Source organism: Euphorbia lathyris, chromosome 3 (assembly GCF_963576675.1).
Source record: "Euphorbia lathyris chromosome 3, ddEupLath1.1, whole genome shotgun sequence".
NCBI classification, from domain to species: Eukaryota; Viridiplantae; Streptophyta; class Magnoliopsida; order Malpighiales; family Euphorbiaceae; genus Euphorbia; species Euphorbia lathyris.
The window spans coordinates 63,539,124-63,611,212 of NC_088912.1; the positions used below are offsets into that span (position 1 = coordinate 63,539,124).

At 37.2% G+C, this 72,089-nt stretch overlaps 3 protein-coding genes across 5 annotated transcripts; 1 reads left to right on the forward strand and 2 right to left on the reverse strand.

The window, feature by feature from the left end:
* Positions 1–23,243: 23,243 nt before the first annotated feature.
* LOC136223932 (uncharacterized) lies at positions 23,244–26,616 on the reverse strand. Its single transcript, XM_066012110.1, has 6 exons — positions 26,493–26,616; positions 26,325–26,406; positions 25,427–25,512; positions 25,255–25,319; positions 24,567–24,649; positions 23,244–23,675 (listed from the first exon to the last, which is right to left on the reverse strand). Exons 2-6 carry the CDS (start codon positions 26,403–26,405, stop codon positions 23,583–23,585), a joined length of 408 nt encoding a protein of 135 aa, XP_065868182.1. The 5' UTR covers position 26,406; positions 26,493–26,616; the 3' UTR covers positions 23,244–23,582.
* A 97-nt stretch (positions 26,617–26,713) lies between these two features.
* Positions 26,714–30,129, forward strand: LOC136223933 (uncharacterized). 2 transcript variants are annotated; one of them, XR_010686205.1, is made up of 3 exons: positions 26,714–26,961; positions 29,644–29,793; positions 29,866–30,129. XR_010686205.1 is itself a non-coding variant. In XM_066012111.1 (2 exons), the coding sequence occupies exons 1-2, from the start codon at positions 26,802–26,804 to the stop codon at positions 29,733–29,735; spliced, it is 252 nt and encodes an 83-aa protein (XP_065868183.1). In that variant the 5' UTR covers positions 26,715–26,801; the 3' UTR covers positions 29,736–30,129. The 2 variants fall into 2 exon arrangements, 1 of the variants encoding a protein (XP_065868183.1); XM_066012111.1 differs by having other exon boundaries at positions 26,715–26,961; positions 29,644–30,129.
* Positions 30,130–42,384: 12,255 nt separating this feature from the next.
* Positions 42,385–47,236, reverse strand: LOC136223211 (magnesium transporter MRS2-1). 2 transcript variants are annotated; one of them, XM_066011096.1, is made up of 7 exons: positions 46,996–47,236; positions 46,830–46,873; positions 45,753–46,359; positions 43,668–43,796; positions 43,235–43,570; positions 43,103–43,150; positions 42,385–42,873 (listed from the first exon to the last, which is right to left on the reverse strand). In XM_066011096.1, exons 3-7 carry the CDS (start codon positions 46,338–46,340, stop codon positions 42,643–42,645), a joined length of 1,332 nt encoding a protein of 443 aa, XP_065867168.1. In that variant the 5' UTR covers positions 46,341–46,359; positions 46,830–46,873; positions 46,996–47,236; the 3' UTR covers positions 42,385–42,642. The 2 variants fall into 2 exon arrangements, with proteins under 2 accessions (XP_065867168.1, XP_065867167.1); XM_066011095.1 differs by having other exon boundaries at positions 42,387–42,873; positions 45,753–46,372.
* Between the last annotated feature and the right edge of the window lie 24,853 nt (positions 47,237–72,089).

Genomic DNA, 72,089 nt, shown 5'->3' on the forward strand with positions numbered 1-72,089 from the left:
CATGATATGATACACAAGGAGGTGGAAGTTTATATGGATGACATGATGGTCAAATCAGAGACGAGAGAGGGGAATTTCACTGCACTCGAGAAGTTTTTGGCCCGAATTGCAGAATTCAAGCTAAGGTTAAATCCGAAGAAGTGCTTTTTCGGCGTTTCGTCAGGGAAAATCTTAGGCTATGTAATCGGAAATAAAGGAATTGAAGTAGATCCCGATAAAGTGAAAGCTATACAGGAAATGCCGGCACCGAAGAATGAGAAAGAAGTGAGAGGGTTTCTGGGGCAGGTTCAGTATATCAGTCGGTTCATAGCAAGACTCACCGCAATCTGCGAGCCAATCTTTAAGTTGTTAAGGAAAGACCAACCCACAATCTGGAATGATAAGTGTCAGCAAGCTTTGGAGAGCGTCCGGAACTATTTGTCTAATCCGCCAGTGCTGAGACCGCCTAAACTAGGAAAGCCGCTTCTCCTCTATGTGGCGATCGAGGAGCGATCTATTGGGGCAATGCTGGCCCAAGAAGGGGACACTGGTGTGGAGCACGCGGTATATTATCTGAGTAAGAAGTTCCTGGAGTACGAGCTTAAGTATAACATGATCGAAAAGACGTGCGTGGTAGTAGTATGGCTAACAAAGAAACTACGGCACTATTTTCAATCTTACAAAGTGGTCATTATTTCCCGAATGGATCCCGTGAAGTATCTGTACCGAACTCCGTCTTTGACAGGGAAGTTAGCCCGATGGTTACTACTGTTATCCGAGTTTGACATTGAATATGTAACGAAGAAGGTTATCAAAGGGAGGGCCGTGGCAAAGTTTCTGGCCAACCAACCTCTGAATATAGAAGAGGAAGAGATAAGCTATGATTTCCCCGATGAACACTTGAACGCAATAGAAGTTATACCTTGGAAAATGTTCTTTGATGGAGCAGTTAATTCGAATGGAGCCGGAGTAGGGGTATTACTTATCTCACCAGAGGGAGAAAGGATCCCGATGGCCAAGAAGTTGTCATTCCCTCTTACCAATAATATGGCCGAATATGAAGCGTGCATTTATGGTTTAGAGTCTTTAGCGGCACTAGGAGCATCGTACGTCAAAATTTGGGGTGACTCCAAGTTGATCATCGAACAGGCACAAGGAAACTGGGAAGTCAGGGAAGAAAGGCTACGTCCATATCTAGATCAGCTAGAAGGGTTGGCACAAAGATTCAAGGAGTGTCGTTTCTATCACATTCCTCGAGCGCAGAACCAGGCGGCGGATGCTTTGGCCACTTTGGTGTCAGTTTGGGACAACCCCCGGAACCTTGCCTTGAAACCGTTGGTATTGAGGAGATCTCACAAACCATGCTACGAGGACGTAATGTTGTTAGGGGCAGATGAAAAACCATGGTATTTCGATATCGTGAACTTTATGAAGCATGGAACATATCCGGCAGAGTCAGAACCGAGGGATCAAGCTGTGATTAGAAGGTTAGCTCGGCAGTTCATCATCCACAATGACTTACTTTACAAAAGGCACATCGATGGGTTACAGCTAAGGTGCTTGGACGCGGGAGAAGCCCGCGAGGCAATGGAATCAGTACATTCAGGAATTTGCGGGGCCCATATGGGAGGAGCAGTGTTAGCCAAGAAAATCATCAGACAAGGCTTCTATTGGCTCACCATGGAAAGAGATTGTAGCGAGTATGCGAAGAAATGCCACGATTGTCAAATCCACGGCGATTGTAGTCATCTTCCAGCCATGGAATTACATGTGTTAGCACCTATTTGGCCATTCGCGGCTTGGGGCATTGACATCATTGGTGAGGTAAGGCCTAATGCTTCGAACGGGCACAAGTTTATTGCAGTCGCCATCGATTACTTCACCAAATGGGTAGAGGCAGAGTCGTTTAGCAAATTGGGATCCAAGCAGATGAGAAAGTTCATTGAGAAACACTTGGTCACCAGGTTCGGAGTGCCTCATCACATGATCACGGATAATGGGGTCCAGTTTCAGGGGGAAGTAAGAAGTCTCTTCCGAGAATATGGCATTGAACATCACAGATCTTCTCCGTACCGTCCACAAGCTAATGGGGCAGTAGAAGCAACTAATAAGAATCTTAAGAGGATTCTCGTAAAAACGGTGGAATCACATTGGAATTGGCATGAGCAGCTCCCACTCGCGTTATGGGCTTATCGCACGACAGTCAGAACCTCGACTGGGGCGACGCCATTCTCCTTGGTATACGGAACAGAAGCAGTCCTGCCGATTGAGATCGAAAAGCGATCATTGAGAATCACAGTGGAAGCAGAAATCCCCGAGACGGAATGGGTGAAGAGGCGATATGAGCAGTTGGCTTTAGTTGACGAGAAAAGGATGGAAGCCCTTTACCATGTACAGTTATATCAAAGAAGGATGGCTCGAGCTTTCAATAAAAAGGTCAAGACCAGTCCTATCAAAGAAGGAGATTTGGTGCTGAAACAGATTCGTGTGACGCACACCGACCCTAGGGGCAAGTTTAAACCTAACTGGGAAGGGCCATTCGTCGTGAAGAAGATACTAAGCAAAGGAGCGGTGAAGTTAACTACCATGGACGGCATGGAATTCTCCGAACCTACCAACCTGGATAGGCTTAAGAAATACTTTTCGTAAAAAAAAAAAAAAAAAGAGAAAAAGAAAGAAAAATTCCCGATAGGTTGAAAACCCGCAAAGGGCGACCTATGCAACAATAAGGGAAATCCCAATGGGTGAAAACCCGAAAGGGCACTCATTTAAAAATTCCAGGATAGTAAAAGGAGAGGAGAAAAATCGCCGGGATCCGAAAACCGAAAGGCGGGTCCTGGTAACAATAGTTATAACTTGAGCAGTTACAAAAACAATGTATAAGAGGCTAAGTATTTCTGTTGTTTGTAAATAAATAAAGGCATGAATATATTTGACGAGAATGATTGGAATCATCACAATCTACTGAATGTATGGTAATATGAATCATGAGTTATACATTTCCTATCTTACTGTTCACAAAAAAAAAAAACCTACCTACTATCCACCCCACTCCCTATACATCAGCTATACATCGGGGTAACTCTAATGAAAACTACAAAGCAATACATAATAAGCCTAATATGGAGGGAAGTCCCAGTAGGCCTCAAACCCCCTCAAATGCGATGCCCGCTCCGCAGATAAGGTCTCCTCGGTAACTCGGAGCCTCTCCTCAGCAACTCGTGCTCTCTCCTCGGCAGCGAGGCGTCCTGTGGTCTCAACATGCACCCTCTCCTCGGCAGCGAGGCGTCCAATCGTCTCATCACGCGCCCTCTCCTCAACGACAAGATGTCCAGCAGTCTCCCTCCGCATCACCTCCGACCAGTGGTCGTTCCGCTCTTGGTACACCTGGCCAACCCTGGCATCGGCCTCCCGCACCGACTCACTCCGTCTCCGCTCATGGGCGTGAAGATCGCTCTAAAAAGAAAAAAAAAAAAGAAAAACAGATGTGAAAAAAAAAGAGAAAAAACGAAGCAGCATAGGCAAGAACAGAAATCATACATACATGCATGCATTCCACTATACTAAAATAAAGTAAGGATACATACCAGGTGATCGGCGCAACGCAAGCTGAGGCGGTCTCGGAGGTAACTGGACAGTCCCACATAATCTGTACAGGTGTCTCTCGTAGTCAGAGAAGCGTCTGAAGGATCAAATGGGACCCTCGAGGTAAAGATAGAAGGAGCCGCCTCGACCCCCGCATAAGCTGCCCCGGACTCATCGTAACAAACCGTGGCAAAATCTCTCCCGTAGTCCGGTACGGGCACGCCTAGGGAAGACCTCTCCGGTCGGGCGGCACTGGAGGACTCGCCGACATAGCAGGGTGGCTCGCCCGCAGATGTCTGAGCTCGAGTGCCGTCAAAGAAGTCCGACAGATGAGCGCTCCTCCAGGACCCCTCCTGCAAATAAAAACATAATAAATACCGCTAACCATCTCATGAATAAAAGGTAAAAAGCGGAATCACTTACCGGGACCTCCTCCTGACCAAAGACTGCCGCGACAGCCTCCCTCGAAAATACGTCTGCCACCGGATCCACCTCCATCGCTACCGCCGGGGCATCCCTCGCGCTCAACAGAGTCGATAGGTAGGGATCACGGCTCCCGGTATGAACCCACACCTCTCTATCGACAAACCGACGGGTCAAGTCCTGACGGATGACCGATAGGGGCATGGTCCGCACCGCGAACATGGAAACGGGAATCTCGCCCGGTGTCCAGTGTGCGTCACTAACCCCAGTGATGCCTCGGTCCCCCAAATACCATGCCCGCACGCAGGGGCCGGTGAGCACGCACTGCTGCTCCTGGATCACAGATACATACATGTAATCGGGACCGAAGTCGAGGTCGTCCCACCTGAACTTAATCTAAAAAAAAACACAAAGAGAAAGTCAGAATGGTTCAAACAAGAATCTAGCACGACTAGACGACATCTACCTGTCCCAGGGTCCGCGAGTCAATCCAATCTAGGAGCCGCGCCACCGTCCGTCTCCTCTCGGCGCCTAGGTCAAAATCTCTCCATCGGGTCATGAGAGGGAGCCTCGGTACTCGTGGCCGAGGCTGAGACTGGCTGGGAAGAATCCGCCTCTCATACGCCCAAACCTGCGGTAAAAACAAAGATTGTAAGTGTGAAAAGCGCGAAGAAGATAAACTGGGCGAGTCAAGGGCGCGTCACGTACCAGCAGGGCAAAGGTGTAACCACCGAAGTCCTTGCGCTTCCGGCAAGTCAGATCCAAAAATTTATATAGAAAGGCTAGACCTGCCCCCGCCCAATCATAGGAAGCCGTCGTATCCAAATCACTGAGTGCCTGAATAAGACCCGCGTGTACCTTTCCGCCCTTGGTGCGGAAAATCGTCTCGCTCAGAGTATACACTAAGAAACTACGAACTGCCAAGTCAGTATCGTCCGTCTCGCAAAAATCCCGGCGACTCAAAAGGCTCGCAGTAGAAACAAACTTCGCCGGAGTAGATCTGGCGCCTGGACAAACTCCCGGCCCAATCAAAGCAGCAAGCCTAGCGAGGTCAACCCACGGTCGCATCATATCAAAACGAAAGGGAACTGGAGTGCTACTCCCCCGCAGCCCCGTCAACAAAGAGAAATCTCTAGACGAGATGGTCATCTCCCCAAAGGAAAGATGGAAGGTGTGGGTCGAGTCAACCCACCGCTCCCATAAGGCACGTAGGCCAAAACGATCACACACCCCGTTGGTGCGGGGCAGCGCTGAAATAAAGGGCTCGAAGCCCAACTCGCGCACACGGGCTCTCGTCGCGGCGCCTAGCCTAGCATACCACGAATGAATCTCGGCCGTAGTCCCGGAAATCTCGATGAACTAGAAAGAACAAGACAGGAAAATCTAAATACGATTCCTAAAGCGTACGATTGATGAAAACGCGTTAAGACTAGGTATTCTTTCATTATCTAACCTAGAGACATCTGGTCAATTAGGGCCAACTTTCTATAAAAGTCTCTCCTTTAGGGTCGCTCATGTAAGGTTTAGTTAATTCTTTAATCCACTCTCGTCCGCATTGACAAGGAGCATAGGTTAAGTTTACTATTCACGTGCATTAGTTAAGTTTTCACTATTCACGTGCACTATTCACGTTTTTACTATTCATGTGCATTAGTTAAGTTTTCACTATTCACGTTTTTTTACTATTCACGTGCACTAGTTAAGTTTTCACTATTCACGTTTTACTATTCACATTCACTATTCACGTGCACTATTCACGTTTTTTTACTATTCACGTGCATTAGTTAAGTTTTACTATTCACATGCATTAGTTAAGTTTTCACTATTCACGTGCATTAGTTAAGTTGTCACTATTCACGTGCACTATTCACGTTTTTACTATTCACGTTATTTTTACTATTAGCATGCAGGAATTCGCAGGGTTACTACTCACATGCATATAACGCGCGTTCGTACACAGAAACAAACAAGTGTTACTTGTAAGTGAAGAAATTCATGTTTTCTAGCTAAAGTCCTCTAAGGCAATCTAAAAGTTAGCATGCAAATCATGTTCGGATAGGAATACTAAAGCCTAGCATTTGAATCAAACAAAAGTGAGAAATCACTTACCTCGTTGCAGCGTGTCCGGCTCAGATGTGTCTCAGGGTCGTGGAAAGGGTCCACTCTATCCAGGTTCACGTAAACCTCATCCATGCCTCTCGTGCCGTCGCATTCATCCAAATCCATCCCGAGGATAATCCGAATCAAAGTCTAGAGAGAGAAAGAAGAGAGAGAAGGTGTGGGGTTGAAATGAAACCCCACCACCTTATATAGGAAGAGGGAATGACATTCCCGTAAATACCGAAAAGGTACGATTTGACATAAAGGTAAAAAGTAAATAATTATTTACCAGATGCACAGACCTCCGATTTGCAGTCTGTTTCAGCCTGCATTTCTTCCAGACAGCAACCAATACTGTCAAGATATGAACTCCAGACAACAGCCAATTTTTACAGAACAGTGATACCAGTCAAAATACAGACAACAGTCAACAGAAAAATAATCATTAGTCTATATCATTCTAGACCAAAACACGTTCCCATTAAACCTCCGAGACACTAGCTCCAGACAATGGTGTTTTAAAAGAATTCAGAATCGTTAGAAAGAACTTTTCTGCCCTTGAGCCATCTTACCTACGGGTTCACAACCGAGGTAGCTTTTTAGTCATCTTACCTACGGTTCGCGACCGAGGTAGCTCTTTAGCCATCTTACCTACGGTTCACAACCGAGGTAGCTTTTTAGCCATCTTACCTACGGTTCGCGACCGAGGTAGCTCTTTAGCCATCTTACCTACGGTTCACGACCGAGGTAGCTTTTTAGCCATCTTACCTACGGTTCACGACCGAGGTAGCTTTTTAGCCATCTTACCTACGGTTCACGACCGAGGTAGCTTTTTAGCCATCTTACATACGGTTCACGACCGAGGTAGCTTTTTAGCCAACTTACCTACGGTCCACGACCGAGGTTGCTTTTGAGCCATTCTTACCCATAGTCAACGTACGCTAGATTCCGAGAGAAAAACATCCACCGACGGCCGATTCAGAGGCAAGGCTGGAAAGAATCGACAAACAACACCGGAGCGCGCAGCGCGAAGGTCAGGTATTCTCCCTCCTACTCTTTACGTGTCTTTTACTTTTCAATACACACACATCACTGTCAAAATAGCAAAGTAGGGGCAACTGTAGACACCGAGTCGGAGGACCTGTGACGAAAACCTGAAAACAAGACGGTTGAAGCGATTGATTCCGGAAGTTTTGAAAAACAAAAAATATATAAAGAATGATAAGTACATAATAAGGAAGAAAGAGTTATGACGGGTCGCTGTTGCCAATGGGGTGGCTCGCGAATGCTTAGCGGCATGGTGCGAGCGCTTAGCGGCATCCGACGCGCGGTCGACGACAGTCGGACGCCCGCTCGACGGCGCGGGGCACGCGCTCGACGTCCGTCGGATGCACGCATCCAACCACAAGTGGCGCGCGCTCGACGTCCGAGCGATGCACGGGCCCGGTGGCACGGAGCGCGCTCTCGTCGGCCACGGGGTGTGTGCGCCCGACAGCGCGGAACGCGCGTTCGATGGCCGCGACGCGTGGATGCCCGACGGCACGGAACGCACGCTCGACGGCCGCAGGGCTTGCACGCCCGACGGCGCGAGACGCGCCCCGGCGACCGTTGGGCGAGCGCCAACCGAAGTCGGGCGAACGCCCAACGGCGGTTGGGCGCGCGCGCCCAACCTTGCGTTGGGCGCTCGCCCAACCCCCTTGGGCGACGCCCGATTCTTTCCGGGCGTCGCCCAATCCGCCGGGGATCCGTTTGCCTATAAAAGGCACGGATCCCCATGCATTTAAAAAAAAGGAGGAGGATTTTTGGAGCTTTCTCACTCTAAACATTTTTAGAGAGAGAAAGTCAATTTTTTGGAGAAAATATTTTTTTCCCAAAAAAATCCAAATTTTCCAAAGTTAAATTTTTACTAAAAAAAACACAAAAAAAATGGAAAATCACGACTCGTGGAATCAATCGGCTTCGTCTGTCAGATACCGAATTTAAGGTATTATCCGAGGACTAGACTCTTTTATTTTATTTAATTTATTCCTTTCCTTTATTTATTTTTATGTTATAGTTTTTTATTTATTTAGTTATTCTTTTATTTTATCATGTTTTATTTAATTTGGCATATTTATTTAATTTTCGTCTCGTGTTGAATAAAATTCGGTTTTGCTTTAAAATAAAAAACCTCGTTTTGATATCCTAATACGAACCGTGATCCGATAAAAAGGTAGTTCGGGTGTTAAAAACGTTGTAATTATAAGTTTTAATTTAAAAGAATTTCCTTTAAAACGTCGTTTTAGGAACTTCCGTTATTGACTATGATCCATTTTTGGGAGTTCGGAAATCCAAAACGATTGAATTAGACTTAATTTAAAAGCTTTTGAATAAATCTGGAAACAGTTGGAGTAGTTCTGTAATTTTCCGTTTCTGTCATTAATTGCTGTTTACCGACGGATTTTCCGTCGGTAAATCTGCTGGAATGTAAAAAATGCTGTTTTGGTCCCTCCTTCTTAACTTTTGAGCTTTTGATCCTTTATATATATATGTATAGTTATGTAATATATGTTTTCAAATTATTTTTTTAGACATTTGGTATATATAATTATTTAGGTTGTTTGTATATCATTTTTTATTTTATTTTTAAATATAAGTATATGTATATATATCTTTTCTTTTCTTCTTCCTTTACTTAAATGGTAATTAATCTCATTTTAAAAGAATATTTACTTGGGGTTTTGGGAGTGATTTATTAGTGGATAAATATGTATTATTTTTGACATTTAAAATTACATTAGTTATGTATATATATATAGTTTTGGGATATTTGGGTTATATTAGTTATTATTAAAAGTATTTTGGGAATAAATGTTATTTTCTTATCTAGGAGTTTTATTTACTATTTTCACATGTTTAAAGTATAAATGTATTATATTTAGTATTTTCATATATGTATTATATAACCTCTTTTCATTAACTTTCATTTCATGCTTCCTTTTTGGATTAAAATGTGTATATATATGCTTATATTATTTCCTTTGTTCTTTTGGACCATTTAAGGGTCCATGTTTCAAATGGGCTTTATTTGGGAGTGAATTTTGGTTTAAATATGTTTATTATTGTAATTATGACTAGTAGAGAATCCATTAAGGAAAAGGGGAAAATAAATCACAAAAAGAGTTTTCAATTTAATTATTTAAATTAATGAATTTTTAGAGGTTCCTAATGTAAATAAATTGAGTTTTCTTGACATTTTAAATCGTTTCTCAAAACACCACGTTTTAAAACATTAGTCCGTTCCAACGACGGATTAAGCGAACATTGTAATTAAAATCGTTTCTTTGTGAATAATAGAGTTTTGAATTGTTTTCTTAAAGGATTTGTACAAAATAAAATTGACTTGTATGTTTAACCACGTTTTCTTATTAAAGGTTTTTATCTCAATGTTTTCAAACACTCGAGTCGTTCCAACGGCGATTCGGGTGAACTTCATCAGACGGGGTTTTAAAGCGCACCTAAATCGTTCCAACGGCGATTAAGGTGCGAACCATGTAAATAAATTCGTTTTGAAGAAATAAGTTAGCATAGAATTAACACGCAACACGACATGTAAATCACGTTGTAACTAAATCACTTCTTTCTTCCCCCCTCTCTTTGTATGTATATTGAACTGATGTAAATGGGTGATTCTTTACTAATGTGGCTTTTCAATAATATATGCTCAAAACGGTTTCTAAAAAGAGAAAGAAAAGGTTTCAAATGAATTTTAAACTTAAAGAAGTATACGATTAGTCCGTTATCGCCTAACATGCTGAGTAGGAGGCCGGTGGTTCATAACCGGGCGATGTCGGGGTGCCTAGTAGCCTTTCTCCGGAAAGGAGCTAGCCTTCTCGGCTCGTACCTAAGTTTTTCGAACCCACACCGGTCTCCCGCAAGGGATCGGTGTTCATTTTCCCATTCGTGGGTGGCGACTCTTCCATATCTCCGAGCTCCGGTCCTGCCGAGCAGCTTGATTCCACGACGACGCCCATCACCGCTTACGTCGCCATGAGGTTGTCCACCCCCGGTCCGCCCGGGAGATTAGGCCGCGGCACCTCGTCTAACACCAAGGAACAGCTTCTGATTTAAGATGGTGGTGTATCGGGACAAGGATTTCAGAACGTGGCTTGGGAGGTTTCTCCCTTGATTCAGTCACAACTTTTTGCTCCAGAGATTGGAAAATGTGACAGAGCCAGAAGAGAAAAAATAATGCCACCAAACCCATAGAAATCTGTAGCGCCTTCAATAATAAATCTAATAGGCAAAAACAAAGTAGATTAAGAATCTGATACAAGAATAAAAGAGTTGATTAAAAAAATTCAAGTGAATTTGGCCACTTACGAGCTACTTCTTGGATCAAGTTTGAAGGTCTGGTTGTTCCTCCAAACAGATGAATTTCCCTACATTAATCAATAACGACATTAAAAAATCAATGAATGCAGTCTAAGAAAATAACGCCATATTCAGTTGCAAACACTTGTTCAATGTCATTTACGAAATGGATTGCAAGATATAGTGTTGAAGAGCAGGTGGTAGATCAGTCCTCTAATGGGACTAAGGTTCGGAAAAAGGAGCAAGTTCATGTAGCAACTAGTTTGGCTATGGGGGGAAAAGGAAATGGAAATCGAAATGGAGACGGGCTAATTTAAAAAAAAATCGTGTTCGGCTAATTTATTTGCAGGAAAGATGGAGCTCAATATTTTCAGGGAGATTTTAATAAAATTAAAGAAATTATAGGCTATAGTGATTAAATTTGATTCTACTTTTTTTAAAGAGATGACTTAACCGTAATTTGTGAAATACTTATGGATCGTTCTAATATTTTAAAGACTTTAAACTATTAATTTTTACACTCTATTTTTTAAAAAAATTAAAATTTAACTGACAATCAAACTTTTAGGACAAATTATAAAGAAGGAAAGAGTTACCAACTATATAATTGTTAAGAGTAAAATACAAATATTTTACGTCGTTTGCCCTTTTTAGTTTAAAAACTTCCAAACATAAATATCTAATTTGTGTGATATGCAAATTCACGCATTCCGTCAAAAATTGTTATTCTAGCTATTTACTCAAAAGCAAGCGATTTGAAGAAATTAAAGGTCTGACTTTGAAAATTACCTTATATAAGCAAATTAATTAAGACACCAATATTTTTTTTATCAAAACATTGATCCACAAATTTTTTAAATGCAAACTGCACGTCGATATTTGTAAGTTGTTAAACCGTGGAACCGTGTTTGCAAATTGGACAAACCAAAAGTTTGCTTTTTTTTGTACTTTACCTTTATTGTTAAAAGAAAAGTTATGGCCCTCTATTTTGCTATTATTGTAATGATTGAAAAAAGTACATTGTGCCCGTCAAATGATATTGAGCATGTTTCTCATCTCTTCTCGAAAAAGAAGTGGACTATTTCTTTATAAAATTGTGCTCAATTTCATATGTGGCAATTCCGCCAAAGCTATTGTTTATTCTTTGTTTTTACAATTTTTTCGATTCCAATTTAGCTGACTATATTTTTATACTATTATTGACAGGAGTTAATAATTATTTATAAACATAATTTTTAATAAGTAAAATTCAATAATGTAATTGAAATAAATTAGAGGCCTAAGGCATCCACCTAGGCCAGCTCCCCTTGAAGCCGACTTTAGAAATTATGTAAATTTAACGCTAACGGTTTTGATCAAAATTAAGTTTAGCATTACACTTCCAATCAAAATCAATTAAATCATAAAACTAAAATTTAGAGATAAAGATCGGATTTGACTTTAATGTTTTTTTTTTTGTGAAGTGCATATTCGACCCTAACTTATAAAATGGTCCAAATTTAACCCTAAAATTTTTAATCAAGATTAATTAAATAGCAAAACTAAACTTTGTGGATAAAGACCAAATTTGACTTTTAACATTTTTTGTGAAGTGCGGATTTGGCCTAACATATAAAATGGTCTAAATTTAACCCTGACGTTTTCAATCAATATCAATTTTGTAACTGTATTAGTAAGACAATAAATATTTTAATTACTTTGATAAAAAAATGTGATTAACTTATGTGTAGCAAACATAGTTGCTAGTATTTTAACAGTTTTTTTATAAGTAGTAAAACATTAAATACTTTGTAATATAGGGTTAAAATTAATCTATTTTGAAAATGTTAGTGTTAAATTTGGATCATTTTATAAGTTACGACCAAATCTGCACTTCACAAATAACGTTAAGGTCAAATATGACTATTATTCTAAATTTTAATTTTGCTATTTAGTATTATAGTTTTAGGATCACAATAATAACAACAATATTTTGTATGGTTAATAAATGATAAATCCATAATGAAAGTAATATATGTTAATAACTTTTATTTACGGTGGTTAATAATGTAATTTATAGTGAGAGTAATTTTTTCCCATGTAAAAAATCATTTTTGATAGGAGTATCCAAAGGTACTGTCGTTAAATTTGGTTGTTATAGGATGAATTTTAAAGTATGTTATGGATTGGAAAAACTAAATTTTAAATCTAAATATTTTGTCAATTTTAAAAATATCTCATATCAAATTTATTTTAAAATTATAAAAGAAATAAAAAATCTTTTAAAAATATCTCATAGCAACTTGAGGCCCTTAACCACTCAAGATCTAGTTTAAGCGACTTGAACCTTTTAACCACTTAAGCCAATCTTAATTTATAAAGATTAAATTGCTATTGATTACTAGTGTTACCTTATCCTATACTTTTATTTCTAAAAAAAACTTTAGGATTACGATAAAAGATAAATAAAAAAAACAATAGTAATGAAAAGAAAAATACAACATTTGGATTTTCTTATAAAAAAATACAATGATGTTTGGTTTAATAAAAACAATAGTAGCGTTCAGATAAACTTTGATGACCACAGTGAATTTGGTTATTCACCGTTAGATCGGAGTCCATGTGAATGCTACTGAATAAAACAAATCAAAAAAGGAAAGAAAATAATGATTTCTTTAAAAAAACGTTTGAAAAAGTAATTAATTATGTCATTGGAAAACAATCTAGTGAAAAAATATATATATTTTTCGAAATAAATATATAATTTACTATAGAATATGGGTATTTTAGTCACAATAAGAAATATAATAATTTCTATCCGGATAGATTCTATTCAAGTATCTTTATTGTTCTAAAAGTGCATTAGTAATATAAAACAACATATAAAAGACAACAAATTTAAAAGCTAAAACGTCATATAATAAAAAAAACGGAGGGAATAGATTATTAATCGTACCATATCATGAGGCCAAGAAGCAAGAAAGCTGAAGCAGAGAAAAAGGAAATGACTGCCAGCAAATCATGTGTGAGGGCAAGAGATTATTGGCCCTCGGAGAAGCAGAACAACCCCTAACACATTTCATATTGTCGGAGAAAACAATAGAATAGATTGAAGAATAGAGAAAAATAGATTGAAGAAAGATGCAACGAATAATAAAAAAAGAATAGAAAAAATAAAAAAATAAATAAAAATGAACTAAAAGGGCCGAGATTCGAAATAGAGATTGGTCTCTGAGAATAGATTGAAGAATGAGAGAATAGAATAGATAAAGATGTGTGTTGGTTTATGAGAATCTATCTCTATTTATAGGCAAGGAAGAGGTTAGAAACGTAATAATGATAAAATGAGTTTAAGGTAAGAAATCATTTAAGCATTAATAAAAAAAAAATTAAGGTAAGAAAATCATTTAGGTCTTGTTTGGTAAAGAGTTTTTTGGGATAAAATTAAAGGTTTGAGGTATTTTATAGGTTTTGAATAGTCAAACATCTAATAGTCAAACCTCGTATTGCTCAATCTCTTTTTATTAACATTTTTACCCCTAATTACTACTATTTAACCTCAAATAAAGACTTTATCATGTCCTTATATGACATTTTACTCAAACAGCTATTACCAATCAGCTAAGTTTTACCAAACATGTTTATACAATCAGTCAATCAAATCAACTAACAAAAAAGGTAATCAACTAACAGCTAATAACTATTTGCCAAACAAATCCTTAAGTATCTATAATTTTTTTAAGGAAAGAAAATCAATTATTCCATTAATGAGGTTTGACCCAATTGACTATTCCATTAACGATTTGACCCAATTGACTATCTTTTTTATTATACAATTTATTATAATGTTAGGAGTTACTCTTAACAAACTAATACAAAGGCAAAAAATATCATTAGACTCTTGATGTTTCATTTTTTGGTTCATTGAACCCTTCAACTTTTATTTGGATACATTAAATTCTTTATCATTTATTTTAAGTCTAATTAAGTCCTTGATGACAAAAAAAAAATCAATTTTGAATATAAAACTCGGTTAATAGAGTGTTATTCAATGCACATGTATTTGGAATTTTTAATTTTTACTGTTTGAAATCAGTTTTGGATGTGTAATGTGGCTATAGGAAAACTGTAAAAATTTTAATTCAAATTGTAAAAAATATTTTTTTATAATTTCAAATACAAATAAAATTAATAACGTCATTTTAATAGAATTAGATATTCGCAACTTACTAATTTGGTAAACAATGGCTTAATGAGACCAAAAATAAATGATCAGGATATAATGTATCCAAATAAAATATCAAGGACTTAATGAACCAAAAAAATAAAAGGCAATGACCTAATGATGCTTTTTGCCTAATACACCAAATATCATTTAGATTTTTATGTTTCATACTTTTTTTTATGGTAAGAAAATCAATTAAGCATTTAAAAAAATTAAGGTAAGCAAATTATTTAAGTATTTATAAATTTTTTTGTTAAGGTAAGTAACTCAATTATTCCTTTAAAGATGTTTGAGCCAATTGATTATCATTTTTAATATTTATCAATAGAAATTTTATTTTTAACAATTAAAAGATAATGAAAATGTAGAAAATTATGATAAATATCTAAACATTCCCAAACTATATTCCAAATTAAAGAATATTCATTTTAATATTCTTCAAATCCATGATAATAAAATAGGATTTTTATCAATAAATATTCTTTTTTAAAGAAAATAAATATTTTATTTTTAATAATAAAAAGATATTCTTAAGCTAGAAAATTATGATAAATACCTAAATGTTTCCAAAATATATTAAAAAATGTATATTAATTTTAATATTTCTGTAATTCTTGGAAATAAAATAGGATTTTTATCAATAAAAGTTTTAAACGGGTTCTACCATTGCTTGCCAATCACTATTACGATTAGAAAATGCCTTAGTGAAATAAGATTGAGTCAACTGACTGAGCCCGTCATTGCCCGAGACCTACATTTTATCTGGTCACCAAATTTCAAAATGTAACTTAAAAGCCACTGAACTTTATATTATGGTCACCAAACTTCAACCAACACTTTAAAATGGTCGTTGAGGACCTCAAAATAAAAAAAAATCAAGAATTAATGATATCCTAATCAATTTTAATTTTTCGAAATTTTTGTGGTCATTTGGGTGTTGTTGTTTGGTTAAAAGCGAGAAAGTGAGAGAAAAAGCTTCAGAAATGGTGATTTCATGCTAAATGACGTTCTAAACAACTTTAATTTTTGAACTTTTCCATTTTGAGATCCTTAACGGTTATTTTGAGGCGTTAGTTAAAGTTTAGTGGCCATAATGTTAGATTGTGAAAAGTTGAGTGGCTTTTAATGATATGTTTTGAAGTTTTGAGTGGCCACGGATGTAAGTAAATAATCCAAATACTTTAGTGAGTAAAATGTTCAAAGCGAAATATTTCCCGAGGGAAGACTTACTTTTCTCTAAATTAGGCAATAATCCTAGTATAGCTTGGAGAAGTATTTGGAGTGGTCTGGATATACTTAGAAAAGGGGTAATGTGGAAGGTGGGAGATGATAGTTCAATTAGAGTTTGGAAGGATGCATAGGCACCTAAACTAAACGAATTTTGTATAAATTCTTTTATGGTCCTTGTGATGCAAGATTTAAGAGTTGCTGACTTGTTGCTTGAAAATGGTAGGGGTTGGGATGTGGATAAACTGAATATTTATTTTAGTGAAGCTGAAGTGAATGTCATCTGCGACATTATTTTACCCTTCACTGTCAGTGAGGATAGAAGAGTCTGGAACTGGTCAAAAGATGGTTTTTATAATGTGCATTCGGGCTATATTGCTGGGATGGAGGTGGAGGAGGAAAGGTTGGTGAATGAGGGTTGGAGGAGGATCTAGAACCTGAATATGCCCCCTAAACTGAAGCTATCATATGGCAAATTTGCTCGGGTAGCCTACCCACTCGGGGCTAGACTAGCCCAACGACGAGTTCCAATCACAATTGAATGCCATGTGTGCGTGGATCAAGATGAAACGGATAACCATTTATTTGTTGAATGTTGCTTTGCAGGTGATCTTTGGCGAATAGCTGGACTTCCAATACCACAAACTAACGGGATGAATTTTGCAGATTGGTTATTGCAGGCAATTTGTGGCCCAAATCTGGAGTTCATTGATAGACTTTGTTGTGCTTTAAAGACGATTTGGGACCACCGGAACAGAGTCCTATGGCATATGACATGGTGGCCGACGGATACTAGTTGGCGCCACGGAATTGATGAACTATGGGATTGGAGGGCTTACCAGCAAAGCTCGAAGGCTAGGCCAACTTTGAATTCCTCAACTCCGTCGGGAAGCAAACATCGACAACATCAGGGAGTCTGTGTGCCATCTGCCCCGTCTGTTGTAGCTGTGTTGCCTGGTCCGTCTACTACAGCAGCGTCGTCTGCCCCGTCCGCTGCTGTCGAGCCGACCAACCGTCAGAAGGCAAGAGAAGTCACCGTCTTCATCCCACAACCAGCAGCAGGTCGCCGATATCCGCAACATACAGGGGATGTCGAACGAGCAGCTGATCTCAACCAGATCCTGCAGAACTTCCACGGAGAGGTAACTGAGCATCTCGAAACAAGGCTGCCTGGTTTTGAACAAGGCCAAGCGAACAATAATTTTATACAGGCTCGGGAAATGAATAAGTGGAAGCTGTCGGAAAGGGGGTCACTGAAGTGTAATGTCGACGACACCATTTTTAAGGAAGCAGGAAGCTGCGGGATGGGTGCAGTAATCAAAGATGATACATGTACATTTCTGTTCTATAGTAGCAGCTGCATTGCTAGTATTAGAGAACCTAAGGTGGTCAAGGCATTAGCTTTACGCACGAGTATGATTTGTCTTGCTTCTATGCGCTATACACATGTTGAATTTGAATCCGGTGCCAAGCTTGTTATTGATGCAATTCTTTCCAACAAAAAGGATATCTCAGAGTTTGGAACGCTTATTAATGATTGTCGAGTTATCCTTGGGTCTAATCCTACTTTTTCAGTATCGTATGTTAGTCGATTAGCGAATAGGGTTGCACACTTGGTAGCTAGGCAGGCCTATTCCAATGCTAGCGATTTTTTATCCTCTGTTGTGCCGGAGTGGCTATTAAACGCTATTTTTGAGGATGTAAATCCCATTCATTTATGAAATGCAGTTTTTGGGTTAAAAAAATAAGTATATTAAAGTATTGAAGTATTAAAGTATTTTTCTTGAATAAATGTTATCCATTGAGCTTGAAGCCTGTGGCATATAGCCCAAACCCGAACGTTAAAGAATATGCATTTGTTGCTGGATAGAGCAATCTTATGCATTATGTTTTGGCAATCTTGTTTAGATAAGTATTTTTAAAGAGGCGGTACATAAAGAGGCAATCTTAATTGGTTGATTACATAAATTATTTATGTAATATTTAGGTTAATCACATTAACATCTCAAATTAACTTTCATCCAATTTTAATTCCATTAATTTTGTATCTCTTATATCTAATCTAATCAAACTGTAACAATTACATATTAGATTAATATAATTATACAAAAAATTCACATTATGCATGTCCCAATTAATTTGTATAATTCATTTAACACTTTAATTTACATATATCAAATATTAAGTAAAACAAACTTTTAAATAAATTCATTTTATTTGATAATCAAAACAGAAAACTATTTATTTCTGAAAACGTATATATAAACTCTTTTATTTTAAAACGATTTTAAAACATATACAGTCGGGCCGGGCCGATAAACGGCCCGACCCTAATCTGCTGCTGTCGTTCGGCAGCAGGATGTGACAGGCCTGTCGCTGCCTTGCGGCAGCGGTGACCCATCGCTTCTGGTTGCTGCCGCAAGGCAGCAAATGTCGAACAACAGTTCGGGTTGCTGCCTCGCGGCGCAACCCGAGCTGTTGTTTATATATATATATATATATATATATATATATATTTGATTTAAAACAATTTTAAAACAGTTTTCAGAATATCAGAAAGTTTCAAGAATTTTCTGTTTTATCTTTTAGATTTAACAAAACAAACTTTTATTAATCTAACCATAAAACTATTAGTTTTTGTTATAATGATTATCAACCAAATTAAACAGGAACTTTTGCATAATTAGTTTTAATTATCAGGTAATCAAAACTCATTTATCTTTAATTAATTAATCAAAACAATTTTATTAATTAACCTAACAATAAATATTCATTCAATCTGATTGAAACCTTTTATTTTCATATATGAAATAACAAATTTAACGCAGGCTCTGATACCACTGAAGGAAAATAGGCAATCATAGGGCATCAGAAATACAAATTTTTTTACCTATTTCCTTGAACCAGGATCCGTTAATTGTTATTTCATACAAAGAATGATAGAAGGAAATACCTTTTAGTGATGAACTATCTACCATTGCTAACGAAGTGCCCTCAACTCTAGTTTCGAGTTCACGAGCACAAACAAAACACAAGATCAAAGTAAGTTAGAATCTCAATCAAGAAAACAATCAATAGAGATTGTCTCTAATAAATCAACACAAGATAAAAGAGAAAGAGGAAGAGATAGTATTAATCAAATGGAAGCAAAGCGGAGCGATTCTGTCGTCTACGGTAGACTTGGCTGAATTCTCTCTCTCTCCTATTAGGTTTAGCTGAAATCTTCATTAGAGGGGGTATAAATAACCTCTTGTATCTAAACCCTAGTTAGATAGAATTAGGTTACTTATTAAGAGTTTTATTCTAAATAATACTCTACAATTATTATCTATAACTATATCTAAATATAAAGGTAATAATAAGTTATTTGATAAGATAATAATTAGAAGTAATTTAATCACATTAAACCTTCTAATTTAATTATCTTATAATTAATTTAATTCACAATTATAACCTAATTATAATTGTCTAAAATTAAATTAATTCCGACATGTGCATTTACCACATGGAATTCGCCCCCCTCCCTTATTGGGCCTTAGTGGACTAAGTTGGACTTCAATCTATTAATTATTATCCATTCCTCTTTTGGTTCTAAGTCTTATGTGTGACACATTAGGTTCTTATTAATACTAGCCGTATACAACCATTAAATTAATTTTCCAAGATTACATTTAATCTTTGTATAACGGAATGAGTGCACGGACTGTGAAAGCAGAACCGTAAACATCCCCCCAGAGCTATAAGAAGACAGGTCGATTCCGTCGTTGACCTTTCCGTATTAGTTGCAGTATAATTCGATTCTTTATCAACTACATCCTTGAACAGAATCTTATGACTATGGATTATGTCAAGTCACATATAGCGAAACGTTCGTTTTACTTGTACAGGCCGTGTTAACTCCGAGTAGATAGGTTAAGTGAAATCTCTATTTCAATTCTTAAGCTATCACCTTACAAGGATTTAGAGTTAAGACTTCCACAAGCGATCCTTGGACATATCTCCTATTTATCAAGAGTGATAAATGCTCAATCCAATGTTAACTATTCTGTAATTACTTCCTGTGATACCCAACGCCTGCCCGCACACACCCCAGAGTCATCTCTGTTATGGATCGTGTTTGAACATAGTCAAAGTATCACATTCCATAATCCAGAATCACTAATTAACATTCCTTTAAGCCTGAGGATTACTTATACCTATTAATACCAATGTGATGAACAAGTGACATAGGATAAATCTATCCATCCTGTTATCTCAAGTCGGGTCCCCAATCTTAATGAACTCCTTCACCGGATTCATGTAACTGTTCAGATATCCACATATCTGAAGCTTGTGAGATCAACTCTCTATCTCGGCAGAAAACATTGTTACATGCAAGTCTCTATAGTATTATGTCAATCCTTATTCAAAACATATTACTTGACTTGGGATGGTTTTAAGTTTATTAGTTTATTATAATGTTTTGTCTCACTTCATGCTTGTATGAACACTTTATAATCACTTTAAATAAACTCGGGGATTTCCTTTTATTAGACTTGTTTAGTTCTTAAAAGTAATTGCCTTTATACAGTTTGAAAACCATATCTTATTAAAACAAATGATATAAAGAACAATTCATTTACAGTTGGTTTATATCCTAGAACAATTGACTACAGGACAATAAACCCCAACAGATCTTTCCATAGAGAGATGTGATTCTCTATTAGAGGAGTTGAAATGAGGTTTGGGGTTTAGGAGTTCAGGCTTATCTCTGGCTTGCAGTTTGGAGGAGCTGACGAAGAGGATCAAAAAAAGCTAAATAAAAAGGAAATAACAAGCAAGTACTTCAAAGGAATAGATCTCATAACTGACCATCACATATTTGAAGTGTTTGTAAATACCGATTAGAGTAAGAAGGATGACAATGAAGCCGTTAGTATTGTTAGGGATTATAGCTAGTTAATCAACTGTGGCGCAGCTGATTGCGGTTTAAAATTTATTTCTAATCCCTTTAATTTGACATTTGTCTGTTGACAATTGATTGAATAAAACCTTTTGGATCCGTTCAAGGATAAAAACTTACTCGCATGGTCTCTTCTAGAGACGGCTGAAGAATTCACAAAATAGTAAAATCTCCATAGTCTAGTGCACGAACAGCTATCGAACTAGAATCGGTGTTAGCCGAAGAATGAACGGAAAATGGAGAGTGATTGTGTAATTTGTCAGAAAGAACATATATTGCAATATAGTGGTGACCGAATTTATGATTAGTGGTTAGGGTTAGATTTGTTATTAATTGGTTAATTACAAAACTAATCCAATTATAATCTAATTATATAAATAAATACCAATAGCATTTATTCTATGCAATTAATTATAATTGGATTAAATCTAATTACTTTAATTAAATAAATAACACTAATTAATAAATTGACGTATCAGTTTAATTAATTATTCACCGAATGCAATTTTATTAGTTTACAAATTAATTAATTGCATCCCGCAAACTAATTAATCAATTAAATACTCAACTCCTAAATCCATTAATTAATTACATTGATACAAAATATCAATTAATCAATTAAAAATGTAAATGGCTCTCCCCATTGGATTAGTTTTATAAATTTCCGATAATGCTATGGAGCTAATGAAACACTACTTTACCAAATCTTTTTAACAGCTCTAATGGACCAGCATCATATTGGTTTGAGGGTTTGAAAGCGGGATCGATGCATAATTGAGAGTAGTTGAAAAACATAGTTCTGCACAGTTTTTGGCGTTTGTTACCATTTGGAACGTAAACGGGATGGGGATTCCCCACCCGTCGAGACCCACCCCGACGGAGACAACAAATCCCCACGAGACGAGGATATGGATTGTTTTATTCCCCGCAAGCAGGGATGAGGATAGGTATCTAGCCCCATGAGGATCCCATACCCATCCCCAATAATTCCCCATGGGGATTCCCGCAGATTCCCCAATTAATTTCCTGTTTAACATTTATTTTTTTATTCCTTTTAGAGTTATTAGGTTAGGTCAATTTTATTATTTCTTTCCACCACTCAACTCAAATTTAATCTTCATTATACTATGTCAAATGACAAGGAGAAAAAGACAGGCTCCTCACGAATGCAGATAGACACAGAAGGCACTTGGCTGTATCTGGTGCCTGTAGCAGATGCAGCGGCCATGTGGAAACCTTGTGCCATGCTTTGAGGGATTGCCCGAATAGTAGAAAGGTTTGGGAAGGGGTCCTTCCTCACCACATCCTTCCTTTCTTTATGGAGTTCTCTGATATTGACTGGTTCTCTGAAGGCGTTAATGGGAATTTGTTGTCTAGTATGGAGCACGGGGCTATTCTCTTCGCTATTATTTGTCACCAAATGTGGAAATGGAGGAATGAAGAGTTATTTGCTGAGAAGACTGTCTTTATTCCTGACCTCCGGTTTTACTTCTCGAAAAAACTCTCTGTTATTACAAAGAGTTTTGAAGGAGAGCCCCTGGTTCACCCCTCCCCGGTTAAAGAGGACCAGTTAGTTGGTTGGAGGAAGCCCAGGGAAGGGGTTGTCAAGTTGAATACGGATGGCTCCTGCCTTAGTAATGGCAGAATTGCTGCTGGTGGAGTTCTTCGGGATGCTGGTGGCGCCTGGCTGGCTGGGTTTACCCATAACTTAGGTACGGGCTTCTCCTTTACTGCGGAGCTCTGGGGGATCTTGTCTGGCATTAAACTCGTCATTCGCATGGGTGTTAAAAGACTTTCGGTGGAGTCTAACAATTTAGAGGCTATCAACAGGATTTCGGATAGACAGGCTGTTTGTCTTAAGAGTCAGAATCTCATTAAAGCCATCTTAAGGCTTCGTCCTGCCTTCAATTCTCTTACCTTCTCCCATATTTATAGGGAGCAAAACCGCGTGGCGGATCGCTTGGCAGCTGCTGGGCATGGGGGGATATTAGGTGTTTCTACCCTTTCCGTTCCTCCTTCTTTTATGTTACCTTCTCTTCTTGAGGATAGGATTGGGGTCAGTCTTCCTAGACTGATCCCGGGTTAGGTTTTTGTTTGTTTGTTTTTTTTCTTCCCTTCTTACCAAAAAAAAATGACAAGGAGAAAAAAAATAGAATAAAAGTTCTATATATTAAAAAATAATAATGAACGAGGAATGGGGATCCCTGTGGGAACGGGGATTCCTCGCGGAGCGGGAACAGGAACAAAAATGTCCCTGTTTAGATTTTGGGGACGGGGATCGATAGGTTGGGAAACAGGGATGGAGAACCGCCCCGTTTACATCCGTAATTACCATCTTTAAATCACAGCTAAACAATGCTACAAATATTGAGGCATGCAACACTTGGAAAACTGGGAAACTAAACAATGCCTGCCATTAACTCCAAAACATTAATCAAGGAATCAGTTTCAAATCATAGCAATTTCAAGTAATTCCTCTCCAAGGCCTTACAATTGCTAATTCATACATTAAAAAAGATGAATTGGTAGTATTAGCATATCCTGAATTCCTGCACAATAACGATAGTATGGGAATCAATGAACCAAGTCCAATATTCTAATTGTAGTCTAGTGCTTTTATGCACCCCAGTGGATGTATCTGATATACAATAATTGCTGTTTTTATCATCATAAAACAATCTTGAAACTACCTCAGAGGCACAGGAAAAACTTTCACACCTGACCGGGTTTAAGTCATCTTCATTGGTCAGAGATCATATCCAAACTCAACTACAGATATTTTCTTGCTAGTGCACGAACTTTAGTGTCAAAATGTGATGATGCAATGCGAGAACCAGGCAAGTATAGGGGGTTGAGAAGAATCTGCAAATTTCCCAAAATAATCTACGAATCAATATCTTACAAGAAGGAATAAACAACTATTCTATTAACGTGTACTAAAGGAACAGAAAGTCCAAGAATTTTATGAACACACAGGCATGTTTTGCAAGATTTAAATGACAAGAGGGGAAGTTAGGTTCAGACTATTGATATTTGAAAGTTACTGCTTTATGAGATGAGAAAGAAAAAAAAAATAGAGGAAAAGAAAAATACAAATATGCTTCTGACACAGCAGTAGGAATCAAGAGCAAGCAAAAGTGCTAATATTCTAATACCAAGCAAACAGAATCACAAATGGAAAGGTACTCCAAACATCAAAAGGATGGCCATGTAGTCTAAAAAACTTTAAACAATATGAAATTGTAGGATAAATTAAAAATGTCTAATAAATCAAGGATACTAAGCACCAAGCCAGCAGCCAGCAGAACAACGATACCACAAAAAAAAAAAAAAAAAAAAGATAAGATGTAACTATTATTCAAAGCTAAATTTGGAAAAATTACGTAATAGGTTCACTTTCGAAGTTAAAGTAACTGAAGTCTGCGTTTATTGCAGACAGAACAGAAATAGTAGACAATGACAATTTCCTGACTGCAGCATATCTAGCATACTCTGATAGAAAAAAATATTAGAAAACATCAAGGACATGCAGAAAAGTGTTTCTTCCAGGAATAGACCTTGCATATGCACAGAATATTATATGTTTCAATAACATTCCAGTTCTGCAAACCAAAACGTAAGAGATCCTAAGAATTCTGTAAGCAGACAATTGAGTTTCACACTGAACAGTCAAAATCAGGTTTCAGGTAAATAAAGCAGATTGATTTGCCTTTCTTTTTTGGCTTTTGAGGGAGAGAGGATCGAGGAAGTTACCTTTATATAAAGTTCATGAACCTCCTGAAAAAAACTCTTGATTCCATCATCATTGTGAGGGTTGTGAAGTAGCATAAATCTTGTATGTGCGAGAAGTCAAAGAAAATATTTAAAAAAAAAAAAAGAATGGCGAAAATGTAAAAAACCATAACCAAGACTACATGCCTTAAAAAGCTCTGGAGAAGTTAAAAATTTCAATATGAGTCATTATCTTGCTATCTAATGATTAAACAGCTATGTAGAAGTTAACGAATTGCAATATGAGAAATTATGTCTTCATTGCCATGCTATCTAATGATTACAATGGTGAAAGTGGTTCTCAATACCACTACCATTGATCATATGCAGTCATATGATGATCTTTGAAACCTCAAACTTCATAAAGATACAAGGAAAATCACATTTACCCTTCATTTACGATTGGATTCATAACACAGAACATTGCAATCTACTCTCAAGTGGAGATGAAAGCATGAGAAGAATATACTAAGCACAGAGAACAATTACACATTAATATGCTTACTATCTTTATAATACAACATGCTGTCATTGACAAAAGATAACCAAAAAGAAAAGTTCGTGTTAAGAATCTGAAATTGTATTTGACAAACTATATCAATAGAGAAAATCATATTTTGGTGCACTGTTTTGTCAGAAAAAGAAAAGAGAGAACTACAAATCAAAAGGATATGACCAGCTGTAACATAAACTGATACCACGAGATCATTGAACTTGTCAATTCCTTTCAAGAACCTATGACAAAGATATAAAATAGTCAAAACGGACATGGAAGAAGATAAGAAAAAAGAGTTCATATGCATGGACTGATCATTAGTACATTACAATGGTGCATTGCTTACATGGCACTAGTGGTCCATGCTAGATCCTGAACAATATCTAGAGCTGCATGTAATATGAACTGGTGCAGCTGAGTAGCATCTTCTCTCTGTTACCAGGTAATGAGGTGAAATGTGAGCATTAATCATGATCATAAAAGTATTATCTGATAGCATCATGTATAAAATTGGAAAAGAACAATAATAGGGAATACAGGCTAACAACTCAATCACAGAACAGATGCCTTCATTTATTATAATAAGATTCAAATAAAACCCCTGCATAGATAGCAATTCTTTGTGATATATATTATAGTTTTTATACTAGATACTCCTTTTGCATTGCGTTGACAAGGCACTTGGCAATAAGTTTAAAAATCTTTTTACAATCTATAACAGAGCACAATAAAATGTCAGGGACCACCAAACAATTAGATTGATTGAATTCTTGATGCAAAAAATATTCCAACTTTCAAATGGCAGCTGATTTCAGAATAAAAAATGCAACCAAATGACCTTCAGAACAGCTTGTCCTGATGCAAGACTCTAATCCGCATTTCCCAGTTTGGAAACAGAAACATGAGCAACTTCACTTGACATTGCTTAGTAAATGTATAAACTGCCTCTTACAAATGATAATATATAAATCTTGTTTTAGAAAGCAAATTAGCATATTGGTTCAGATTTCAGTTTCAATTTCATCAGCAGCTTTACAATAACAACTTCATTTTGCACAGATGATTTCAGCGTTAGCAATCAGCAGAAAGCAATGGGTAACTAGCATTTCCTCCCTCAATGACACAAACATGAAATGCAATATTTAGATGACCAAAGAACTCCATACTCAGTGCAAAAATTAAAATTTCAAATCAAGAACGCAATTTGACGACTGAAGCAGAAATCAAGATAAAATCCAACATACTTTAGTTGCAGATCCAACTTCAGCTTCATATATAGGAATATCGTTCCTGCTGACAATGATAAAACAGGCTGTGGTTGCCATTCTTGACATACACCAAAATATACGAAATTCAAATTCTACCAATGATAAAAATTGACGAAAAGATAACAAAATTAGAACAAGATGTACCACAACAATCAGATGCCTCGATTGCTCGCAGTCTCGCCCTCCACTCTGCAACTAAAACGACGTAAAGAATGGAATTCTCTTCACTTCCTCGGTCGTTTTGGGGATGACACAAATCGCTGTTTCAGTGCTTCTTTGTCTATAATTCACGGGCCTGTTATTGGGCCTTAAAATGAGGCCCAAAATTGAGAAGGCAGTGTTAGGTCAGTAGTCCAATATCAGCACCTGCCTCAATTCACCGCCGGAGAAGCGAAACCTAACTACTGGCTAGTTAGGCAGGGACGGCGAAAGTGCGCTATTAGAGAAAGGAAAATGAGTGGCGAGGGGAAAAGCAACGGCGGAGCAGCAGCAGGAGGAGGATTTAAGTCGAAAATGGAGCATGTTTTGTACAGTGGAGATAAAAAACATGTAATGGCTGGCATCGTTGTCATAAGTGTGATCTTTAGTGCTCCCTGGTTCCTTATGAACAGAGGTATTTATTCTTTTTACTCTACTAGATTTTCTATTCAAGCCATTGAATTTATGTTTTCTTTTATGTTGAATGAGTTAATCAAGCATCGCTGTTCTTGTTGGGCTTGTTTGGCTGTTAAAAAAATGTTATCAAATGGAAGAAAAGTGTGGAGACCTAATGAATTGTGCTTAAGTTGAAGGCATTGGCTGAACATTGAGCTGGCTTTTTTTTCTTAATTTATTTTTACTGTCAAAGCGAGGTTTAATTTTGTGACGAGAAGTATAGACAATTGTTTTGTTACAATCTCAAATACTGGTCCTGAGTTCTTTTGTCAATTTCTGCTGGGATATTTGGTGTAAGGAGAAGGGGGGTGTTGGCTACATTTGTTAATAAGCACAAAATACGTTAGGTTATTTTTTACTTCTTTGGACATGAAGTAGAGGATCCCATGTTTCAGATTTATAATACAGTAGAGTTTTTATGTGCATTGGTTCAAGGGGTGTACAAGTAAAATGACCAAGAAAGGAAGTATGGATATACTTTCGCTGCTTGAGCAAAATCAGTAGAGAACATCAATTGTTCATGTTCTTTATAGAATTTTTTGGGATTTACCCTAGTCTTGTAGGATTTCAGTAAACAAGTTCCTCGAGTAATGATATCTGCATGGTAAGTGGGAAATGAACATGGATGAATTCAAATGATTGAGCAACTATGCTGCAGCAATTTTAGATACTAGTGAGCAAATGATTGAGCAACATGGATTGTGCCCTTGAGGATTACATTAAAGTAAGAAATTATGTAGTTTGACGGAAGTCTTCCTTGTTTAGAACCAATGCTTCCATAAAAAAGACTGGGTGATCTTGAAGGGCCACCTAATAGGAACCTAATTTCCAACTTATATACATTTTCCTTTCTTTTTCTGCTATATTCATTCTCTGGGAGTGGATTTCTGTCATTAGATTTATTAGATCTTAAGCAAGGAGAGTTTCTACAATACTCCTGGAGTATGTACATAAAGTCATTTGTATTTTTTTATTATACCCTAAAAACCCCTAGCCACAACCCTTTAATTCTTTATTGTATTAACTACACCAGGAGTATTATTGAATTTCTCCTTAAGCAAGATACTATTCTAGTAATTGTAGTTATAATATTGACATTCATTTGTCGAACCTACAGTTCATTTTTTTTTTTTTTCAGAACTCATGTCATGTCTATTGTGTTTTCACTACTTAGGCCTTGTTGGATAACTATAAAAAGCACTTAAATTAATATATTCAGTACTTAAATTAAATAAGCGTGTTTGATAACCATTCTTTATTAACCACTTAAATTACTCAATTAAGTTAAAATACACTTAAAAGGATAAGTAGATTTTTTTGACTTAAAATACTCACTTAACACGCTAAGCAGAGAATTTTAATTAGTTTTAATGCTATTGACTATTATATCCCTAAAATTGAGGGCAAATCAACGTCTTTGTTTGAATTCCTTTATTTTTCGTTTTTCTTTTTTATTTATTAGTAGTTTAGTGTGATTTCTAACATGGATTCTTTGTTACATTTTGTTATTAAGAAGCCATTATATATTCCTTCAATTATTTTCCTCAATTGTTTTTAGTTTCATTTGAGAATTTATAATATTAGTTTTTTCTAAAGAAAATTTATAATATTAGTTAAATTTATAATATTCGTTTTGTTTTATTTTTTTCTTTAGATTGTTGAATTAATATAAAAGGATAAAAATTAATGAAAAAAATAAAAGGGCAAAATTGTCCAATTTATCATTTTGTATTTTCTCATATTATAGTTATCAAACGGATTAATTATATTCAGCACTTAATTTTCAGTAAAAATCAAACAGCTCTATAGCTTAATACTTTCAGTCTTTATAATATTCAGCACTTAATTTTTCAGTACTTAATTTTCAGTTTTAACAAACAGCACCTTAATGTCAGCATTAATAAGCTCTTTTATTTTCTTTCCTGTCAATGCTGCCTATATATGTCTACACGCATATACACACACATTGGCAATTTCCTTGCTAGAATTCAATTCATTTCATTTCCCAAATCATTTCCTATGTTTGGAAAACATTTTTAATATAAAGGAATTCAATTGCCAATTGAGCTAATGTGTTCCCCCATAAGCTAATCTCAATTGAATTCTCACAAAAATCATGTCATCTTTGGCAGGCATGATTTCTAATTCTCACATCACTGCTACTTTTGAATGTGAGAGAATTCATTTCTTTTAATTTTGTTTTCTTCAAGACATAATTGGAATAAATAGAATTGAATTGAATTGAATGAATTCTACCCAGAATGGGGTTTCCACACTCTCAAAGAGAATATAATGATGTTAGCAATTCATGTCTCTAAATGAACAGTAGTGATGTAGCAGAAGTTGCAAGTCTATAACTTTAGTGTCATGGACATCATGTGATAAATAATTTGTGTTGGTGTTATGTGTGGGTTGGGCTCTCTTATAAGAATTTTACTAGACTTCCCTAGTATTGATCTTGAATAGCACCGAGTGGACATTATTAGTCCACGGAATTCAAACAAAGTTAGCTCTTACATCTGCCCGTCACTTTACAGTTTTCCTATGTTGTTATGCTAGTGTGTAAAGATGTACATGTGTGCATTGGCAGCGCATCTGTAATTAACTAACTGAATCTATCTAATAATTATCCATCTTGTAGGAACTAAGCATCGATCGCATCAAGATTATCTGGAAAAAGCTGATAAAGCAAAGAGTCAAAAACTTTCGTCAGGTTCTGGGTCTCCTCGATGATGCTTTTGAACTTTACTTGAATTGATTGGTTTTCAGGGAGCATTTTGCAAGTTAAAAGGTACAAAGGTTCCTGGCTATTATGCGCACTTTCCTTCACCTTATGAATTTAAGAAGTGTTTCATATTTTCAGATGCATTTTGGATATAAGTTGAGATATTTGGGAGAGATGGGATCTTGAAATAGAAGTTGTATGTTTGTTGGAGGATTTTGTATCATATAACTTGTAGCTGAATTCAAATAAGTTTGGTTTGTTCTTCTCATATTATGATGATATATAGCAGTCATACTGGATTTTCATTATTCTAAAACATTATCCTTCTTTTTGTATATAAACACGTGACAAAGTTAGAGATTTGAACTATCGACCAAGAACTGGAATTTATTTTTGGACTAATTTTTATTTGCCTGCAAAGTTTACATTTCAATTGAAATATCCATAGGGTAGGTCCCATCTGATACGGTCCAGGTTAGTGGAACTCAAAGTCATAAGCAATAGAAACAACATGAACAATTACACAAGCAAGCATGGATAGGGATAGTGTGAGGTAACTCGACAAAGAAAAGCTCCTCATTAGTGGAGTCTCTGCCCATCCATCGATCCTTGCTAAACTATGAGCCAACCACAGTATCAGAATTAGATCAAAAAATGAATAGCCCTTTTCAAGACCAATCAGCCTCGAAAATGCAGTCAAACAGTTTGACTCCACCTCTACTGATCGGAACCCAGCCTCCTACTGACAATTGAGCCCGAAAAGGAAGGATAGCTACTAGCTCAGTCGACTCTGCAATATAACAATGGTAGAGAGGATTTCAATCCGAGAGGAGCACATCCTTGTGAACATCCCTCTCCACAGGACACATTATCTAGCAGCCATTTAATAGTTTCCCACAGATTGGTTTGCTGTGAAAAGAACGTCAATGCTTTGTCCTCAGCTGAAACTATTGAAATGTCAGTAATATTCACCTAGTTAGTGACGAACCAAATAAAGTTTGGTTAGTCACCATTAAATTAGAATCATAGGGTGGAGAAATTAACTTATTAACTAATTAAATCACTTAAAAGGGAGTTTGGTTAGGGGGTTTCAGGAAAGGGTAAGGGAATGAGGAGATAGAATTCCCTTTGTTATTGTTTGTTTCAACCGTTCAGTGATACCCTTTATCCACTTTTAGTTTTGGTTAAACCCCAAAGTCTTCTAAACTCATTACCCTAACATCCCTAGGTTTTTTATTCCCTTTCCATGGGAAAGAATTTTGTTTGTACGCTCACCCCTGTCAATCGCATCCCGAGCACGGCTCTTCTGCTTCGTCAATCTTTCAACGCCGGTCAGTTCTAGTTGGTCATTAATCATGCCGCCGGTCAGTTCTCTCTTTGTCTTCCTCCATTTCTTGGTGAGCTCAAGAATCGACAGAGTAATTCTAAGAAAGCAAGTGAAAAGAGTCGGCGGGGTCATAATACTGGAGAAATGCTGGTCCACTCAATTGATTGATGGCAATGGTGTCTTCAATGTGGTGGGACTTGACGACTTTGTTAGGATTACTAAGATTGCCGGTTGCGGTCTTTCTTATGCCGTAGTTGCAATCATGGGTCCTCAAGGTAGCAGTATGTGTTTTCATTGTTGATTTGTTCTGGGAGATCGTTTAATTGGATGTTGTGGTTAGTTCGACTTGATTATGTGATTTATTTTCATTAAAAGTTTGAGTGGCTATTTGGTACTTGAATAGTTGATCCTTGCTGACTTTGAATATTTGAGTTCATTAGATCTCTTTCTCTTCGAAGTGAAGTTGTGGGCTCTTGAGCTGATATTTAGACTTGCAGTGTTTGGGCAGAGAATTTCAAAGTTGATTTTCTCGAACATAGCTTTTGATCAATGGGTGACAGTGGATATAAATTTAATGATAAAAAAAAAATAGGTTGAATTAATCATGAAAATAGTGTGATTCCTTTCCTGCCCGAACCAAATCTATTTCCTTTATCGATACTAGAAGAAGAATCATAAAATTGTGTTTCTTTTGTAATCTGCAGCAATATTGTTTCTTTCTTTTTCAACTGATGATAATTTATGCTCTAGAGGGTCTTTCTTTTTGTACAAATGATTTAAAGAAATTTCTTTCTAGGCTTGGTTTCTTTTGCCGTTGACTGTTGTCAATTTCTACCCTTTTCGACTTTAGGATTTATTTAGCAGTATCCAAAATTCTCATTTGTATTCATCTATTTTCATAGGGGATGTTTATTAATTCTGGCTGCATGATATGGTAGTACACCTGGCAATTGTTTTAATTCTTTTTCCATAGATCGTAATATATATATATATATATATATATATATATATATATATATAAATAAGAAAAAAAAATATTATCAAATGATATCACATGATGTATAGGGCTTTATTTCTATATTTTAGGATCTAAATTTTTATATAATTAAAATTAATATTTTATTGATTGATTTAACATCAAATTATTAGTTTTACGTGTGTCATTCTGTAGTGAAATTACTCATTTGTTATGTTTTTTTTCTTCTCTATTGTTGATTAGAGTTTGGTTTTTTCCTTGTCTCTTTTCTATATTCTTTTTCTCCTCCATTGTCTATTACTATTTGATTTCATCGGTGTTTCAATACTTTTTGGTTTTAATTTCACGATTTTTTTGCTTAACATTAATTTTTTTCATTGAAATTAATCTATTGAGACTCTTTAAGGAGTAGATATTATTATTTACTAAACTGAAATATAATGAAATTAATAAAACTATATATGAAAACATGATTCTTTTTATAAAGAATTTGAAGGGTACGTCCTTTTATTTTTACTTAACATACTAGTAGTTTTATCATGTTATTATAAGCTTTTTAAGTTTATCCTATTCTACTCTTTAATTCTTCAATTTGTGTTTATGTACAAAAGTACGCAATTGCTTCTAGTTATATAAATTAGAAAACTTATATTTTAGTTTTTAAATATAATTAAAATATTTTTAATGTACATTAATTATAAAAAAATATATTATTAATTTTCTTTATCATTTTTATTTTTTATAATATAATATCTTTAAATTTATGTTAAATATTATTGTTACTTTTGTTTATATTTTTCTAATTAATGCATCCGTGAAGTTCATTAGAGATTAAGAAATCATTTTTACAATTTTATTTCATTTTTTAATAAATAAATTCTACGCTATTAAATTAAAGTTCTATAATTATATAAAAATGAATAAATCAATTATTTGATATTCGAGAGATTATAATTATGTAGGATAAAAAAAAGAAAAATGAAACATAAAATAGGAATAAAATATGTTTTATCATTAAAATATAAAATAAAAGGTAAATTTTGGTATTTTAAATTTTATTTAGTGTAATTTGAGCATTGACTCAAACATACAAATTATAAAATCATTTTCTTTTTGTATCTGTAGTTACTAAGTTTCTTTCTTTTCTTTCTTTTTTTTTTTTTTTTGTCTAACTCACTTTCTTTTTTATTCGTGAGTTTTGAGAACATCCTCATTTATAGATCTGAAATCCATATCTATGAATTGAAAGGTTTGAATGATCAATTTTGCAATCATTTATTAAAACCAATTGGTTTTCATTTATATGATTAACTAAAAAATATATAATTAATTACGCATTGTTAGTATTTTATTGATTTAAGTGTCACATGATATTAAATTATCAATCCAATATCATTCATAGATCCTAAAATCCATATTTGTGAATTGAAAGGTTGGAATGTTGATCTTTGCAATCAGTTATTAAAACCAATAGGTTTTCATATAAATGATTAACTAAAAAATATGTAATTAATTATACATTGTTAGTATTTTATTGATTTAAGTGTAACATGATATTAAATTATCAATCCAATGCATGGATGGCATAGTACCCTAAGCATATATTAAAATTTCCCCTTTTATGTTTGTTTTTTTCTTAATATATTGGTACTTTGTTTCTCTTTTAGTTTTCTATCACCTTAATTCAGAGTAGGGCCATCCCGCATGGGTGGGAGGGGCGCCTTCTTAGAGCCCAAAGGATGAAGAGGCCCTAAAACAATATTTTTAAAAAAATTTAATAATACAGAAAATAAATCTTAAAAGATACAACAGTTATGAAAATAATCTTAGGATTAAACAAATTGAAACACACATCTAGGCATAAGGGAGGAAGAGACACAAAAATAAAAACAAAATTATAAAAAAATACAGAAATTAAAATCTTAGAAGATGCAACTACAATAAATATAATTTCTAGGCCTAAATAATAATTTCATAAATGAAAGTGTTGCCAGTGATATTGCATGACAATAAATACAACAAAAACTTATGACTGTATTTCTTATAATAATTTTGTACATGTTAATGTATATGATGTTTTTTCAAAAATAAAAGTGTTGTGAAAGATTTTACCAAAATTGTTGATGTTAGCATTTGCAATTCTTGAGTTTGTCAAAGCAACGGATTGTTATCCAAATATTTCAATTGCTTTTCGAATCCTCTTAACTAGGTAAGTGACCGTTGTATCTGCTAAAAGAATTTTTTCGAAGTTAAAATTATTGAAAAACTATTTCAGATCATCAACTTCACAAGAACTGTTAAATGATTTAGCAATTTTATGCATTGAGAGAAATATATCAGAACATATTGATGTAGATACTATTTTTAATGATTCTACATCTAGAAATGTGGGCATTGTCCTTTGTCTCATGTCCTTCACGCAACTGTTTCTCTTAATCCAATAGTTACTCTTTCCTAGTCGTACGGCAACGTGGATGGACGATAAAGATTCTTTTACATGGTCGAAATGTTCCATTCGCATCATCAAGGAATATTCCTTTCCCAGATCGGACGGTCCTTGTGCGTCTTTCGGATCGGAGGGGTGACACTGATCCACGTGTAAAGGATGTTTCTATAGAATATTTCTTAAAATATCATATGTACCCCCTATCAACCTTTGTCTAAGCTCTTTAGGGTTTGGACTACCAAAGGAAGGATGCTTTAACTACCTTACCTTTAGATGCTATGAAGGACTGGAAACACCGTCGTATTCTCTTTTAGATATTTCAATGAAGCACGTGCTTCTATGTTGTGTTGCAGACATGGGGTTGTTGGCCTGTGAACTTGTACTGTTACGTCTGTGCACGCCACGCCAGATGTCAATCACGCTGCTCTCTCTCTCTTCAAGCCATTTGTTGGGACTCTTTAGTTACTGCTTTGTTAGTGTATCCTCTATTCCCAAGATGTTGTAATCTGATTATTATTAATATAACGACATTAATCTTTCGTTTACATTTTAGCTTGTACAATGTATTAATTGAAAGAGTATATGAGCATAGTGATATGCACATGTTTGGAAGGTTGAGGACCCAGACAAGTGAAACCATATGGCAACAAGATACTATACAAAAACATCCCTAGTCTGGTGTCATCGTGGGAACAATGATAAACACAAGGCTAGTATATGTCTTGGTAGTGATGGTGTTTCACTAGTTATAGACATGGAGTGTCAAACCAAGAACATATGAGCCTACAGGATGGTAAGCACTGGATTGATCCGCTTATGAGAACATCACATGGTCGCGTATCATAGATGGTTCTCATGTAACACTTATAGTGGATTCCTTAAAACCTGAACATCACATTATACTTTTGTTATCGCCTAACGAGCCAGTAATTTGGTGCCAAATATGAGTTAGCTAGGTATGTTCTAAATCACGCTGAGAGACCATGAGTGAAGAGAAGAGATTACTACTCTCCTAGACCGAGAGGAGGATATCACATGCCACTTGATAGATGAGACTGAGAATTATACGACGGTACCTAAATGAGACAGTTTGGTAATTGTTCTTTTGAAGCTTATTAGTTCACTGTGGATCAAGAAACGTATTAGCATATAAAGAGGGTGACAATGACCATGCATCTTGCTAATCAGATATCCATTAGTAAAAGAACATAATAAGGCTGCTATTAGATTCTCATAACCAAACGAGTTATACTATTCAATCTGGAGGATCCAAATGACTTGCTAAAGTGCATTTTGATTTATGGGACGATAGATGGAATCGAGCCCATTACCAGTATTTTAATAGACCTACAGGATCGCAGACTAAAGGAAATAAGATTGAATCAATACCGAAATTCAAAAATAAATATACTAGTTATATTTATTATGAATAAATAAATATAAATTTGTGCAATAGGTTGTGGTTGATTTAATTTGATTAAAGTCAGGATAAACCCGTCCCAGTTGGACTGAATTAAAGAGCTGCATAATCAATGTAAATTAATATTAAATATTAATTTGCATAAATTAATTTTAACATATAGTTTTATATATGTAAGATTAAATTTGATTATGTTAATTTAATTTTGTATTATAAAAATAAATAAATTAGATTACTTTTATATTTGATTTACAAAATTAATTATTTGAAAAAGAAAAAATAATGGCTAGTTATTTTGAAAAAAAAAACTACTCACTCTCCCATTTCTAATATGCAAAATTCGCCCCCCTGTCTCTCTCCCTCTACCGTTTCACACACTTAGAGTTTTTTTTACAAATCAATCCCAAAGGATTATGGTTATCATTGCTAGCACAACAAATGATTCAATTGACGTTCCAGTGTTTGAAACGGTAGAGGGAGTTCACTTCTCAACTCCTCGAACTCGCTTCAAAAGGATCGACTCTCGTTCCATGGTGATCAGTAATTAATTTTGATTCCCCTTTTAAGATACATGAGCTCCTATTTAATCATAGATTAGTTTTTCTGCTGTGTTTTCTATGCTCCAGTTTCAAAAAAAAACACCATCATGCTCCTCATCATTACCTACATTAAATGCAGGTAGTTTAATCGTCGTTGTTGTTTTGAACACCTTGGGACTGCTTATAAATACCACTAGCATGTACTCACTTTACCTCTCAAACCTCTATTGGATTCCTTGTTGTTTTCTTCCGTTCTGATGATCTAGCTTTCCCGTTCAAGTAAGTACCTTAACCTCTTTCTTTCCTTGTTAGTTTCTGCTATTATGGCTCCTAAAAAGAAACGAGCTTCTACCGATCCCTTAACCAGCAAGCCCAAAAAGGCTCTTATCCCAAAACTTACAAATTTTGAGCACGCTCCCCCCCCCTAATGGATGAGTTTACTCTTGCCCAATCGACCTCCAAATACCCTAATTTGGTCGGCTAGAGGCTGTTATGCAGCCCAAACGAGGTGATCACACGGGCTCCTAAAGGCCATGTAGGTTTTTACAGAACCTTCTTTGAACAAGGGCTTAGGCTACCTTTTTCAATCATCGCATTAAACGTCCTTAATGAGTTCAACCTCTGTCAGGACCAAATTTCCCCAAATGGCTGGCTGGATTCGTTGTCCTTAATCGAACTTTATGAAGATCTGGACGTGGTTTTGACTGGGGCTCTTTTTTGTCATATGTGGGCTCCGGCCATATGGGACCAGGATGATGCGGTTAGGTTTAGTAAATCCCCGTCTAAACGGAAGCCTTTTATTACTAACAAGAGAGTCAGTGTGAAGGATTTTAAACCATATGGGTTTTGGATCCGCATACCGAAGGATGAACATGGAAGGCCACTGGAAAGGGTCATATACCCTTAAGGGTTTCCTTTACGTACCTCATGCAATAATAACTCAGTCAATAAGTCCTTTTGCACGGAACTAAGAGAACTTACTGGTGAGGAGGACAAAATTTATCGGCACCTGATTTTCATTGATTTGTCCTTCATGTGAAATGAGTTCTTTTAGCATTTGTGAGAGGCTAAGACTTTCTTCCTCCGAACGAGAAAGGGGGGAGTTTCTCCTGAAGGGTCGTCTGGCCATAATAAGTTTCTTGCAGGTATCTTTCCTCTTTTGGCTGATCATTTTGATTTATTTTCCTTTCCTTGTTGGTGAAGGACCTAACAGGACGTTTGTTCGTGAAAATATGTTAGTTTGCCATGCTGCAGTCAAGGAATTGTATGAGAAGATGAGAACCCAGCGTCTCTCTCAATTGTCTAATGCCCCTAATACCTCTCAAGGTCAAGGACCCTGAATGTCGGTGCCCCCTCCTCTACCCTAATGGGCTAACTACTAGCTCCTCACAGGGCCCTAACTCTTCTACAACTCCTTCAGGCCTAGCTCTCTTTGTCGAATGGCGAGCAGATGTTGTTGCTCAGGCGGGCGACCCCTGTACTCGTAAAGCCCCTTATGCTAATAACCTATCTTCCTCTTCATCCTCTGGTTCAGCTTCGAATCTCTAACCTTTGTTGAATCATGCAAAAGAGGTGATGCAACAAGCTCAAAAGCTGCCACTCATGAACCCTCACTTTAAAATGCTCCACACTATGTGGCACCCCTACCTGTGGTGATTCTAGAAGGTTCACATGCGGTGGCTCATGTGGTCACCACCATTTCTTTGGATAAAGCCATTTTGTTTGTTGTTTCAAGGGGGCGAAAAAGAATGAGTCCATGAGTTAAAGGGATAAAGAGCCCATAGTGTCAACCAAGAGGGGCAATGAGGTCTGCAATCCAAGCCCTGCAGCTAAAAAACAGAATTTTGTTGTTGACCCTAGCTCCAAAAAAGGCTTAGATGGTGTACCTCCTCTACGGAAGGGTCCCCTGTGTTGGTCCCTTGTGAGTTAGAGTCTAGTTCCAAAGGAGGGGGTGAATGGAGCTATTGGGTAAATTTTAAACCTTAATAAATTTCTCACAAATTTAGTTTAATAGCACAAGACAAGGCAGGATCTGATTCAGAGGAAAACTTCGTTTGTTACGTTAAATAAAGGCGAAGCTTGATTCTGCTTCTGAATGTTTTATACAGAAGGCAACTTAACCGGAAGAGCCTCCGTGTGACTTAAGATGAATGACATATTGAGCACAATAGTCGGAAGCACAAGTTAAATGCATAATCACAAAAGCAAGCAATATATCAGAAGAAGTAAAGTAAAGGGTTAAAGAAATAGTTACGCAGCGATTTATACTGGTTCGGCCACCTGTCTACATCCAGTCCCCAGAATAACTTTTTCTGGGTTTTAATCCACTAGTGAACTCTTTCAACAGGCAGAGCACAAACCTTTACAATAGATTCAGAGGTTCTGTAAAGTGTCGTTCTTTACACTCCAAACTCGGCTATTTATATACCTCTCTAGCTATTCACTTATAACCGAAGTGAACAAAAGAGCTTCTGATCTTTTTATCTATTGATAAAATTGTTCTAACTTAGAACATAATGTAAATCTATTAGCTATTACATGAATGGAAAACTATGAATGTGTATGAGCTTTTTGCTTTTGCTTTTGGAACTTCAAAGATTATTCTCTCTAGATTTCAGCGTTGATGATCAAGTCCAAATGAAGCATTTGATGGGGCTTTTATAGTGACACTTAAGAAGGGATCTTTTAGAAAATCAAAAAGACCGTTGGAGGAAAACGCTCTTTCTGTCGCTTTCATCCTCTGACCTTAGTACAAAAAGCCTACCGTTGAACTAACTTTTCCTTCTATCTCCAAGAGACAGTGTGCCTCTGAGTTGTGCCAGAAGTAGTCTGACTGTTTGCACAAATGAGGTAAAGATTCCAAGTTTTCCAAGGGACAAACCGTCTGTTCCTTGTACTTCTTTCTAAATATAGGGGTGCAATGTCAGTCTTCGGGGTCAATATTGATCTTGTCTGATCTTGTTTGATCTTCATCTTCCGGAACAAATCAGTCTTCTTGGCATGGGCTTTGCTTCTGGATCCTTCCAGCTATAATGTCTACCACATGTAATCTTTGTCATTCTGGGATTGCACCATAATGAGCCATAGGCCACGTGTCAACCTTCGATTGGTTCTGCCAGGGTCGGTCTATGACGTCATCAGGTGGTGCACCCTACCATGTAGCACACGCTCTACCAAGTGGCTAGGTTTCATTAGGCCTACGGACCTCTGGCGTGTCAGACGGTTCGCACTGCGCCTTGCCTCTTCTCCTTTGCGTAACTGTTTCTCTTAATCCAACGGTTGCTCATTCCTAATTGTGCGGCTACGTGGATGAACGGTAAAGATTCTTCCACATGGATGAACGATTCCATTTACATCATCAAGGAATATTCCCTTCCCAGATCGGACGGTTCTTGTGCGTCTTTCGAATTCAAGGGGTGACAGTGATCCATGTGTAAGAATGTTTCCATGAAATATTCGTTACGATATATATATATAATGTCTTCCTTACTAAAATCTGCTTCCTAACCATCTCCGGTGACCTAAGATGACAATAAACATTCAGAAAAGGAGGTCAGAGTTCCAGTAAACCCTCTTTAATGCCTAAGTTAGAATGGCACTTGTGGAAGTACGAAATAAGCTTGAAAGCAATCGAATAGGAGAGAAAATATTAGGAATGACATACCTGAGGCCATGATTCCCAAGCTATTTATAGGCAATTCAGTTACTCACACAGAGTTTGTGTTCTTTACACGTGGCAACTCCTTATTGGGTTCGAACCTTATCTTTCCTCTTGTTCTGCATTAAGTGGGAGCTGGGAGCGTGCCTTTGAGATCCGGGACAGTTATCGATCCATGTGTCCACTTAGGCAGTTCCCAAAAAAGCTTTCTTCGCTGCTAAGTATTCTCACTTCAATTCTTTATGGGCTTAATCAATTTAGGCCCAAATGCTAGATTCGGGACTTGAGTCGCTGCTTAAGCTTTTTCGGCCCATTCATTTACCACTGTATCATATGTCCCCCCCCTGCCAAGACATTAGAAAATCCTTTAGGGCTTCTTCTTTTTCGATGAACATATTATTTTTTAGGCACGTCTAACATTAATGACATCATCTTAACGTCACAGGCAGTCGTTTTCCTTAAATCTCATCATTACGAAGTGCTTTCATTATCCCAAGAGTAATAAAGAGTAAAAAATGCTTCATCATCTTCCTTCTACTATAAATTCCAAAAGAAATGCATTTTTCAACTTCTTCTGTTTTCCTACTTTTGTGAATCCACCATTTGTGGGCTTGTAAGTTACTTTGCTTTGCTTTTCTCTTTTTATTCCTTTATTATCTTTATTTGAATGGCTCCCAAATCTTGTAAAATCGGTCTCAAGAAAGTTCGCCAATCAAAATCTATTGATGCTAAGAAAGTTGCAAAACCTCGCAAGGTGAATCCCAGGGTTCCTGACCAACCCTCAACCCCGACTGTTGAACGCCTTAGATTAATTAAAGAGGAGCATGCTTGGCTCCGGAGAATGACCATCTCCCTTCCTCAAAGTAATGAGAGGGCTCATCTTCTGCCCTTAACAAAACTAGCCATATTTACTCAATACTTAGACTATGAGATGGGATTTTCTCTTCTCAAAGGCGTACTGGCTATTGTGAATGAGTTCGCCATATGCCTTTGTTAAATTACTCCAAACGCATGGCTTGAACTTCTCAATTTCAACAAACTTTGCGAAGATCTAAGTGTTCAATTAATCGGACCATTATTTCGGAGCATCTGGCGTCCCACAAAGAAGACAGATGAGGACATGGTTTATTGGACGCTTTCTTCCCGAATACGACCCTTCCTGAATGAGAAAGTCCAAAGTGTAAAAGACTTTAAACCGAAGTGGTTCTGGGTGGAGCCAAATGGAGTCGATCCCAACAATCCCTATGTTCAGGGATTTCCCTTGGCCACGAGATGGAACGAAAATCCCACTCTAAAGTCCTCTTGGAAACCCGATAGGGCGCTAGAAGAAAAAATGGGCGCCGAAAGGATTAGTGCATATACAGTTCAATGGAAATACCAGGATATTATAGAAGTGATCTGAACTGGCAAATACACTACCTTTTTTAGCAAAACCAAAGGAATTGCGTATCTAGGATTTGATAGATTTGTCTCTATAGAAGGTGACTTTCTTTTCGTTCCTATAATTTATGTTTTCCTTTCTTTGATGCAGACTTCGTGATAAAAATCATAGCCCGCCTTAAGAAGTTGCAGGCCAAACAGGCAGCGGCACAAGCAAAGGAAAATCGTTCAGCTGGCCAAGCTGTGGCCGAAGAGACGAATGCTTCTGCAGAAACTCTCCTGAACACAACTCCTGAGGTGACATACCAGTGAGCCATGACTGCGATCTTTCAACCCGCCAAACCTTCTCTAAAAAAGAATAATTTCCCCCTTCTTTAAAAAGACTGCAGTGGGGTAAAGTCTTCTTACTTATCTCTGGTTTCGACTTATTCTGTTGAGGTTGGGAACTCATTCATATCTAGTCAAAGACAGTGATCAAGTCCGTTATTAAGCGAGTTATAGGACAAGCTAATTTGCAAGCAGACTCGTAACGACAATTCTTTAGGCAAGTGGTCAACGAAAGCCAATTTCAGTAGTTGCTCATATAGACCTATTAGTTGATAAAGAAAAATGTATGGAAAAGAATGAAAAGTATAACAAGATTGAAAAAATAGTATGATAATATCTCAATGACATAATAAATACCGAAAAAACAGTATAAGAACAAGTCAAAATAGTATTACAATACATTAGTAAACAAATTATATAATTTTGGTAAAAAAAAAATACGCCGCATAGTATGATAATATCTCAATGACATAATAAATACGCCGCATATATGCTATATCAGTAAAAAAAATTGCTGTTAGCTTTTCTCCATTATTAAAATAAATAAATAAGCAATTTTGGTAAATTATATGAGTTTTAGAGCTATTTATCAGAAAAGTATCATTAAATGGGATGCCTCCCATGGGGAAGGCCATTTAGAATTAATTACACATAAACAGAATAGAAAAAGAAACCGAAAGGGATGATTTGAAAAGAAAATGAAAGAATTGGTTGTGTGTTTAAGAGGCGAGGCGAGGCGAGCCACCTTTCCATTAAATAATATCCTTTGATTCCATATACAGATTACAGAAGAGAAAAGTGAAGAAGTATATGAGATGTAGCAGAGTCATTGCTAGTTACATCTACAAGGGCATGAGTCTTCTGTACTTGAAGAACCATACAAATGCACAAAATATGGTCGCTCCAGCTACTCCAGTAACTATCAGAACCCACTTAAATGCATTTGGGTCATCAAATAATGGTATAGCAAAATTCATTCCAAATATACCTGCTACCACTCCAAATATCGCTACTACAAATGTTGCTGTTGTCAGTAGCAGCTCAAATTGGATAAGTTGGTTTCGAACATTATCCTACAGTTATAAGCATTTCAGATCAATATCGATAAACTTTTATGTTTAACAAATAAAATCAATGAATTACCGAAAACAGTCATTACATAATGAACAGAGTACCTGCCTATTTCTCTTTTAGCTAAATGCAAAATAATTAAGATGTAGTGATTCAACTTTTCATAAACTTGAGAATCAAAATCAAAAGCTTCCAGTAACTGACATATGATTAAGGAAAAGGGGTGCGTACCAACTGAATGTTGATGAAATCCTCTGTGTCATCAATATACTCCTTCAACTGAAATAAATAGACAAATTAGTTGCTTGAATTCAACATAAGAAACCATGAAATCCAAACAAATGAAGATAGCTGCTACTCTACCGATGTCAACTTGTTTAGGGTGCTATCTATGACAACAAAATATGCTTCCAGCAACATTTCCAACTGCTCTATACTCTCTTGAGCACTTTCTGAACTCCTCATACTCTCATGCCTGCTCCTTGCAATACTCAAACTTTTCTCAAGCCTCCGAGATTCAGGGGGTGAGGAAACAGGAGAAACAGGAGCGGAAGCAGAGATTCCACCATCATTTGATCTAAATCCCATCAAAGACTGTTCACCATAGAATGACGACTCCATCCGCCTTTTCTTCTCAGTCAGATACATTTCAGCCATATCTCCATCATCATCCATGAGCTGCTCTATCTCATCCCTGACCTAGATTATACAAAGCTCAAATAGGCATAAGAAAGAAGCAAAAGGTTTTAACCAAAAATCAATTGTGGGTAAAGGCAAAAAATGTAAATTACCACACCTTTTGAACTCTTCTGGTCAAGGCAACGAGTCTGCTTTTCAATCGGCGCGCACGTTCCAAATTTAATGTACTGATCTTTGATGTTAGTTCATCTAATAATGGGTATGCTTCAATTTCTAATTCTGCTGCCTTTAGAAATGCCAAATTTCAGCAAACTTGCTCAAGTTACAAACTTGAAGCAGAAAAAAGTTTGTTATAGAAACATGCCGTTAAACCTTAATATAGCGCACAGCTAAAAAATAATGATCATCCAGCAATTACAGATGAAATAGGAAAAACTATAAAAAGAACCCTCCTGGGGTATATTTATTTAAAACAAGAGGAGATGTAAATATTCAGTGTATTAATATGAAAGCAAAATCAAAATCCATAAACTTTCAACGTGTACAAACAGGACCAGAACAGTTGAAGTCATACCATTGAAAACAAAATTATTAAATTTAGAGTATAGCGGGGGCGCGTAGTGCACCGGGCCGCCCTTTTTAGAGTACTATCAAACGCATGCTCCAGAAATATTTAATGGAGATATATACCAGAGTCAAAACTCATTCAACTGTTTGCATATACTAGACCAAGCCAATGCTAAGAAGAAGAGTTAATATCATAGTTGTTAAAGGTGCAAGGCACACTAAGACGCTAGGGGGTCCTGGAGCCTAGAAGCGCCTGATGAACAAAAGGGGCACAAAATGAAAGAAAAAATAGATACAGAATCTAATTATCAATATTTGATACTAATGTCACTAATACCCAATTAGTAGTTATGGCACAAGTTATTGTGAACTAAAAAACACACTTCTAACCACACATTCAAGACAAAACCACATAAAAACATAATATTAAACGTTAAAAACAACAAGTTAGTGTTGACAACATAGACTAAGATACTAGAACTGCAACAGACCTCTGTTGGTTTCTTGTGTCGCACTGCAAAAGGAGCTCCTCTCCTTTGCATCTCTTACTTTTCTTCTCTTCTATTTTTACATCTCTTCTTATTCATTTTTACTTAGATTTATTAAATAGTATAAGTGGTTGAGATTAATCAACCTTTGATTTTCATGAAAGCAATAAAAAAATTAAAAACCTAATCATTAATCAAAATGCAGAAGGGGCGGGTCTGAGAGCCTGCAAAGCCAGACGAGGAGCACAAGGCGAGAGCCTTCTAAACAGAGCCTCGCCTAAGGGCGCGCCTTTAACAACTATACTTAATATACCGAAACAAAGATAGATCAAGCGACACAAGCAAAAAAAAAGGGAAACGCAGAAAGGCTTAGCAGCTGAATTCCAGAATGGTTCTTCTTTATTTATGATGTTGACAGCACAAACTCTAACAAACTGAGATGCCCCTGGAGACAAGTTGATAACAAAACTGAAAGCTACGAGGAGAAGTGTTTGTTTGAACTTCTATGAATTTGACGAAGACAATCTAATTGTAAATATAAGTACGCAAAACTTTGTTTTGTTAAGAGTTCTAAAACTTTAATTTTCTGATTTAGTTTATGCATTTCCTGGGAAGCAGTGGTCAGTGAAGGGGAAATTTTGTCTGCCAACTTCATATGCTCACTCCCTAAAGATATACCCATATGATAAATACAAGATCAAAGAGGTTGCAGGTTAATTTTTCCATAAATTAGACTTCGCCAACAAATACAAAGGACAAAAATCCGGAAAAAGAAAAAATGACTAAGATGTTAAGGTAGGTGGACCACTTGGAAAGTAGAGGCATGTCCTTGTGTTACATTACATGATGTGCAGGTTCTACAAAATTATTGCACGGGCATACAGGCACACCTGATGCACACCAAGTTCATTTAGCCAAGGGGATGTTCATATTTCCCAACCATTAATATGGGTGCAAAAAGGCTCAAAACACAAGCAAGACAACAGAACAATGTCCATATGCAGCCATGAAAATTCATACTAACAATAATTGCATGCTCAATTAGACTAATAACAGACAAAAAAAAAATCAAAAAATAGTAATGATATCCAAATTTCATGAGGCTTGCAATCACATTCTTTGATTATTGCAATTCAACTTAGCACAACCATTCATATTAACGCATACCATAGATGGAGTATATTCACCTGTGAATCGAGAAATGTACAGGCAGCTTCTAGAGCAACTTCAAGAGCCCTAAACTCAAAGGGCAGATAATCAGGGGACTGGTTCCCAAATACATTGTCAAAATTCCTACTTCTTCTTCTATTCAAGTCAGAACCATCAGACTGCCAAACCTCATTGACTCCATTTGTTGTCAACCTCCGTTGGAGTTCCACTACATACTGCAACACATAGCTGTCCAGGGAATTTAGGAGCAGAACCTCATCTGCTGTAATAATACATCGTATCTGCTCCAAATTTACAACTATAGCCTTCTCTCTACCAAGAATCGTTGAGGGGTAAACAAACAAGGGATCAAGCAAGCGTAAATCACGAGCAGGAAGATCACAACGCCGCATCATAGTGAACTTATCAACCTCGATAACCTGGGAATTTCCAGTTAAATCAACACGAATCCAAGACCGCAGCCCTTGGCCACGCTTCTTCAAACCCAAAACATCCACACCATGGAAAGATTGGCGCCCAGATGCAGATGCTCTATAAGAAGCATCTCTAAGATTAATAGCTGATGCGGGTTTTGGAGGAAGCAGGCGCTCTTTGAGATCAGCCATTAATAACAAGCCCTAATCGCTGGTAAAAATAACTGAAATAAGAATATAAGCATTACTAATTAGAGCATTTCCGTTGATTTTCACCAATACAATACCCCTTTGGGTACAAGAAAATAATCTATCCAGTAAGGTCCTTCTAAGTAGGCCTTGCTTGGAAGAAAATAAATTGAACTGAGTTCTTACATGATTTACAATTCTCCTAAATAAATTTCTTTTCTGAAGATAATAATTGAATGGTGTCAAAGTGACAAGGGGTTAAAGTAACGTTCTAGTGTATAGAGTAGCACAGTCTAACACTCCCAAGCCATAAGGGATGAACACAGGTTAGCATTATTAGAATGGAGTGACACAAAAAATAGTCCGAAATTAAGTAAAAACTAATGAACCCAAATTGAGCAGCGACTTCGTGTTAGATAGACTCTAAAGCTTTTCAAAATTTTGAATTTAGCCAAAACCAAAGAGAGAGAGAGAAATTGAGATATCGTTTACCTCCAATTCCAATTGCAGCGGCGATGAAATCAGGCGGGTCCTTACTATAGGAAGAATACAAGGAGGGGATTGAATAAGCACAGCAACGTGGAGCTAACAGTGATTCTCCAAAAACTATTAATGAAATGGGGAAAAACAACTAAATATGTCGAATGAAAGAAAGTACCTGAGAAAGATTCTCACATCATCACAGATGCAAAAGAGAGTGACAAATGATGAATAGAGATCTTCAAGTAATTAAGTCGAATCTTATTGAAGAATCGAATCAAAGATAATAAAATTACTGTGATTAAAAAATAAAGGAGAATATACAGTAAACAAATTTATTTAATTTCAGTTATGCCTAAGCGTATCGATGTGAAGAAGGAAGGAAGAAGCAAGTAGGGATTGTTGATGCATTACAGACAATTACAAACAAACCCTTGCTTTTACTAGTAATATTTTTCTACTTTTCAAGTATGTGGTTAAGTCTGCAAATTAATCATCACATTACAATTGGAATTTATTATTTTTTTATTTTAAAGATAATTATATTTGTTTCATTTTCTTTAAATTACGAATATACATAATCTCTATTTTTAATCTTAGGTACTCCTTCCGGGTAACTCTTCAACAACAACACAGCGGGCTAAATTGCTTTGGCTTAGGGATGGCGATTCGAATACCAAGTATTTTCACGCTCACGCCTCGGCTAGAAAAAGGAATAATGTTGTTAATGCTCTCAAGGATAGTAATGGAGATTGGAGGGGTTGGGATGATGGCTTAGAGGATTTACTAACTAACTATTCCGAGGAGATTTTCACGAGCTCTGGCAGTATTGATGATGAGATTACTTCTCGGGAATTTCTGAAGCTGATATTGAGGGTTTGATGGAACCGTTTACTAGAGAGGAGGTGAAGGAGGCTTGTTTTGTTATGCTCCCGAATAAGAGCCCTGGTCCCGATGGTCTGAATCCGGCCTTTTATCAACATTTTTGGAATATTGTCGGGACGGATGTAACTTACAACTGTTTGGCTATTTTGAATTCTTCAACCATTCTTCCGGGGCTAAACGATACTTTGATTGTTCTTATTCCTAAGAAAAAAGTGGTGGAATATGTCTCGGATTTGCGTCCTATTTCTCTTTGCAACGTTCAGTTTAAGATAATCTCCAAGATGTTAGCGAGTCGGCTGAAATGTGTTTTACACTCAGTCATTTCTGAATCTCAAAGTGCATTTCTCTCCAGTGTAGGCTGATTACGGATAACATAATTGTTGCATATGAGGCGATTCATAAGTTGAAAAATCTTAGGCATGGTAGATACGGGATGGCGGCCCTCAAGCTTGATATGAGTAAAGCTTATGACCGGGTGGAGTGGGGTTTCTTACGTTCCATGCTTCAAAATTTGGGGTTTCCGGACAGGTGGGTGTCTTGGCTAATGATGGGTGTAACGTCTGTCAGATATACAATTCTTCATGGAGGTAAGGAAATTGGTCCGATTACTCCTTCTCGAGGCTTAAGGCAAGGCGGTCCCTTGTCCCCGTTTCTCTTTCTTATTTGTGCGGAGGAGCTGTCTATTCTTTTATCTTCAAAGGAAAGTGAGGGGGGATTACATGGTTGTCGGATTGCGAGGTCCGCCCAGAGTGTCTCTCATTTGTTTTTTGCCGATGACTGTATGTTATTCTTCAGAGCAAGTTGTGGTGAAGCAGAAATTGTTCATGAGTACTTACAAATCTATGAGCGTGCATCGGGCCAGCTTGTGAATTCTATGAAATCTGCAGTGATGTTTAGTGTTAATACTCCTTTGGATCTTCGGCATTAGGTTTGTGGAATTCTAGAAGTTTAGGAAGTTTCAGACCATGGGCTTTATCTTGGGGTTCCTATTAACGTAGGGAGGAGTAAGTCTCATACATTTGGTTACTTGAAGGAACGGGTTAGAGATAGGGTGACTAATTGGAAGGAGAAGTTTCTCTCTCGTGAAGGGAATGAAATTTTGATAAAATCAGTTATTCAATCCATCCCTGCATACATTATGAGCGTTTTCTTTTTGCCGGGGCAATTTTGCTCAGAAATTAATGGTCTAATCAGCCGTTTTTGGTGGAATAATTCCAATGATCAGGGTAGAGGAATTTCATGGGTTAGTTGGAAGCGGATGTGTACGTCAAAAGGGGTTGGTGGCATGGGGTTTAGGGACCTTCGGGTTTTCAACCTTGCCCTTCTAGCTAAACAAGGATGGCGCATTCTTTTGTATCCTAATTCTCTTGTAGCACGAATCCTCAAAGCAAGGTACTTCCCTAGGGGTTCATTATTGGATACGGAGATTGGGCATAATCTGTCATATGTATGGTGTAGTATAATGAGAAGTATGGAGTTGCTGAAGCAAGGATTGAGAAGGAGGATTGGTAATGGCGTTGGTACAGTAATTTGGAGTGATCCGTAGCTCCCTGATATCACTTATCCTTTTCCCGAGAGTTTACCAGATTTAACATTTGGGGACGGTTCTGTGAACTCGTTACTTACTAGTTCGGGCGGATGGAATTCTGATCTATTGGCGTCGGTATTTAACACTCGAGATAAAGGGTTAATTGAGTCAATTCCGTGTAGTTAGCACTCAAGGATGGGTGGATGTGGCTTGGGGAAAGAAATGGTGAGTATTCAGTCAGAAGCGGCTATAGAACTGCTATGAATTCCTTATCGCTTCCGCCTCTTCAACAGAATATTAATTGGAATGGAATTTGGAAGCTTGAGGTTGCGCCAAAAATCAAAGATTTTGTATGGAGATTAGCTTCCCGCTGTTTACCGACGATGTCCAATTTAGCTTAGAGACATAGCTCTCTTGGGAATTTCTGTCCGCTTTGTAAGCAACAAGGTAAGAATGAGGATCATGTGTTTCAATTGTGTGGGGTGGTTGTACTGTCTTAGCATATTTTCTTCGGTGATGATAGGATGATCGATATTAACTCTTGTCTCAGCTGGTTTTTATTGGGCTTGTCGGGGACGGGTGGTTGTGATGGAAGGCTGATTGGTAGGGTTGCTTACATTCTTTGGGCGTTGTGGAGGAATCGAAACTGAATGGTCTGGCAAGGGAACTCTGATCAGGCCGATCAGATTGTTGTTGTTGCGACTCGTGAGAGGGAGGAATGGTTGGCTGCTCGTCTATCTCGGAGTTCTTCTCGGCCGGTCGGTCCTCTGGTTGCTGTTCGCTGGGCGTGTCCTGCTTTGGGGTGGTCGGCTTGTAATGTCGATGTAGGGGTGTTTATGGATAAAGGCTATTGCTCTTTTGGTTTCATCTGTCGGGATGATAGGGGTGGATTTATGTTTGCGTCCAACGGTGTGTTGGGAGGGTTGTATGAACCCGTGGTGGCTGAAGTGATGGCGGTTCGGGAGGCTCTATCATGCCTGAAGAGCATGAAGGCGAGCAACGTTGAAATTCGGTCGGACTGTCTGGTTGTGGTTCAGGCGATATCAAAAAGTCTGTCTGGTTTTTCGTATCTTGATGAGATTATTACGGAGTGTAATTGTATATTGAGAGCAATGTCCAATGTTGTCATTTCTTTTGTTAAACGATCAGCGAACTCAGCTGCTCACTCGTTAGCTCGAGCGGTTGAGTCGGGTTCTGTTCGTGGAGAGTGGTTTTGTCCTCCTCCTATGCTTGTTTCTATTCTTTCTTCTGATTGTCTATAAATAGTTGCTTAATCTTTCAAAAAAAAAAAAAATCTTAGGTACTCCTTTTAAATATGTTCGGTTTTTTATATATATAATCAGAAAAAACAAAAACAAAAATCTCATATAAATCGGCTTTCAAAAAGAAAATCTCATATAAATCTAAATAAACTAAACTTGAGGTTAAAAGTCTATGCAAAATCCAAGAAAGGAAGAAAACCAACCGCAAACAAAAAAAAAAGAACTATGAATCACATCATTCTCCTAAATTCAAAATAACATAAAAATAAATATAATAATCTAAATTGAATCTATTGAAATCATATAAATTTAATGATTTATATTGCATCGATCATTTAGATAAATTACTTTTATTCATATTATAAATAAAATATACAAATCAAACCGAAAATAAATATGATGAGATATATGGATTCCAAATAAATGAAAAAAAAATAAAACAAAGTGGATTACTAAACCCAAGCCATGAATTCCCACCTCTAACCCCATGAAAAGACCAAACTACCCTCTACCCAAAATTTGAAAAAACACAAAACCTCTCAAATACCCTACACACTCTTTGATCAAATCCGGACTAATTTATGAACCAAAACATGGAGTGTAACAACAACCGTAAAGGGAAAGCGAAAATAATAAGATTTACCGTTTTTGTTTTTTGATTTAAGCTTAAAAATTGAATCTGTGGGAGATTTTTAAAAAACGCCGGAATCGTAGTCGGGCGTATGAACATCACGCCCGACCTACGGTTCCGGCGTATGAATATCACGCCCGACCTGTGGTTCGGGCGTGAGGCTATCACGCCCGACCTATGGTTCGGGCGTGATGTTCATACGCCCGCACCATAGGTCGGGCGTGATGTTCATACGCCCGACCTATGGTTCGGGTGTGATGTTCATACGCCCGAGGGGTTTTAATTAATTTTTTGTAATTTTTAGTTTGTTTAATTTAGTTTAACTAAATTTTTATGTTGTAAATTTTAGTTGTTGTAAATTTTATTTTGTTTAATTTAGTTTAACTAAATCTTTATTTTGTTAATTTTAGTTAAATTTTTATTTTGTTAATTCAGGTATTTACGGGTTAAATTCAATAGCGGACTAATTTTTTTACGGGTTTAATTCAACAGCGGACTAATTTTTTTTACGTAACAGGTATTTACGGATTTAATTCAATAGCGGACTAGCTATTTTTTTTGCTCTCCCGACACGCGGGCGTGTGCCTATCACGCCTCACCTTGTGGTCGGGCGTGATAGCCCCACGTCTCACCGTGTGGTCGGGCGTGTAGCGATCACGCCCGACCACACGGTGAGACGTGGGGCTATCACGCCCGACCACAAGGTGAGGCGTGATAGGCACACGTCCGCGTGTCGGGAGAGCAAAAAAAATAGCTTTTTCCTCCCCAAAACCCATGAAAGGGTATTTTCGTCCTTTTACGGGGCTAGAGGTGGGAATTTGGGGCTGAGTTTAACAACACCCTAAAACAAATGTAGATATAAAATAACAGACTAGAAAGGAAAAGTCTCCTCAAACTAAAAGATGTTAGGACTTTTTTTATAGAGAAGAGAAGAAGGTTAATATGTTTGATCTTATTAATATACCTTGTGTCTAGTCCATTGTTTGTTATAATTACGTAATACTTATGTAAAAGGAATATGTTAAACCTATTAAAATATGAAAATAATTTATTTAAATACAATGAAAAGATTCCATGAGCAATTTATGTAAAAAAATTAGAGGACAGTAAAAAAAAAAAAAAATTCTGTGGTTTAGACGATTTTGAAACATAAACTATGTAGTTTAAAAGTTGGCAAAAAAGTACATTGGGGTTGATTTTGTTAGCAAACACGTCCAAATTAATTAACGGTGTTAAAAAAAAAGTTAAAGTCAAAGGGAAAAAAGTTAATTTTGTTTTTATATTTATTTATTTTAAAAATTAACCCCTTATTATCTAATTGTCACAAACAAATCACAAAACAAAAATAAAAATTCAAACTAAACTAAAATTCAGGTAAAAAAAGTAAAATGGGATTCTCAGAAAACAAAACCACCGATCAACTCCATCTCCACTATCTGGTCTCCATCACATCCTTCCACGGTCAAGTTCCACCATCTTTGATCAATTTTAATTGATAAAAAACCAAATTAAAAATGTAAAAAACCACGAAACTACCACCGATCAAGTTCTTTGTTCTCCATCTCCATTGTGGATTGCTCAAATGCTTATATATATTATCTTATGCGTAGAAATTTCATAAATGTACAGTGAAAATAATACTACAACAACAAAGAGAGTTTCATTAAAAAAAATGGTTCAATTGAAATCAAATTAAAGTTTGGCCCAATAGCATTTGGATTCCCACTTCTAATGGTTTTTCCATTGACGATGATGAGTTTGACTTGGATCATGCTAAAGAAGGTTTTTCCACCATTGCAGGGAACATTAAAGATATTAGTTAAGGAAAAGTTTACAGTTTTTCTCCTTAACTTTTTACATTATTAACTAAGAAAACAAAAAAAATTGAATAAGGCAAGAAGAATTTCCATTACCCGCAACTATGGAAGGAAAGAACAACACTCAGTAAAAAAGAGAAAAAAGCAAAAAAAAAAAAAGGACAAAACAAAGAAAAAGAATATTCATTTGAAAAACTGATTAACCGAGAGGAGATCGCAATTCATCATTAATGAATGACCAAATGAGAAATCAAAAAAGAACTAACTATTAATTGATGCATTTGAAGTGAAGAGAGAGACTTAAAGGAGAGCCATCGAAGAGAAAAAGATAAGAGAGATTGAAGAGAAAGAGACAAGAGAGATAGTAAGTTTGAATTTTATTTTTGTTTTGTGGTTTGTTTGTGACAATTAGATAATAAGGGGGTTTATTTCTAAAATAAATAAATATAAAGACAAAATTAACTCTTTTTCTTTTGACTTTTGACTTTTTTTAATACCGTTAATCAATTTGGATTGTGTTTGCTAACAGAATCACTTCAAGATATGTTTTTATCAACTTTTAAACTACATAATTTATGTTTGAAAATGACTCAAATCAGAGGGTCTATTTTTGTACTTTTCTATAAAAAAAAATTATTAAACCCACTCTATTAGGCTTCATTTTTAGCTAACCTTCTTGTTAAAAACGGATATAGAAAAGTTCAGAAGGCGCAGAAAGCTGTCTCGTGAACTTTTCCTTAAATAGCGAAACATTCTGCTGAAGACTGACAAAGACAGAAGATGCAAGAATTCTAGTGGCCAACGACACTGAGCACACCCAGAGTGACAAAGATAGGAAGCCGTTTCCCTCCAACGGTTATTTCGAAATTCGAAATGACTAGGTGCCTCAAGTGTCACTATATAAAGGCCATCCATTTTCTTCAATCGATGCAGAACTTCAAGTAGTCGAAACGCTGACCAAATCCATACTCGAAGATTCTGTGAGAAAAGCAAAGCAATTACCTTACACCAATTTCCATATTATTGTGTAAAAGTCTAGAGTGATTTCCAATCATCTAAAGTGTCTTAGCAATCGTTGTTTAGGACAAACACTTTATCATTTCTAGAAGAATAGAAAGGAGAGGCTGAGTACTCGGTTATAGTACTCAACGTAGATATAGGAGTGAGTAGAGGTATAGAGGAAGGTACTCTTGTTATACTCAGCTTCTATTTGTAAAAGGTTTCGTGCTCTACCTTTAAAGAGCTCAGTAGAGAATTCAAAAAGCTCGGAACGAGTTTCGGGGACTGGACGTAGGCGGAGAGGCCGAACCAGGATAAATCTGCTGAGTAATATCTTTCTAACCCTTAAACTCCTTTAATATATATTGCTTGCTGTGAAAAACTGACTAAGTAAAGAGCTCACGCTGAGTTAAGTTTACTAAGAAGCTGAGTTCAGGAATAGACTCTAAGTGTTATTTCCTGACTCAAGTAAAGAAGCAGACTTAGTCACAAGTTGACTAAGCTTGTGTCTTGAATCTACTTAGTGAAAGCTGTGTAATCCTTTTCATACGAAAAGAAGTCAGCCTTAACGGACAAAATTTTTAAATAGTTCCTATCCCCCCCCCCTTGGAACTAACTTGTCACGTTATAAGGGATCAACAAGTGGTATCAGAGCTTAAAAGCTCACTGTGCAAGGTTTAACTACCTTGAGCTGATCCCCACTATGGCTGAGAACAGCACTCGGTTTCTCCCAGAAAATCTGACAACTCAGATTCTACCTGAGGTTCTGTCCATAACTCGGCCTCCTCTATTCTTCGGGTCTAACTATACCTTTTGGAAGAATAGAATGAAAAATTTCATTCAGGCAACAAATATGAGTGCATGGCTATCTATAGTTCAAGGCCCATTTGTTCCTGTTGAAACTGTTGATGGCCAAAGGGTTGTCAAAGCTGAGACTAAATGGACAGAGGATGATCTCAAGAAGCTACAAAATCATGCTTCGGCTATAAACATGCTTCACTGTGCTTTAGATGCTGCAGAATACAATAAGATTTCAGGTTGTGAGTCACCGCATGAGATTTGGAAGAAGCTTGAGGTCACCTATGAAGGAACCAACAAGGTGAAGGAATCCAAGGTCAACCAGCACATGAGGTTGTACGAGCTGTTTGAAATGAATGATGATAAAGGAATCTCTGACATGAACGCAAGGTTCACAAACATCATCAACGAGCTCAAGAGACTTGGAAAGATCTTCACTAAGGAAGAGCAAGTCAAGAAGATTCTTAGGAGTCTTCCTAAAAGCTGGCAAGCAAAGAAAACTGTTGTTGAGGAAGCTCAAGACTTAACCACCTACAAGTATGATGAACTCATTGGCTCACTGCTGACCCATGAGATTTCAATGAAGAATTTCAAGGTGACGGAAAAGTCTGAAGACAAGAAGCAAAAGTCTCTTGTCATGAAAGCTGACTCCACTGATGGGAGCTCAACAGATGATGAAGAAATGGCTATGTTCACCAGAAAGATGAAGAGGATGTTCAAAAAGAATGACAAATATTCTAAGAAGCCTTACAAGAAGTTTGATAAGTACAAATCTGAGTCCAGCGACAGCAAGTACAAGAAGGACAGCTCAAAGCCCATTACATGCTTTGAATGTCATCAAACTGGCCATATCAAGTCCAGCTATCCCACGCTGAGGAAAGAAAGAAAGAACAGCAAGAAGGCAATGGTGGCAACTTGGAGCAATAGTGATGAGTCTTCATCATCAGAAGCTGATGCCACTGAGTCAGCAAAGATTTGTTTCATGGCTGACGAACTTGCTGAGCCATGTGCTTCTGAGCATGCTGACCCCTCCATTGCATCCGATAATGAGGAACACTCAACTGAGGTAATATCATTACTCTTGCTCAGAGATGAAATGGTTAATGCCCTGAGTGACCTCTATACACTTGTCAAAAAGTGTAATAAAAGGGTTAGAGCACTCAGCAGGCGATGTGACGAGGTTGAGGAGGTCAAACTGAGTGACCTTCGATATCTTCTCCAGGACAACTCAACTTTGCATAGTAATGTAGAAATTATGCAAAAGTGTGTCTCTGAGGTCCAATCAGATTCTAAGAAACTGAGAAAGGATGTCACATCAATTCAGAACCAACTTAAGGTTCCGAATAAAAGAAACATTCCTCTGAAAACTGAGTACCGAAGTACTAGTCAACAGAGATGGAATCCTCAGCGGAATGTCCAATGTGACTTCTGTGGGAAGAAAGGACACACCACAAAGGTGTGCTGGCATGCTCAGCACTGGGGTGCTGACCAGTCAGTGAGACATACTAAATGGAAGGTCGGCTGTGACTTCTGTGGAAAGAATGGACACACTGTCCAAGTATGTCGTCATAAAATGAAATATGATGCTTTACCTGTTGAACCTAACAAGCAAGGACCCAAAAAGAATTGGGTACCTAAAAGCAACTAGCTATATTGCAGGTAAGCCTGAGGTGTGCTGAGAAGTCAAAGATGTGGTACATTGACAGCGCATGCTCGAAGCATATGACTGGTGATGAAACTCAGTTCATCACGTTTGTGCGTAAACGAGGAGGAAGTGTAAGTTTTGGAGACAACAAGAAGGGTAAGATAGTAGGGTCAGGAACCATTGGTGGTAATCCTACTATTGAGTCAATCTCCCTAGTCAGCGGACTCAAATATAACTTACTCACCGTAGCTCAGCTATGTGACAATGGGAGAAAAGTTATATTTGATGACACTGGATGTAAAATATTCGAGGGTAAAACAAATGAGTTAATTTTAACTGCCCCTCGTATTGATAATGTCTTTATGCTGAACTTAGAAAAGAAGTTTTCAAAAACTGTATGCTTAGTGTCAAAGGAAGAAAATTCCTGGCTATGGCACAGGAGACTTGGTCATGTAAGCATGGACCTCCTGGCCAAATTAGCAAGAAAGCAATTGGTTGAGGGACTGCCACAACTTAAATTTGAAAAAGATCAATTATGCCACGCTTGCCAAGCTGGAAAACAAATCAAACAATCTTTTCATAGCAAAAACATTGTCTCAACTAAGCGTCCATTAGAGTTACTACACTTGGATCTCTTCGGTCCTGTCCAGCCGCTGAGCTTGGGTGGAAGAAGATTTTCCTTGGTCATTGTAGATGACTTTTCTCGGTACACTTGGATCATCTTGCTGAGTAGCAAGGATGAAACCTTTGAGACATTTTCAAATTTAGTAAGAAAACTTGAAAATGATAAAGACCTTAAGTTAGCTCACATCTGAAGTGATAATGGTGGAGAATTCAAGAACCAACAGTTTGTTGAATTCTGTGAAACCAACGGCATTGACCATAATTTCTCTACTCCTAGAACGCCTCAACAAAATAGGGTTGTTGAAAGGAAAAACAGAACCTTGGTTGAAATAGCCAGGACAATGCTGAGCGAGCATAGGCTTCCAAAGTACTTTTGGGGAGAAGCTGTAAACACAGCGTGCTACATTCTTAATAGGGCCCTAGTTAGACCTATACTAAAGAAAACCCCCTATGAACTTTGGAAAGGACGAAAGCCCAACATTGGATACTTTCGTGCCTTTGGCTGTAAATGCTTTATCTTGAATACTAAAGACATCCTAGCTAATTTTGGCTCAAAAGCTGATGAGACTATCTTTTTAGGGTACTCAACAAACAGCAAAGCATACAGAGTTTTCAATAAACGAACTCAAGTCTTAGAAGAGTCAGTACATATTGAGTTCGATGAAACTAACCCTGTAGGAAGATACCAGCCGCTGACCGAGGATGACCCACACTCAGCACCCACTGACCAAGAAGCAGCCGCTGAGTCATTCCCTCAAGGGCTGACCAAAGGTAAAAGTGAAACTCAAATTACTTTCACTGACCAATCTACACCTGCAGAGATTGTTGAAACACAACCAGCGCAAGACATCAATCTACCAAAGGAGATTAGGATACCAAGAGGTCACTCAGAGAGTGCCATTCTTGATGCCGCTGAGAATACCCTGATGACCAGAAATCAACTCAGGAGATACCTCAGCAATGTAGCATTCGTCTCAATCCAGGAACCAAAGAATTTCGCTGAAGCTGAGTATGACGAATACTGGATGAATGCAATGTAAGAAGAACTTGATCAGTTCAGACGAAATGAAGTATGGGATCTAGTGCCAAAACCAAAAAGCCAGAAGACCATAGGAACAAGATGGGTCTTCCGCAACAAGTTGGATGAACAAGGGAATGTGGTCAGAAACAAAGCAAGACTTGTAGCTCAGGGCTACAGTCAGCAAGAAGGTATTGACTACGGTGAGACCTTTGCCCCAGTGGCAAGGCTAGAGGCTATTAGAATTTTATGTGCATATACAAGCTATATGAACTTTAAATTGTTTCAAATGGATGTTAAGAGTGCATTCCTTAATGGAGTTATAAACGAGGAAGTTTATGTTAATCAACCCCCAGGGTTTGAGGATCCTAAATTCCCAAACCACGTTTATAAGCTCAAAAAGGCTCTGTATGGCCTCAAGTAAGCACCTCGTGCTTGGTATGAGAGGCTGACCAGTTTCCTGCTGACTAGAAATTATGTCAGAGGTAAAGCTGATACAACCTTATTCATTAAGAGGAAGGGTAAAGATACCCTGCTGGCTTAGATATATGTTGATGACATTATTTTTGGTGCTACTAACGAGTCAATGTGCAAGAAATTTAGCAAGCAGATGCAAACTGAGTTTGAAATGTCAATGATGGGAGAACTCAACTTCTTCCTTGGACTTCAAATCAAACAAGGGAAAAATGGCATCTTCATAAGCCAAAATAAGTATGCTAAGGAAACATTGAAGAAATATGAACTTGAAAATTGTAAGCCAATATCTACTCCAATGGGCACTGACACTGTCCTCTGCGCTGATGAGAATGGTAAGTCGGTAGACAGCAGATTGTATCGAGGTATGATAGGCTCTCTACTTTACTTAACAGCGAGTAGACCGGACATTCAGTTCTCAGTATGTTATTGTGCTAGATATCAATCTAACCCTAAGGAATCTCATTACATAGCTGTAAAAAGAATCCTTAGATATTTGCAAGGCTCAGTGAATGCAAGTTTATGGTATCCCAATACTTCAGATTTCACACTTCTTGGATACACTGACGCTGACTACGGACGAGACAATCTTGAACGAAAAAGCACCTCAGGAGGATGCCACTTCCTTGGGAGCTGTCTTGTGTCCTGGTTCAGCAAGAAGCAGGCGTCGGTAGCCCTGTGAACCACTGAAGCTGAGTACATTGCTGCTGGAAACTGTGTTGCTCAAGTCCTATGGATTAAGCAACAGCTTGAAGATTATGGTGTTCAGACTAAAACAATTGAAGTCAAATGTGACAACAAAAGTGCAATTGATCTATTAAAGAACCCAATCCAGCACAGCAGGATGAAGCATGTCAGCATCAGACATCACTTCATTAGAGACCATGTACTCAAAGGTGAGATCAAGCTGACCTATGGCCCAACGGATGAGCAGCTTGCTGATATCTTCACAAAGCCACTGGCTCGTGAGCAATTCAACATACTTAGAGAAGCCATTGGTATGTTTAATCCTCTTCAATGAATTCCAAGTATAGTATGCATGCTGAGTGAATTTCCATGATGAATGATCTGTGATATTGCATTCTGAGTAGATAAATATATATGCTGAGTATTTACCTCAAGTTGAGCTTCTACGCATAAGATCTATTCCTTTGCCTAACACTGACTACTCAGAATTTTAAACGCTTGAAATTCTTAACACTGAGTAAAGAGCCGTTGCAAACTTTAAAGCAAAGCACGCGAATTAAATAGCCACCTAGGATGACGTATAGGCTATAATTAGAAAACACACGCGCCGTATGTGTCATAAATGCCAGAATCTTTGTCGATTGAGAATCTCGAGACAAAACGGACTTCTCAACGCCTTGGATTAACTCAATATCGCTATAAATAGTGGATGAATTCCCACTTTTATTTCTTTACGCTTAGAAATCTTTGGCATTTATACTCTCTCTCTCAAAAATTCCCAAAATTCCCAAAACTTCTCTGAGAATATGACAAGAGTTTCTCTAAACATCTCCGGTGCCGGTCTTTCCCATAATCGCTCCGATGACAATCCCACTTCTCCTACTCAGCGCAATCTCGCTGGAGCTACTACACCGAGCAAGAAAGCTCATGCTGCCCAAGCCACCTCTTCCAAAGGGAAACAGCAGCAAAAGGACAAGGGTAAGAAAGTAGTACAACGCGTCTACACTCAGGTCTTCGAGAGTGTGAGGGGATGGAAGATTGACCACTCGCAGTGGTTCTCAAAAGTATTTGTGGAGGCCGAGCAACCTTTCTGTGAGTGGATCAAGAACAATGGATGGACCGAGCTATTCTCAGTTCGGGATCCCACTTACCCTGAGTTGGTACGAGAATTCTACGCCAACCTGAGAGTCGCCAATGACAACAGGAACTACTTAGCAACTAATGTTCGAGGAAAGAACATCTCCATCAACCCAGCGTACCTTGCCTCACTGTTCAAATTGAAAAACGAAGGAGCTATACTTCGTAAGCCAGGTGACCATGACAAAACCAACTACATTAAGACCTTCTACAAACCTGAGGGTCATGTAGGTGAAATTTCGAGCACTTCCATAGGTCAGCATCAAAAGATGGCCCATTACATACTGACAAATTTCCTCTACCCCAAAATCAACTGCACCAACTCAGCAACCAACTTCGAGCAGTGCTTCATATGGCACATGCTGACCTACACGCCGATTAATATGCATGTCTTCATCATCGGTGGGTTTCTACGAAGTACAGGAACCCTTAGGCTGGGCTCCTTCATCACTCGCATCCTCCAGGATCACAAAGTGGACACAGTTTTAGAAATTCGAGTTCAGAGAACCGAAATTACAGCTGCTGCCCTATTTGGTTTGGCACATGACCTACCAATTGTGACGAAGGAAGGAAAGGGGGAAGCTGTCCAGAATGCTGAGGGGGAAAACGCTGCGGGAGCTGTGACTAAAAAGGGCAGAACTCAAAGGAAGAGGAAAGTTGTGCAAAGCACATCTAAAGGAGCTGCCTCTACCCCAAAGAGGATCAAAGTTGTATGTAAAGGAACAAAGCAAACGCAACTAAGTCAGGGTGGATCTAGGTCAGCTGAGAAAAGACCTAGGCAAGTTGAGCCTGAGATAGAAGAAAGAGAGGTCACTGACCAACCATCAAGAAAGAGGAAGAAGCTCAACTTTGAATTAAGACATATTGAGGCCATGCCAACAGATATTGTCGTTCCTCCTAACTCACACTATGCACAGAGTCAAGGGATTGACACTGAGCAACAGGATGAGGAAGAACAAGACCAAGACCAATTGGGTGGTCAGTTTGTTGAGGAAGAATTGGATGACCAGTTCGAAGAAGAAGAACTGGATGATGAGTCTGAAGAAGAAGAAAGTGGTCAGGATGACACTGAGGATCCAGCAGATGATGAGCATCTTGAACCAATCAACACTGAGTTGGTTGATGATGAAGAAGAAACCGAGCACCAAGAAAATGCTCCTGCTGTTCAAAGAGATGCCTCACCCACTGACTCCATTGAGTCTATTCTGTGTGACCCCACTCCTCCAAAGCTTAGGAGACTGAGAAAGAAGCAAGCCTTCAAACCACCCGTCATTGACCTCATGGGTGACTCACCGCTGAGGGATGAGATTCCCGATCTTACAGATGTCCAACTTAAGTACTTCTCTAACCCACCTGTGTCTCAACAAGGGCAACTAGAAAATCAAGCCTCTGTTTCTCCAAAGGAACATGCCGACTTAAATGCTTCTGCCAACCCAAGTAATGTCGAGCAAGTGCTCGAAGATTCCGCTCCATAAACTGTTGAGAAAGATAAGGAATTTCCTGCTCAGGTGGACACTGAACTTCCTAACCTTCCATCCCCTAGTCAGCTTCAGCCTGACACTAAGCAAGCTACTCCTTCTGCTGATCTTCCACTTCCCCATCTAAATGAGCATACTCAAATTCAGTCAGTTTCAACTGAAAATCCAAATTCCAGGCCAGCCGCTGACAATGCTGGGCCTTCAAATAACGAGCAGAACCAAACACTGCCCTTATCCAGTTCTACTCCACCTCCGGCATCCGGACCAACACAAGATGGATCCTTTAGCTATCTCATTGCCTCTGAGTCTGGTCGAAGAATTGTTGACTCAACTCATGCTCTTATCTAGGACCTCCATCAACAAAGTGCCAATGCCGCTGAATCTACCACTGTTGAGACAACTCCATTTTCGTCTGTCACTCAGCTTCTTATGGAGATCAAAGGTATGAAGGATCTTCTGAGTGTCATGACTACACTACAATCTCAACAGCCCAGGCAGGACTCTCTAACAAAGCTGGCCAAACTCCAGCTGACCATGGTTAACCATCTGAACTCATTACAAGGGGAGATTCATCAATTATCAGCTGCGAACTCAGCATATGCCACTTCTGTCGAAGTACAACATCTCTTCATCCAGCTTCACACCGAGCAAGAGAAAACAAATCACCAGCTTTCCACTTCCTCTCAGTGCTCCATTGAGCAAATTAGCGAAGCTGTACGTCTGCTAAACTTAAACAGACAAGAGATGGCAACTGACGAGCTTAAAACCAACGAGATTCTGAAGTATTCTCGAGCAACCTTTAGCAATGTGCGCGAAATCAACGCTTAGCGTGAGTATTATGACTCCTCTTTGCTAAAGATGTTTCATCAAGCCTTTGTCATGCTCACTGAAAACATGCACTGGATTGGCAAGTCTCAAGCCGCTGTCTTAAGCATGCTGAGTGCTGCATCAATCAGAATTCCTCGATCCATTGTGGATGATGGTGTTCCTATTTTCGACGGAATGAATGAAAGCACGAGAAAGCTGAAGGCATTCTCTCAGCGCCTCACTCAAGCTGCAATTGACTCCACCTTCATTCCCAAACCTGATGATGGCAAAACAGGGGAGAAAGAACAAGCCCCAAGAACTCAGCAAGCTTCAGTTAGTCAGCAACACAAGGGAAATGGCAAACAAAAGTAGCTTAACTTGTATTGTCTAGGATAGCTTTTGTTTTGAACCCTTATATCTGTTTTCTTTTTGTATTGTGGTGACTTTAAAATCAAAACAAATTATATGCATCTCTATCTCTTTTATACTGACTACTCTTGTGTGATGCTTATTTAAGTGATTGATATAATTTGTTAAAACGCATCTTCATTAAATCAAATATGCTACACTGTCTATATTAATTGATGATATGTCTGTTGTGTTGATCACACATGTTGACCACTTCTTATATGTCCACTTAACTAAAACTCATTGAACAAAGCTTACTCAGCGCTCTCTGATATTTAAACCTTCCGCGTAAAACTGAGTTAAATAGAATATGTTCCATGAGTTGGCCTATCTCTGAAAACTGGCCTTAGACTTACTCAACTAAACCTTGAAATGTTTTGAGTAAAACTAAGTCAGTGGCTCAACCCTTACGGGGGAGTTATTTGATAAAGTAAGGTCAACTATCATGGGGGAGCTCAACACTGAGTTCTTCGACTGAATATTTTTGCCAACATCAAAATGGGGGAGTTTGTTGAAACACCTTTCTACATGATTTTGATTTGACAAAATTATTCAAGTGATGCTAAAAATATTCTAACACATTAAATTTAATATGCTTTGATTTATTACACTAATGTGTTTGTTCAATGTTGAGTTTAATTGTGTATAAGAACATTGAGATTAAGAAGCCCAAAGGCCCATAAAGTGGAAGTCAAGCCCAAGTCAACACATCAAGACCGTTCGGCTCAAAATTTCAAAACGAAGTCGTATCAACTAAAACGACAACTCAGCAAGAGAAGGATCGAGAAGCCTTCGCGGTAAAAGCTTCAAGAAGAAGCTGCTGAGTTGGACGACAAAGCAGTCTGGACAGCGGCAGGAAATGTTCAACTTCTTGACAAAGTATTTCTACTTTGGGAAAAGTTCGGAAGGCGCAGAAAGCTGTCTCGTAGACTTTTCCTTAAATAGCGAAACATTCTGCCGAAGACTGACAAAGACAGAAGATGCAAGAATTCTAGTGGCCAACGACACTGAGCACGCCCAGAGTGACAACGACAGGAAGCCGTTTCCCTCCAACGGTTATTTCGAAATTGGAAATGACCAGGTGCCTCAAGTGTCACTATATAAAGGCCATCCATTTGCTTCAATCGATGCAGAACTTCAAGTAGTCGAAACGCTGACCAAATCCATACTCGAAGATTCTGTGAGAAAAGCAAAGCAATTACCTTACACCAATTTCCATATTATTGTGTAAAAGTCTAGAGTGATTTCCAATCATCTAAAGTGTCTTAGCAATCGTTGTTTAGGACAAACACTTTATCATTTCTAGAAGAATAGAAATGAGAGGCTGAGTACTCGGTTATAGTACTCAGCGTAGATATAGGAGTGAGTAGAGGTATAGAGGAAGGTACTCTTGTTATACTCAGCTTCTATTTGTAAAAGGTTTCGTGCTCTACCTTTAAAGAGCTCAGTAGAGAATTCAAAAAGCTCGGAACGAGTTCCGGGGACTGGACGTAGGTGGAGAGGCCGAACCAGGATAAGTCTGCTGAGTAATATCTTTCTAACCCTTAAACTCCTTTAATATATATTGCTTGCTGTGAAAAACTGACTAAGTAAAGAGCTCACGCTGAGTTAAGTTTACTAAGAAGCTGAGTTCAGGAATAGACTCTAAGTACTATTTCCTGACTCAAGTAAAGAAGCAGACTTAGTCACAAGTTGACTAAGCTTGTGTCTTGAATCTACTTAGTGAAAGCTGTGTAATCCTTTTCATACGAAAAGAAGTCAGCCTTAACGGACAAAAATTTTAAATAGTTCATATCCCCCCCCTTGGAACTAACTTGTCACGTTATAAAGGACCAACGCTGTCTTCTCTCTAGGATTTACATACACCACCGCCTCCTATTGCCGCCTCCCACCGCTTTCTTCTTTCTTCTTTCTTCTTTCTTCTTTCTTTTTCTTTCTTCTTTTTTCTTTTTTCTTCTTTGCCCCAGCCCAACCTACCGATCTTCCATTAGCTCTCTTCCTTTTGCTGCAGGCTAGTTGAGGAGGAAGAAGGAAGCTTGTCTTCCTTCTTCCTCCTCCTACCGTTTTATTTTTTCTTTGTTTTTCGTCGTTGTAGTTGTTTTTCCTTTTGTTTGTGTTGGTCTTGTTTGTTGGATCCTATATCTTATCAGATCTCTAGATCTGTTGGAATTGCATCTGGTGGCTACAATCTTTATTTTTGTAACTTTTTCTGTTTTAGCAAGGGCAGAAACTGTAGATCTTATCCGTAGATCACTGGATCTACGTGGTTGCATAAGAAAGGACTTAGATCCGAAGGTTCAGAATGGTTCAAATGTTGAAGATTGGTCTACAGTTGCTTTACAGCGCATTTGGAGCTATGATAAATATATGTTTCAACTGTTGTTTATGTTCGATGTGCCTTTGATGACCCTTTTTGCTTTTAATAGTCATTTTCTTGCTCTAGTGGACTATGTATTAGGCTTAGCCTATATGTATGTGCGGTTTTATGCCTTATTGGTCTCATCTTGTACTTGCAATTTTACTACTTAATGAAATATTAGTATTATTATAAAAAAAAAAAAAAAAAAAAAGAAACTTGATAATTTAGTTGATAAAGGGGTTTTTTTTTATGAAATAAAAGGGTCTTTTACATATGGAGAAAAAAGAAAATTTTATTGTTATATTCTTTTTATAGATCTTAAATGATTGCAATGAAAAGTAAATAATGGGTAAATAATTCATTAGCCCCTCAATTTATGTATTACACTAATCAACTTTTGTATTTTGAAAAATACATTATAGAATTTTTCGATTTTCACAAAAGTAATTATTTTATTCCTTCATCCATAAATTTAATAATTAACTATTAAATTTTAAATAAAATAAAAAAATTATCCTTCTATCATTCATTAAATTATATATATGTATTTAATTAAGCTTTACATCAATGTAAATTTGAAAAATAATACTAGTAATTTTTCTAATAAAAAATACTAGTAGTAAAATAATAATATTATTTAATGTATTTTTTTGGTAGGAATTATTTAATGTATTTTTAATTGCAAAGAAGGTAACTAAATTTATAATAACTTAATATTTTAATTTGAATAATGATGAATATAACCACTTAGAGTTTAACATCAATACCTATTTTAATTCCACACAAACAAGCAACAATTTTCATTTACAAATTTGAGCTATGATAAGTCTTTTTTCTCTCTTGCTTGCTGCTGCTCTCTCTCTTTTTAGTTGAATTGAGGATTTCTTCACTCTGTTGCTTAATCGATGTTAACCCATCTCAATCTCCATCTGCTAAATGGATGCGTAATGTATGAAATTTTCACCCAAATTAACATTTATGATTATACTTTTCACACCAAAACCAGAATACTAATTAAATAGATTTCATTTTATTGCAGCACTATATGCAAATTTGAGCATCCGGTGGAGCAGGGGTTCTTGATTAAAAAAAAAAAAAAAGACAGGTATGTTGTTTTAAGGATTTTTAAAAGTAGATTTCATCTAAATGTTATGTTTCTAAAAGGAGTTATTTTTTCAGATTAATTTTAGAACACAAATGATTGATTTGAAGAAGGTGATAAGTTCAATGGTGAAAGCGGGGAGGCAGAAGCTAAGAAGAAAGTGATAAAATCAATTTTGTTATCTAGCCTTGGAGGAAATTATTACTTTAACTATAACTCTAATAACTCAAATAATTACATGGAGTATGGTTGGTTTTATTCGGATGTGTATTAAAACGTTGAATATTTTGTGCTATTTGCGTAGGTTTAATATTGCAAGATCATTTCATGTTTTTCATTTTGTGCTATTTGTGTAGGCTTAATAAATGATGTTTTCAGGATGCAATTTTAGCGGCAGGATTGCCCGGGCTACAAGGGAAAGTAATCTAAAGTTATTTGTAGTTTTGCATTTTCTGTTTTGTTGAAGCATAAATGATGTGTTTGCGTCTATATTTTAGGGGCAAATTTCATCAACGGGATTGTGTGAAGGTAACTTGATGTTGTTGGTCGTTATTATAACTTAATATTCCACAGTTTTTAAATTATTATTTGAAGTTTTTTTTTTTATTAAGTTATTATTATTTGAAGTTAGATGAAAATGAAAAACAACAACATCAAAGTCTTAGTCCTGAAATGATTCAGGGTCGGCTAACATGAACCATCATATAAAACCGTGAAATCAAATCGTGTCAACGACACAAATTCGCTCCTTCCACTCCGCCCTATCCACTACCATATTTTCCTCAATTCCCAGTAAACTCATATCACTCTCGATCACCCTCCTTCAAGTTTGCTTAGGTCTTCCCCTACCCCTCACCACTACATCCCTTTGCCACTCTTCGGTCCTCCTAACCGGCGCATCAAGCGCTCTACGCCTCACATGCCAAACCACCTTAGTCGGTTTTCTCTCATTTTATTCTCAATAGATGTAACCCCTACTTTTGTCCTAATTATTTCATTACTCACCCGATCCTTTCTCGTATGACCACACATCCATCTCAACATACGCATCTCCGCCACCGACATCTTATGGATGTGACAGTGTTTCACTGCCCAACACTCCGTACCATATAACAATGATGGTCTGATTGCCGTGCGGTAGAATTTTCCCTTCAATCTATTAGGCATGTCGGGGTCACAAAGGAAACCCGTAGCACTCTTCCACTTCGACCAACTAGATTTAATCATATGAGCAACATCTCCATCTACTTCTCCATCCGTTTGGATAATAGATCCTAAATACCGGAGGCAATCCGAGTTCTGAACAGCTCTCCCATCTAGGGTGATTGTCTCTGCCTCCCTACTCCTATGGCCGCTAAACTTACACTCCAAATATTATGTCTTACTTCGGCTCAACTTAAAGCCTCTAGATTCTAGAGTTTGTCTCCATAGTTCCAACTTCCTCTCCACTCCTTCTTTCGTCTCATCAACCAACACAATATCATCTGCAAACAACATGCACCATGGTATACCATCTTGAAGTGAACTTGTTAGTTCATCCATAACGATGGCAAAAAGAAATGGGCTTAGTGCGGAACCTTGATGCACTCCAATCGTAATAGGGAACTCTTCAGTCTTCCCAACACTGGTACGTACACTCGTGCATGCTCCCTCATACATGTCCTTTATGATGTCAATATATTTCCGCGAAATGTCTTTCCTTATCAAGGCCCACCAAAGTACTTCTCTTGGTACCTTATCATATGCTTTCTCCAAGTTAATGAAAACCATATGCAAGTCTTTCTTCTTATTTCGATAGTGCTTCATTAATTGTCTCATTAGATGGATGGCTTCCATAGTTGATCTTCCCGGCATAAAGCCAAACTGGTTTTCCGAGATCTTCACCGTCCTCCTTAGCATTTGTTCGATCACTCGCTCCCAAAGTTTCATAGTGTGACTCATTAATTTGATTCCCCGATAGTTGGCACAATCTTGGACATCATCTTTGTTCTTATACAAAGGGATTAAGATACTTTTCCTCCATTCTGATGGCATCTTATTGTTTCTCCAAATTTTGTTGAAGAACGTCGTCAACCATTCGATTCCTCTTTCTCCCAAACATCTCCAAATCTCAATAGGGATGCCATTAGGTCCTACAGCTTTCTTCAACCTCATCTTATTTAATGCCATTTTGACTTCACCCTTTTGAATTCTCCGCAAGCATTCATGATTTATCATATCGTGATAGATACTTATATCTCCAACATCTTGTCTGCGATCTCCATTAAATAAGTCATCAAAATAGGACCTCCATCGTTCTTTGATATCCTTATCTCCAATTAGGACTTTCTGGTCCACATCCTTCACACATTTAACTTTTCCGAGATCTCACGTCTTCCTATCTCTCGTCCGAGCAATTCTATATATGTCTCTTTCCCCTTCTTTCGTATCCAATCTTGTATACAGATCCTGATTCACCTTTGCTCTAGCATCTCGTATGACCTTATTTACTTCCCTTTTAGCCTCTTTGTATTTTTCATAGTTCTCATCACTCCTATATTTCCCCAATATTTTATAGGATTCTCGATTACTCTTTACTGCTTGTCGTACTTCTTCTGTCCACCAAGATGTGTCCTTACCCGGTGGCATGCTACCTTTAGATTCCCTTAGAACTTCCTTCGCTACTTCCCTTATACTATGCTCCATCTTAGTCCATATCGAATCTATATCTAAATCCATATTACAAGTCCAAATATCTTTTTTGGTCATCTCATCCACAAATTTTTGTTGATTCTCCCCTTGCAATTTCCACCACTTAATCTTAGTCTCCACTTGTGGTGTTCGTTTTCTTATACATTTCTTACTTCGAAAATCAAGCACCACTACTCTATGTTGGGTTGTCGTACTCTCACCAGGGATCACCTTACAATCAATATAACTCTTTCTCCAAGCACTCCTTACTAAGAAGAAGTCAATTTGGCTCGCATTATCGCCACTCCTATAAGTCACTAAGTGGGATGTTCTCTTCATAAACCATGTGTTCATGATACTCAAGTCATAGACTGATGCGAATTCCAAAATATCATTTCCTGCTTCATTCTTATCTCCAAAATCATATCCTCCATGAACACTCTCAAACCCATCTCGCCTAGAATCCACGTGTCCATTGAGATCACCCCCCAGTACAATCTTTTCATTCCTGGGAACCTGTTGCACCACTTCCTCTAAGTCCTCCCAAAAAGCTTGTCTTATAGAGACATCTAATCCTATTTGTGGTGCATATGCACTGATGACATTCACAACCTCATCCCATATCACTAGCTTAACACTCATAATTCTATCGCTCTTCCTAGACACTGCTACTACATCATCAATATACTCCCGATCAATAAGAATACCTACTCCATTTCTACCCTTATCCTTTCTTGAGTACCAAAGCTTATAACCCCAAGGAGCTATCTCTCTAGCTTTGGCTCCAACCCACTTGGTTTCTTGTAGGCACATTATATTTATTCTCCTCCTCTTCATAACATCTACAATTTCAACTAATCTTCCTGTCAAAGAACCTATGTTCCATGTCCCAAAGTGTAACCTACTACCCTTACCCATACCCCTACCATTACCGTGGACTAGCTTATTTACCCGCAACCCTTGCATATTTGACACCACCCCCGGGTCCTGGGGTGGCGCACCGCTTCGGGGCGACGACCTAGCAACCCTTGCACATTTATCACTACACCCGGGTCTAGGAAGTGCAGCACGTCGCTGAGTAGGGAACGCCCCCACGATATTTATATTGTGGTTCATGTCATAAGATGTGGCTAAGTTTTACGCTGACCGCCACAAACCTACCGCAACCCTCCTCCTTTGCCCGGGCTTGGGACCGGCTGTAAAGGCCACCAAGTGACCCTCACAGGCGGAGTTTAGATGAAAATGAAAAAGAGAAAAAAAAAATCAATGACCACCGCATCCACCAATAACTGAGCATGGTTTATGAGGTTTTATTTTATTGGCAAGTTGTGGCTCTAACAAGAGTATTAAACTATAGTTTCCTATAGTAATTAGAGGAGAATTCGAGTTGGATTCGATAATAGATTTTAATGTAGTTGAGTCAGGGATAGAGATATGAATGAACAATATCTTACTTGAGTTCTCATATTATTTAGCATTTAAGAAAATAAATTGCATAGATAGACTATTTTAACACATCAAAAGAAATCGCATTCACAACAATTGCAAATCAGAGATTAAAAGAGAGCTTTTTAATGGTTTTTTCGTGCGTTATTATTGTTGTATAAGATATGATAATTTATATGTGCAACTTTAGATTGGTAGCCAACTTTGTGTCTATTTGCATCACATGAACGATTTTCAGAATAAGATATTGGCAAATGTTATGAAGTATAAGAGTGATTTTTTACTTATTTCTGGAATTAAATTATGGTGTAAATGAAAAAAAAAATTGTTGGGTTCTGCAACATTTAATTTATTACTGCAAATCTTTGTAGTTTCTTAAATATAGGTTTCATTTCATTTTATTATTCATGACACAAAATCATTTGATAATCCTCATATGCAAGTTCAGTTTCTTTGTTTGAATTCAACTCTAAATTCAGCTTTGTCCAACATATTATTTTAGTTCTTTTGCTATTTATTTTGTACATTTGAATCTCTTAATTAACTTGAAAGCATGAAAACGATATAATCTTGAATTACCCAATAATATTAGTTTAATTTTGTTTTATTGCAAGAGAAATGGACGGCTAAAGGTCATGTGGAGGTGACCCTATTTTTATCCATCACCCTAAGATCCTATTACATGGCTTGGTAAAAACTCATTCCTTCATCTTCATCTTCATCTTCATCTTCATCTTCATTTTTCTTTTCCTTTTCTTTTCTCATTGATTTCCACCGACAAAAATATGCATTTTTTCTTCTCTTACAATTAGTTGTTAATACTACTATTTTGACTTTTTAATTTTATAAAGCCATTAATTTTTTAAACATTGGATTAGGTTGGATTACCTTGAGTTTGAGTTCTTAAGTGAATTTTTCAAATTATAATTGTTACTGATGAGAATAAAAAGAGATTTTTTTTTTATTGTTCCAAATTTCAAATTACTAGATGTATAATTTTATGTCCATTTAATTAAATATATATGAAGATAATGTTAGATATGTAAATAATCCTAAATAATAGGATTTTTCTAAATAATAGGATTATTTACGTATCTAACAGATAAAAATGAGTTTTTTTGTTTTCAAAGGTAAAGCTATTATTTTTTATTTTTTTAAAGGTAATTTAAATTTTATATTATAATTGGAGTAGATGAGGATAAAAATATGTTTTTTTTCATTTATTTTAAATATTGAATTACTAAACTATATATATCTTGGATATTTGTCTTTTCGGGGGTGCTAACCTGGTTGGGATTTCCGTTAGGCTAGGTCCGTATTTCAATTAAAAAAAGAATAATTTATTATGCCCATTTTATTAGATACGCATGAAAATACAAACGAATTTCTTTGTTTTTTTTCCAATTATAACTGAAATGAGGGTTAATTTAGCATTTAAAGTTGACTGTCAGGTTCAATTTAGTCTAAATCGAAGTTTAGGTATCAACTCATTAATAA

Coding starts and splice junctions, on each gene's coding strand:
- LOC136223933 (XM_066012111.1), top strand. CDS start 26,802: ATGAGTGGCGAGGGGAAAAGCAACGGCGGAGCAGCAGCAGGAGGAGGA. Junction 26,962..29,643: donor CTGGTTCCTTATGAACAGAG/GTATTTATTCTT, acceptor TCCATCTTGTAG/GAACTAAGCATCGATCGCAT.
- LOC136223932 (XM_066012110.1), bottom strand. CDS start 26,405: ATGGCAACCACAGCCTGTTTTATCATTGTCAGCAGGAACGATATTCCT. Junction 25,320..25,426: donor GCATGGACCACTAGTGCCAT/GTAAGCAATGCA, acceptor TCTTTGTCATAG/GTTCTTGAAAGGAATTGACA. Junction 23,676..24,566: donor TTCATGAACTTTATATAAAG/GTAACTTCCTCG, acceptor GGAAATTTGCAG/ATTCTTCTCAACCCCCTATA.
- LOC136223211 (XM_066011096.1), bottom strand. CDS start 46,340: ATGGCTGATCTCAAAGAGCGCCTGCTTCCTCCAAAACCCGCATCAGCT. Junction 43,797..45,752: donor GTACATTTCTCGATTCACAG/GTGAATATACTC, acceptor GCATTTCTAAAG/GCAGCAGAATTAGAAATTGA. Junction 43,571..43,667: donor TGACCAGAAGAGTTCAAAAG/GTGTGGTAATTT, acceptor TGTATAATCTAG/GTCAGGGATGAGATAGAGCA.